Raw genomic sequence first — 72,089 nt, forward strand, 5'->3', positions numbered from 1 at the left:
AAGCTCACCACGGCCCCGTGTCCAGTGGGCACGGCCCGTGGTCAGCCTCTATATCTGGGCGTTTGAAAAATTGTTTTAGTAATCTGCAGCACGGGGCGTGTCCAATGGGCACGGCCCGTGTTCAGCTTACTGTAAAACTAAAAAAATCCTAAAAATAAGAAAACGAGGGCGCAGTTTTGAAAAAGGTTTTGAAAAATGATTAGGCCGTCGATTTTAAGCATTCTTAAAATCCTTGTGTCCCCGGCAACGGCGCCAAAAACTTGGTGTATGTCGAACGTAATATATTTTTATTAATATTTTGAGCCTCTTTTACGCTTTATTCAAGTTTTAAATTTATAAAACACGATATTGTACTAACACTAAACACACACTTGGGCAAGTGCACCCATCGTGAGCGTAGTATAGTGTTGGTAAGATACCGAGGTCGTCCAAGGACACAAGAGCTTTTAGTACCGGTTTATCGTTAACGTCTAATCAATCCAAATTTTTTATAAAAGTTTTTAGACATAAAATTAAAACTAAAAATAAGAAGATAAATGAAATGAAAAACAAATAGACAAGATAGAATCACTTGGATCCAACTTATCTTTAATGTACCCTTTGATGATTTTCGCACTTTCGGACTTTTTAAGATGTTATCTTAGTTATAGTAGTAGGCCCCTCTTTTGAAGGTGACGTTACCCTCAACCCAGTGGTTTGAGTCAGCAGGGATACAATCCCAAAGGGTCGGAATATTGGAAGATAATTAAATAAGTTATTAATGCGAAAAGTGGCAGGCCCCTCTTTTGAAGGTGACGTTACCCTCGGCTAAGTGGTTTGAGTCAGCAGGGATACAATCCCAAGTAGCCGGTTTAAAATATTAATAGTAGTTTACATATGAGGGGTTCAAGTTATTCGCACCCCCGCCATCCAATACCTTTGGGGTATTGAAGGAGGTCCTAGTAAGCTTGAACCAAGTCCTCGCAGGATCTATACACTGAACGAGACAAGAACTCTACCAAACCACCCTTCTAACCCCCTTCCAAGTAGTTAACGCGCTTTATATAGACCGTAAAGACACGAATGAGCAAATCAATGACATCATGAAGAAATGGTTAAGAAAATTCACTTTCAACATAAGAAACTAGTTATTAAAGTCATTAATACATATCCAAATAAAAAGTGCCGAAAGATTAAAAATCAAAAGTAATACATTAAAGACTTGTCTTCACCAAGTGATATAAGAGATTAGCCAAGCATGGCCTTTGTTTGACAAAAACCCTTACAATCAATCTTGGATCCCGAGACTACTACACACTCTAAAGATGATAAATGAATGATGGTGGTGGGTGTTGGGTGTTGGTGTTGGTGTTGTAGTGGTGGTGGAGTGGTGGCAAAGTGAGAGAGAAGTAGTTTGCCAAGGGATGCCTTTGAATGGAACCAAACACCTCTATTTATATCCAGAACAGAGCCCTGACCACGGCCCCGTGCCCGCTGGGCATGGCCCCGTGGTGACCAATGTCTCTTCCTTCATTAACTGCATATGTCAGGTCTTGTACGAACACGCCCCGTGGTGGCTGAGCACGGCCCCATGGTCAGTGTACTTGTTGTACTATCAAGATTTTGCGAATCTTAGAGTTGACCACGGCTCGTGGTGGCTTGAATTCTGCATTTTGTCTTTTCTGTAGAAGATATTAGCTGAGCACGTGGTGTGGTGGCTGAGCACGGGGCGTGGTGAGCTTGAGCACGGGGCGTGGTGAGCTGAGCACGGACCAGTGGTGGGGCTTCTGTTTCTCTTGTTTTTGTTCTTGGGATGCTACCGAGGGGCCGGACATGTCACGTCATTCCTTCTTCTTGTATTTTGTGTTGGTTTTAGCCGCTAATTTGCTTCTTTTATTCGTTTAAGCTCTTTTAGTCCTGTAAATTAAAAAGGAACAAAGAAACGTGCTTTTTCCAACATTAGTATTGAAAAAGGGCTATTTTTACGCCTCATTTGATGTAATTTATATGTTGCATTTTGCACACATCAGCTCTTCCACGCCCAGCGTGTGGTTGTTGCTACCGCTGCTGTGGTGGCTGCTGTTGAGGCTCTTGCTTGACGATGCGGTGCGGACAGACGTTGGCGAAGTGATTGGGATCGCCACATGCGTAACTGCACGTGCGTGAGCTGCTGGTGCTGGTGCTGGTGCTGGTGGAGCTTGGTTCACTGGCATGGCACGGATGGGGGCTGGCGGAGCTGCGTTAGCTGGAGGAGCTTGCTGACGAGGGCCGATACAACAGTTGACAGTAAAGTGGCCGTAGATGATGCAGTTCGTGCAGAAACGGCAGGTGCCTCCACCCACACGATGGTAGGTACACTTAGGGCACCGTGGATGAGGACCAATATACGCACGCTTAGCAGCTGGTGCGTTTGGTGTCGCAGCTAGCTGAATCTGACTGTTTGGCTGGGAGATAGCTGCAAAATTCTTTTTATTACCCTTTCGCTTGCGATTCTTGAACTTGTCGGCTTGAGGAGGAGCTGGTTTGGTGCTTGGCTCAGTAGTAGCTTGGCTGAGGTTCTTGGTTGCAGTCCTGAAAGTTCCAGCCAAGACTCGCTTGTCGTTTATCTCAGCTGCGAGCTGGTAGGTCTCCTCGATGGTTGTTGGATGAGCTGCTTGAACGAAATCTGCCACACAATCAGCAAGTGCACAGAGATACTTCTTGATTGCCTTCTCAGTAGAGTCCACCTGACTCGAGCAAATGATGCTGGGCTGCTTGAAACGAGCGATAAGGCTTGCGTTATCACCCCCGATTTGCTTGATATTCCAGAATTCGTTCTCAAACTTTTGGACCTCGTGAGGGGGACATAATTCTTTGATCGTTAGCTCTTTTAGTTCTTCCTAATCCAGAGCATAAGCAGCATCGTTTTCACGCCTATTGCGCTCGACAGTCCACCAGTCGAGAGCCTGCGATTGGAATCCCAGTAGCATTCACCGTACGTAGGTTCTCTGGACATCCGCTTTGGCGGAAAGTGACCTCAACAGCATCGAACCACTGAAACATCTTATTGGGTCCATCCTCCCCAGTAAAACTCATAGGGTCGCATGCTTTAAACTGCTTAAAGCTGAACCGGGTCTTAGGAGCATCACTCTTTGAATCCACTGAAGAGTTGCTGCTGACGGCGTGGATTTCACTGACGATCCGGGGAATCACTTTAGCCATTTCCTTGGCTACAAGCGAAGCGATGCGCTTGTCAGCATTGTTACGCTGAACTGTGCGACGAGTATGCGAACCCATGGATGCCATAGCGAATGCATAAATTCTGTAGAATGGCATATAATGGATTAGACGAGATTCGATTATAATGGGTTTTTGTTGAAAAGAGTTTAGAATTTCCACCGTACGTACTTATTATTATTATCCATATAAGGCACAGAAACAAGTAAGCACATAGCACACAGTCACGTAAGCACATAATTCACGTAGGCACATAAGCACATAGGTATTCACATAGGCACATAAGCACATATTTTGCACGTATTCACCATCCTTTCAAAATGCGTAGTGCGAGCGAGATAAGCGAAATAATAACGAGTAATATATAGCGTAATAATAGCGAGAGATCTGAGCATAAGGATATGCGCGTAAGAGAGTTGTGAGTTATCTTCGTGTTTTTTTAGCGTTTTTGATTACGAGAGCTGTGCGAGTTGTGCATACTTCTACCAAGCGGAGAGCGATAAATTGAGCAAATCGATGAAGCTTAAAATTCACAAATTTAAAACACAATAAAATTACAATAAAACTCAATGGTGCGTAGAATCGGCGATTGCAGGCTTAAAACAATTTGGAGTGTCCTGGGTTTTGAGACATTGACTACCCAAAGTGATTCGATTTTCCTCTGAGCTCGAGCACACGCTTTGGCCTAATAGACAAATACTTTCACCGCCCCGCGGCTAACGGCATTTGCCCTTCCAGTTACGACGTGTCTCAAGTCATCGAAACAATCGAGACTTTGGTGAGACTGAAAATTGAGGAGTGGAATTCGTTATTAAGATGCGGGTTTCACCCCTAACTTAACAACTTCATCCGTAGTTGTGGTAAACCACGAGAGAGAGGTGGAGATTTCCGTAGAGATATGGATATCACTCCTAGCTCAACGAGGGAATCTCGTGCGATAAAAGATACGCGGAGTGAGTGATCTTATCGAGAGTTCTTGGTTTTCAAACCTAATCTCGACACAATCACTCGTTGATGTGATACGAGCGTTTTCCAAACGTGTAAGTTGTGGCACTGCTTTAGGAAAAGCAAATGTAACTGCTTTAGGAAAAGCATATTTTCATAGTTTTATGTAATCATGAGAACGAAGGGTCTACTTCATGCGAGTCGTCTAATTCGTACGAGGTGCACCTACATCGCGCGAGGAGACACACTTCGTACAAATTAACCAATTTGCATGAACTGGTCAATTCATTCGAGTAGAAGCAAGTAACACATAAGGGTCCGTTTGGTTTCCTAACTATAGACTAGGTCGAACATGGCAATTCTACCTAGTTTCCTATAGTTATGGCTCTGATACCAATCTGTCACACCCCAACTGATGGCGGAATCATCGGGGCGCGACACTATGCGAACAAATTGCTCAAAAACTCCACAACAACTAATAACATAACAATATTTGAATACATCAAATTTCCCAGACAATTCAACCAAATATTTATATTAAAAGTCATAACGGTTACATTGTTTCTAAGCAAAATTTGTCCGACAACTAGATTTTAGTACAAAATTCTAAAGCGCTAATCTAGGTCCATAAGTAGCATAATCCAAATCAACCTGTTACATACGTTAAAATACAAGTCAATATAATTAAGTAAAGGTGAGCATATAGGTTTGCATAATAATAGTAATAAAAGCGATTAAGCATACACCGCATGACATTCGCAATAGTTGTGAACTTATGTAACTACTCAGATTCAAGTAAACCATCAAACCGCGATTGATCGAGGCACGCGAACAAGTGTCCACGTCCAAAAGAGAAAATAAATGAGAAATAAGAAGGCGAGCCTTAACAACCTCGGGCCTCCGAGTAGCGAGTCAACCTCTAGCAAGCTATCATGTTAAGGGTGGCGTACAAGCAATCAAGTAATACATACAATTCAGCAGATTTCACATATGAGCATGTAAGTAGCGGGTAGCGATAAAGCGTTTGAGAGTTGTGTGATGTGATTTTGATATAAGGAACGTATGTAACACCCAAAAGTGCGTTTAAGTGTAAAAAGGGATCAAGTATACTCACTGTGGGTGCGTTTAACGGCAACGCAACAGATCCTTGGAGAGCAGGGAGAGTGTCGGGTCAGCCTGCGAGTGAGATCAGAAGCGCATCAATCTTCCGAAGTGTTGAAGCGGTCGAAGTATGGAGGAGCAGTGAACAAGTTCGGGCGGAAGTTGTACCAAATCCCTTGGATTGGTACAAGTTCGGGCGAAGTTGACTGGTTTGCTTACTGACAGTACAAGTTCGGGTGAACTTGATCATTTTGGAGCGAACTTGATCATTTTGGAGCGAACTTGACTGTTTTGGTCACCAAATCGAGCGTTTTAACGTCGTTTGCTGAGGAAATCTAGTGTCCATCCCTCCAACCTCGAGCTGCTGAGCAAAACATAGGTTGGAGAGGTCTTTTTGGAACGAGTTTAGCCGCTTAACAGAAGCTTGGACTAATCCGGGCGAACTTGATGTTCGTTCGAGTTAGTCCGGCTTGTGTAAAACGACAATACTGTCCATTGTGCTTCCGGATCTGAGATCTTGTTTGACAACGCTCCGTCCCACTTCAAAGTGAACGAAACACACGTCACTTAGTCCGTATTTTGTGTGAAAATCGAGGTTTTAAATCTGTTTTCTCAGATCTAACACTCAGTGAGCCGAAATCATCAAGATTTCTAGCTTGGAGAGCCAAAGCTACGTCCAGTAAACCCACTTAAGTGTAGATCTGATTGAAAATAAGAAGTTTTGTAGAAAAAAAAAGATGAAGATTTTCATAAAATAAGAAGTTTCGATAAAAACGAAGGTTAAACCTTGTGCAAAATCATTGTAAAACGTTGTAGTATGCATAAAAACGGGTTGATTCTTACTTAGAACACGAGAGATTAGAGAGAGTAGCGTTTCGGGCGAATTTGCAGCAAGAGGAGCATGAATGGAGGAGCTGGGTATTTATAGAGTGTGAGAAATCCTGCTACCAGACACCAAGTTCGGTCGAACATGGCTCAAGTTTGGTCGAACTTGGCCCAGTTTTGGTCGAACTTGTGCCAGGTTCGGCTGAACTTGGCCCAGTTCATGCGAACTTGGCCCAGCTTGGCTCGGTTTTGTTTCCCATTTGTTCGTTTGGTTCACCGTTGCGCGTTTTATTCGAATTAGTTAATTCTGTTAAGCATTTTCGAGCGTTTAAGCGAGGTGTTTAGCATTGCGATGAAAACTCAAGCATTTAAGCGAGTTTTAAGTGCGATAGCGAGGGTGAGTAATAACCATACAAAACACACATAATATATAAGGTAACATAAACACATAATTAACATAAGATATCCCCGATTTGAGTTTGCGATGCGATGAGCGTGTGAGTGTATTAGCGTTTAAATGCGATAAAATAGCGAAATATGATGCGTTTTTAGTAGATTAAAACATAGTTCACCGTTATATCGAAATCTCTGAGTACGAGTACGGATTACAAGGAAAAATAAGCGATAACAGAGCGACTTGAAAAGTCCGGTTGTTACATTAGTAATGTCGATTATTATTGTTAATACTAATAATATTATTAGATCCATCATTAATAAAAAATTTTAGTATTAATCTTGTTATTTTAATTAATATTGTTGAATCACTATAACATAATTAGTAATAATACAACCAATGCTAAGGGTTGGTCTATGACCTTCGCAAACTATCTACAAATTTGTTAACGTTTATTTAAGACGCATCCTTATTCTATCTCAAAATTTGTAAAAGACCTATATCGAATTGGTACAACTCGAGACTATAAATTTTAACGAACTCCCTCATTATCTTCTAGGTTAATAACATCCTTCATCTTTACTCGTGCAAATTCCAAGAAATCTTTACGCAACCAAAGGTGAGTATACTCGATCCCATTTTCGTTTTAAACACTTTGGGTGCAACATGTATTCTATATAAAAACACGTGACACTTGAAACTTATTTATTCACACTCTATCCACATTTAAAAATGAAACAACTTGATGCTTGTTAATCTTGTATGCTATGTAAACTTTTTGTGTCTATATGCTCATTAACTTTGTCCAAGCCACCTTACAATTATGGTACTATGCATATGCTATAGAAGTAACGCACCGCCCTTGAGACTTGGGGTATTGTTAAGTTAAACACCCTCCCGTTAGACTTTGGGAAAGGCACTTTGCGTTGTAAACTAGGGTTTGATCATATAGTGACACCATTTCAGCATATTAGTAACTCGTATCATATTATTCATGTTGGATTTGAGTAGTTAAACTTTTTATTCTATTTATGCTATGTATCAAACTTGTATACTCGCCAACATTTTGTTGATTGTATTTTAATACATGTTGCAGGTTGATAGTCAAGATGTTGAAGGAATCAAGTTAGGACAAGCCTTAGAAACACATTTTTAAACATTTGTTCTGTTTTGTTATATTTCATTGAGACATTGTAACTGAATTCTTAGTCATTTATGAAATTTGATTTAATTATATTGTCACAATAGTGTTGTGATGCTTTTGAGCGATTTGTTCGTCTCACCCCGATGTTTCCGCCATCGGTTGGGGTGTGACGCTTCTAGAATTTTGTTTCGTAAGTTTCCTTGGATTAGTACCAAAATTCTTTTCTTATGGAATCTTCAAATTACATCTATACCCTTTTTCTAATTCTTTTATCATTCCTTTTAGTTCTTCAGCATCATCCTTGATTGTTGTTTCCTATGTACTTTTCAATTGTTCCATTGAGTCTAATTGCAAATTCAATCCAGGAGCACGTACTCTTTTTGGCTTTTCATGATACCTACGACTTAAACATCAGCTACTACGTTAGCTTTACCTTCGTGATATTGGATATCACAATCGTAGTCACTTAAAATTTCTATCCAACGTCTTTGCCTCATGTTCAATTCCTTTTGCCCAAAAATATATTTTAAAATCTTATGGTCTGTAAAGATAATGAACTTACTACCATACAGATAATGTCTCCAAATTTTGAGGGAAAAAATATTTACTCTAGAGGCGTAAGCAATTACTTTCTCGTGTTGCATGAGCACACATCCAAAACCTGATTTTGACGCATCACAATCTATTATCTATTATATATAATAAATAAAAGTCATTTGGGTCACGTGTCAACACCAGAGAGCCCCTGAATGCCCTTTTTCCCGCCCAACAGTGCATTCCCCTTCTTATTTCCCTTTATTTACAAACCACTGATTTCATAAAAAAGATGGCCCACATTTACTTTTTAAAAGGTCTGCCCACATATACAAAAGAGCAAACCATTGATGAACCACTGCCCATATTCAAAATCTTGACTCCAGATTCAAAATTCAAAACCGTATACATATATAACCTACATTATTCTGGCTCCACTTTCAAAATTCAATCCCTCTCTCAAATCCAGAGCACCTCCTTCTGCTTCAAACCCTAAAACTCCATCCGTACAGAGACGATTCTTCATCTAATCATCTTTCATCCCTACGATTTGAAACCGGATTTGATTAATCTCAACAAGGTAAGTTTTTATTTTATGATTCAGATTTTGTTTTTGATATTTGAAACCGGATTTGATTAATCGAAGTTCCCTTTATATTCTGATACACAATATCCACTATATTGACAGCAGATGTTTGTTCTTGCACGAGCTGTGATCACAATAATACTGATCGATCATGATTGGGACTTCGATTTGGATTGATTTTACTGTTTTTTGATGTTTTTAGAGTTGTTGGTTGTAGGAGTCTTAGGAATTAGGTAAAACCATTGGATTTTGAATCTCTAGCAGTTACGATTTATCATTTGGTCTCGGATTTTGTTTTCGATCACATGTCTGTTTCAGGTGGATTCTGGCCAGGTGGTTATGAAGGGAAGTGGCAGATGTCCAGTGACTGTTGGCGGTGGTAGATGGTAGTAGACAACAACAACAACCTGGACAAATGTAGTGAGTGTTCAGAGTTCAGACATATTTTAGTTTCTTAACTGTGAATGATTTCTGATGTAGTTTAATATTTAATTTACTCAAATTTTAATTGTTTAATACGGGTCTACATGTTAACTATTATTTCAAATTTTATTTTGTAGGATTGCTGACAAATCCCAAGTGTATACTCAACATGCTTACATGAGACCACTTGGAGTAGGTTTGTTTCTTACCTTCTGGGAATAACCAACACTCTGGATATTCCGTCTTTCTACTTTTTATGCAATTTGACCCAATTATTTATTAGTTAATCCAGTCAAATTTGTTTCAATATGTGAGTTTTTATGATATTTGTTTTTTCATTAATTGCTGTAGTGGCCATGATTTTGGGTATTGATGATGAGAATGGACCTAGACTTTTCAAATGTGATCCAGCTGGCCACTTCTTTGGTCACAAGGTATGTGAAATTTCAAAATGTTGATTTGATTATTATTAGTTATGAAATTGAAAAGCCAATTTTATTTATAGGATTACTTTCATATATATGTATATATATATATATCCTTTTAGAGGGTTAATTATTATCTCATGTATGTATTCTTCTAAATAATATTATATTCATTAATCTCATGGTTAATCAAATGAGTTGCGTATAATAGCATGTTTTTAGGAACAGACAACTGGGGAACCAATGTTATTGTCATGAATAATGGATCATCTCAACATATAATATTCTTTTTTTCGTTTATTCAGTGGAACAAAATGTTTTATGTAACTAATTTGAATATTTTGTTCTTAATTTTTCAAATGGGTAAATATGATACTTTAAGTGTATGAAGGTATAAGTTTTATAAGCATGTACATGAAGTTTTAGGTGTCGTTTGGTCCGCGAATATTTTTATGGAATTGGAATGTATAAATGGAATTGGAATTCAAGGGAATTTGAATTATTTCCATTGAAATTTGTATTATTTTTGGTTTGTAAAAATGCGATGGAATTGAAATGTGAAGAATAAGAAAATTACAATATTACCCATTGAGAACACCATCTCCCATTTTCCATTTGAGTTGCTGCTTCAAGTCCTCATTTCAAGCAGGGGCATTTCAAGAAACAAACAGAAACAGAGATCAACCTTAAATACATAGGTAAGGAAGGGTAAATCCGTCATTTTTTTTTCATGTGATATGATATGATTAAAAGTTAAAAAGGGTGTATGTGTTCGCGTTACAGATCCTACGTACATGATTCGAGCTGTTCCAAGTAATGCATCGGATAATGTTTACTGCGCTCTTCTGGCTCATAGTGCGGTTCACGGAGCCATGGTCGAGAATGTTACCTACCGTTTTACGTAAGTTAAAAACTTAAAATTACCGTTATACCCTTTGAATCATTTTCGTTCTGGGAAAAAAAGCACAAGTCAATCGAGTTATTGTTATATTTGCAGAGAATAACTGAGAAACAAAACAAGGTTGTAATTACTGATAGGATGTGGGCAAGAATGTTATCTTCAACGAATCAACCGAGTTTTTTGAATACGAAAGATATCATTGAGTCAGACATGGATGAAGCACCACCAACTCAGTTGCTAGATGACCGGGTGCTGGATAACGGGTTTGTGACCAAGGAAACTACTGTTTGCTGATTGTGGTCGCGCGAATACACTCTTTTTTTCAAGTTGCAAGAATTAAATAAAAGTCTTGGATCACTCATGTGTGTATATATATACGGTATAACGTAATGGCTGGTATATGAGGGCTGTCGGTTTAGATTTTCATGATCTGTGAAACCGAGATGATGGCTGCTTTATATTTGCAAGTCAGTATTGTGAGCCAAGCTCTCATCTTTGTCACCCGTTCTCGTAGCTGGTCGACCCGGCTTCTTACTGATGGGTGCTTTCCTTGCAGCACAACTGGTAATCTTTTTTCTACAAAAAGTTTCCAACTTTTTTAATTCTCAAAACAACCACATAACATAAAACATTAAAACCCGTATTTGCATAAATTTCAGGTAACAACTTTAATTGCGGTATACGCAGAGTGGGAATTCGCAAGAATCAAAGGAATCGGATAGAAATGGGTTGTCGTTATCTGGCTTTACAGTATCGTGTTTTATTTCAAACTCTTGATATAATGAAGTTTACGATCAGATACATAGTGGCAAGGCTTGGCTCAGCATGATTGACCAAAGGATATATTACTATATTTCAATAATTTCATCATTCACCAATAACCTTATATCCTAAACTTTAATGATGAACACTAAAACTTAACAAAACATTATGTGTGTTTTTGTGTAGACTGCTTTCACAACAAATAAGGATTATGGAAGAGAAGAAAGAGAGGCCCAATGGGCTCATGCTCAAAGGACTCTTCATGTGGCTCCATGCACCCAATACCTCAACCCTCTTCAACGAAAAGAGCAGCTACAGAGAATTGTCTTGTCTGAAATCGCTGAATAGGCCAAACGATGTGCTGAAGTTGCAAGGTACTTTAACTATTAACAATTAACTAAAACCAACTGTTCATTTAAAGTTGATAAGATTTAACTAACACTTGGATATGTGTATATATAGGCTTTGAGAGCTAGAAGGGATAACTAAAGCGTGAACAGTTGAATGTACTCTTTCTTGGGATAACTAATGCTGTCGTTTCTGTCCATACTTTTAAGCGGCACCAGATCCCTCATCGCCTGCAACTATTCTATAAGTTAAGGTATCTCTAAGTTTCGGTTTCCTTTTTAACAAGAAATAGCAACTCCTTCGTGATTAAATGGGTCATGTTCACGGGATTAATCGAACACGAAACCGGGTCGACCAACAATGGCCACAATTCGCAGAGCTACAGATCAATGGTATATTTTAATATTTTATCTTGGGTTACACAGTGTTTTGAAACCACTGTTAGGTTAAACAGTGTTTAAAACCACTGTTGGGTTAACCAGTGTTTTGAAACGACTGTTACGTTAAACAGTGGTTTCAAAACACTGTTGGGTAAAAACAGTGTTTTGTGGAGGAAACAGTGGTTCTTTTTTTCCAAACAATGGTCAAACAGCGTTTTAATTTTGGTCAAACAGCGTTTTAACTTTGGTCAAACAACGTTTTAACTTTTGGTCAAACAGTGTTTTAACTTTGGTCAAACAACGTTTTAACTTTTGGTCAAACAGTGTTTTAACTTTGGTCAAACAGTACTTTTGAACCACTTAGAATCATATTTTTGCAAGCGGTTGTTTCACTTTGGTCAAATAGCGGTTTGACTTTGGTCAAACAGCCGTTTGACTTTGGTCAAACAACCGTTTGACTTTGGTCAAACAGCATTTTAACTTTGGTCAAACAACGTTTTAACTTTTGGTCAAACAGTGTTTTAACTTTGGTCAAACAACGTTTTAACTTTTGGTCAAACAAGGTTTTAACTTTGGTCAAACAGTACTTTTGAACCACTTAGAATCATATTTTTGCAAGCGGTTGTTTCACTTTGGTCAAATAGCGGTTTGACTTTGGTCAAACAGCCGTTTGACTTTGGTCAAACAGCCGTGGTGAAACAACATTACAAGCGTTACAGTGGTTTGACTTTGGTCAAACAGTGGTTAAACGGTGGTCAAACAGTGGTTGGGTCAGGATAGGCTAGCCTAATAAAAAAATGGGTCAGGATGGGTATGGGTTAGCCGTATAATTTATATTGGTATCCTTTGCTTATGTGGCCGTATACAACATTTCACTTCTGATCACCTCTTTATTAGTACATCTATCAAATTATAAGATAAGATTGTTATTTTTTATTGCATGTGATTTAGAGCAACTAAGAGAAATACATTGGGTCAAATGATTGTCCTTTACTTTGCATTAACTCCTCCAAAGGTCGATTAGTTAATCACAAACTGAATCCATGGGATCTGTAGGTAAGTGCATTTATAATAATGCAAGTTGACGTCGTATTTTATTATATTTTTTGTATTCATAACTGATTATGAATGGATTGCATTCTTTGGCAGGGTTTAAATGCTTCACCCGGTCAGCATCTTAGCTATTAACAATGAGGATATAGATGAGTTAGTCACTTATTTATTTTTTAAACCAGTTTTGTTTAAGGCTTATTGATGTTGGTTAGATGATCTATGTTCAACTTTATTTGTTTAAGGCTTATTTATGTTGGTTAAATGATCTATGTTCAACTTTATATACATTGCAACAGTTAGAAGGATTTTGTTCTTGATCTGTCACCCAAAGTTATGATTCCTAGCATGGAGCAAAGAATCCGTTTTCTAAATGAGCAGGTCATCTTTATTTCTACTCAAATTAGTTATATTTTAATTTTGAATCCGTACTCATCTTCATTATGTATGCCGTTATAGATCTCTACAAATATGATAACAGATATTATGCCACTTTGCTGCATTTTGATAATGAAATTTTTGGTGTAGATATTATGCCACTTTGTAATGAGAACTTCTCATCTGTGTATATTAAATCGAAGGCTAGTTAAACATGTTTGTGGCTATTATTATTGTAAAACAACAAATGTGGTGTATAAAGAAATATTTAACGACCAGTGATTTTTTTCTATTCATTTTTTCAAATCATTGTAATCTAATCTTTACATAAGTAGTGTACCGTTTCTTTCATTTCAAAGTTTATATTTTCAATTATCTATATTTAGGCATGTTTTTAACTCGTGATTAAGTTTATGAAAAGTTTATAACTCTTCTTATAGCGAAGACATTAATATGTCATGTATTGTATGATCTTAAGTGTGTATTAATTAATAATAATAATTAACCTAAATAATTTTCTTGAGCCCGGGAGGCAATCCCGGGTAAAAACCTAGTATACTATAAAACCTGATCGTTGGCCTAAGATCTCTAAACGTTAATCAATTTTTACAAACGTTTGTAAAAAATGTTTATTTTACGTACGTTTGTAAAATGTTTTTACGTACAGGTAGTGAATATAAAAAATTTATTAGGTGTTTCTTTGACTTTCGTAGATGTTGGGGATTTTATGTGCAAAACACGAGGATAACGAACAAGAAATGAAGGCGAGTTGGGTGTATTTTATTTTTCGGGACTTTTTTTTGGTGATTTACGTCAGTGTAATTTTTGTAGATATGTTGGCGAGTGGCAATTTGGGAATTTTTTTGTTGTAAAAAATGCAAATTTACAAGGTATGACCGTGTCTCAAGACAAAATTTACATGCAATGCATTATGCATTTTAAATATATCTTGTAGGTTTTTAATTTATTTAAGTATATCTTATTTTATTTTATTTTGGATAAATCATTATATTGAGATTGAAAGAAAGTGAGTTGACAGGAAGAATGACTAATGTCTCAAGGTAAATCCCTAAACTACCATTTTTGTACTTTAATATTTTTTTATTAACAAAAGCTGATTCAATAAATCAAAATTAAAGGTTTGATCTAAGTCATTCAAACATACAAGATCAATTGTGATGAATTGTTCCAACGGTTCTCATAACTTAGTACAGTTCTCATTTTACCAAATCCCTCTATATATATATATATATATATGTAGGATAATGATGCATTAGGAACCACTCTTTATTGCAAGAATCGCGAGAATCAATGTGAACAGAACCAAAAATACATAAAAGAATATGAAAAACACAAAATTTTTTAATATTTAAAAATTTGCTATATTTGGTCACTATAAAAAAACAAACAAAAAATTTTCGTATAAAAAAACAAAGAAAAATTTTTTGATATCGATGCACATGTGCATATGTATCATTGTTTTGACAAATTCTGCAATACATTACTAGTATTAGACAATTTCACTTTCATTTACATTACTATCCGTAATACATTACTTTTTACATTACCAATATTAGAAATGCACATGTGCATCTATATGTATGAACATCATATAACGTGTTTTGGTACACTTCTCTGAATACACTTTCCATTTCATCTATCATACTATATATAATACACTACCATTACCTTCTACCATCCATAATACACTACCATTACCTTCTACCATCCATATTACACTACCATTACCTCCTACCATCCATAATACAATCAGTAGCGGACCCAGAAATTTTTTCCTAGGGGTGAGAAAAAAATTAAATTTTTTAGGACCCTAGCTATATAAAAGAATTCGGTTCATAGTTGGTCGGATCGGGTCGGGTCATGTAAAACAAGTAAACATAAATAAATATAGTTTTGCGGGTCGGATCAGATCGGGTCGGGTTGGGTCAATTTCAGTTTTCAAACAATCAAACCCTATTTCCTAACTTCCTATTACATTAACAAATAAAGTTTCAAGTAAAATAGTAAACAACATAAAAAACCATAATAAGTAAGTAAAGTACCAACAAAAAACCATCAAAGTTCAAACCCAACCTACTTCTTTTTACCCTAATCATTAAATAAAACAACAAAAAAACTTATGTAAGACATAACTTGGTCTTTAATTAGAAGAATCCGATGAAAAAAAGTGGTTCAACTCTTTTCCTCTTGAGAAATCGCGTCATAACTTCTCTACTCATGGTTCTTATCACATATAAATTGCTCCATAAGTTTATAAAACAACACTAAACACTTCAACAAAATAAATAATCATGTTCAACCAATACCATAGTCAATAATTTTAAAACATTCAAGCCCTAATTTTAAATGTTGATTAGTAATCATTTAAACAAACAAAGCTTAAAATAAAACAATAAAATAATTAACTACAAGTCTAGAACAACTAAAAACATCAAAAACACATAAAAAGATCAAACCCTTATACATCTATATTTTCTCCTAATCACCACATAAAATAACAAAAAAACAATCAATAAAAATGGACAAATCTTTGGGTTGGGTTTGGGCTTGGGTAGTTGGGTTAATAAACATTGATTGTAGTTTGGGTTTAGTAAAGTGAATAAGTGGTTACAAAATAATTATACAATTTGTGTTATATACTTATATATTCATAATAATTAGTGTTTAATTTTTTTTTATAAATTCATAATATTTTTTCTAAGGAGAGTGGTTGAAAATTCCAAGGGGTGCGGTTGGGATTTTCGACAAAAAATAGTAATTTAAACTTTTTTTTCAAGGGATGCGGCCGCCCACCCACCATTGCGGGTAGGTCCGACCTTGAATACAATACCATTACCAATATGTATAATATTTTCACTTCATGCAAATATACATCAACACCCTTCATACCATCCAAACAACACATTACATCATAAAGTGACAAATGTAATCAAACCATTAACCACTAGATGTAACTAGCCAAAAAACATGTATATGGGCCTACTTAATCATTCAAAACCACAAACTTTTTATACCAAAACACGTTATATCATTATGGTTATACATAATGATTCACATGTGTATTTTTAATATTGGTAATGTAAAAAGTAGTGTATTACGGATGGTAGTGTAAGTGAAAGTGCAATTGTATAATACTGGTAATGTATTACGGAATTTGTCAAAGAAATGATACATATGCATATGTGCATGGATAATTGTTACTCAAATTTTTTTCTCTTACTAAAGAAATATAGGGATTTTTAAAAAAAAATATTAAAAAAATTGTGTGTGTTTTTAGGTATTTTTTTGTGTTCACATTGGTTCACGTGGTTCTCGCAATAAGAGTGGTTCTCAAATGAACCTTGCCCTATATATATATATATATATATATATATATATATATATATATATGTGAAAGATAAAACCAAAACCTACTTGAGTTGAGAAAACTCAAAGAAAACCCTATGTAATATTTTTATTTTTTTTCTAAAAAAATAGGGGAATGTAACATAAATGTACTTGAACATTTTTATTAAAAAATGTAAAAAACGCCTACTTGTTTATTTTTAAAAAAATGTTCAAAATTAATTTGTATGTTACATTTTTTTACATATATATTATGTAACATGGAATTTTTAACATTTTTTTTAAAAAAAAAAACTACTTGGTGTTTTTTTGTTTTTCTTTTACAAAAATATTCAATATATGTATCTTACATTCCTTATTTTTTTAGACAAAAATAAAAATGTTATATGGGGTTTTTAGAAGGGTTTCTTGAGTTTTTTCAACTCAAGTGGGTTTTTGTTATATCCTTCCCCTAACTTTGCCATTTACACATGTGTAAATTTGTTATATTTACACGTGTGTAAAAAATCTAGTAAGAATAAATTATTTGATGTTGTAAATTCTTATTTTGATGTTGTATTTTTATTACAATGAGGTTTGTATTAAAAAAAATCGGTTTTGATTGGATTTTTCATTCGTTCTCACGGTTCTCGCAATATTTAGCGTTCTCAAGATAACCCCCCCCCCCTATATATAGGGGAGGGTTATCTTGAGAACGCTAAATATTGCGAGAACCGTGAGAACGAATGAAAAATCCAATCAAAACCGATTTTTTTTAATACAAACCTCATTGTAATAAAAATACAACATCAAAATAAGAATTTACAGCATCAAATAATTCATTTTTCATCTCAAAATCACTCTTACTAGATTTTTTACACACGTGTAAATATAACAAATTTACACATGTGTAAATGACAAACTTACATATGTGTAAAACAAATTATTTACGAATTCATGTAAATTTAAACGTGTAAATTAAATTTCTAACATTGTATTCTAATAATAATGATAAGTGTAAAAAGAAATTTTGACTTTGAATTATTTTTGACCAAGTTTTCCTGGTTTTTTCATCCGTTCTCACGGTTCTCGCGATATTTAGCGTTCTCATTTAAACCCTTCTATATATATATAGGCAGCCGCTAAAATGAAAACCACCCCCAGTTGTAAGAACCGCGAGAACCATTATCCACCAATCAGAATAAGGGTTAATTTGGTCATTTGATCCAAATGTCTTGTCCATCTTTTATGTTTATGTATTTGTTCAAGAAAGTCAAAATCTCTCTCCTCTCTCATCTGTTGGTGCAATAAAAGCTAAAGACTCATCAGGTTCTTTATCTCCATTAAGAGCATACGTAGTGGGGCGGTATGGCACCCCATAGCGCCGCCATGGCGCCGCCCACACCGAAACGCAGGGCGCTATGGCCGGAGATGGCTGCCATGGCGCGATGGAGATGGCGCCGTTATTCTGGTTCCTTTCCAACATTCCACCAATCAGAAACAAGCAATTTTTTTATATTAATTAATAAAGTTGAAAATTATTAAATAGGTAATGATGGGTAGGGGCTTTATGACTACGGGCTCTAGTGATATAACGCCCCATAAAGCCCCCGTGTGACGTGGCACGACACGTGTCGCATAACGCCCCACAAGGGGCTTTATGACTACGGATGGCCTAAATATGAGACTCACCATCAAAATATGAGACTCACCTGCTTCCTCCTCTCCCACTTGATACACATCCCCCTGTTAATAAACCGGCGACCAAGATACTGGTGGAGCCGGCGCCGTCATCCGACAACAAGCCGACACCCACACCCTCCTCCGACAACAACCCCCTAAACCACCTTTTCATCACACAGAACCGGTGAAATCCGGAGGCGGCGTGACATCACGAACAGAGAGAGAGAGGGGGGCTGATCGAGAGAGATGGGAAGAAGAAAGCTGGTTTGAGAGAGAGACGGCGGCATCCGTGCACGGCGACAGCAGCGTCGCCGCCGACGGCGGCGACGGGACGACGCCGGCTATGATGGTTGTTTGCTTTTCTTTTCCGTTCAATCTCGGGTTCAACGGGTTCAGGTTTGTTTCGACTCGGTTTGGTTGCGGGTGCGGGTTTATTTCGGGTCCCTTCTAGTTGGGGATTTTAGGCTTTGTTTTTGTTCCGATGAAGTTTGGGTGTGAAAGATGTCGCTGATGATGTTCGGGTTCAGACTCTCTCTCCTCTGTCATTTTCTCCGGCAATGGGTGGGTAAGGGGGTGTGAACATGTGGTGGCCGCCTTCTGTTGATTTTCTCCGGCAATGGGTGGGTGTGGGCTTGATCTGTTGATTTTCTTCTAGGTGTGAGTATGTTTTTCATTGAATAATTTAGGGTTTCTTTGAATTCTGATTGTATTATGTAGTATGATTTTGAAGTTACCGGTCGTTTTTTTGCATAAATGTGGTTCTTTTGCTATAAATTTGGGTTTCTGGTTATAAAACATTATGTTTAACATGTAACGCAATTTAGTACAGACAATTAGTATTTAACATGTAAAACAAATTTGACTTAAAATCACATAAAACGTTCTATGTGATTTTAAGTAACCTCATTTGTTTAACTGAACACTGTTCTTAAATGTGTTTGGAGATAAATCTATTTCCCAACCTTAAAAGTCAAATTTGACTTTAAAAATTGTGAAATAAACTGAAAAGTTCAAAGAAAAAGAAGTTGATGTCTTTCATAAAAGTAGAAAGTTTTACAAATGATCACGTAAACCGTAAACTTTTTAACGTAAAAACCGTAAACTTTTTAACGAAGGTGAGGAGTGTTTTTGAAAGTGTAAACTGTAAACTTTTTAACGTAAAAACGTAAAACGTAAAAAGTTTTTACGTAAAGCGTAAAAAGTTTTCCGTGAAACGTTAAAAGTTTTTAGGTAAATCGTAAAATGTAATTTTTTTTTGTAAAACGTAAAAACGTAAAAAACGTTAACGTAAAAAAACTGGCGCGTAAAACGTAAAAAAAACGGTAACGTAAAAAACCGGGGCGTTAAACGCAAAAAACCGGCGCGTAAAACGTAAAAAAACGGTAACGTAAAAAACTGGGGCGTTAAACGCAAAAAAGGTTTACGCAACACGTAAAAAGTTTTTTGGCGGTCGTAAAACGTAAAAAAGGTTTACCTAAAACGTAAAAACGCAAAAAGTTTACATAAAACGTAAAAACTGTTACGTACAAAAACGAGTAAAACACGGCGTTAAAAACGTAAATTACGTTAACGTAAAAACGGCGCGTTGAAAAAACGGCGTTAATAAACGGCGCGTAAAAAACGGCGCTAAAAAATTGGCGCGTAAAAATCGACGTTAAAAAACGGCGCATAAAAAACGGGGTTAAAAAATTGGCACGTAAAAAACGGCGTTAAAAAATTGGCGCGTAAAAAACGGAGTTAAATTTGCGCGTAAAAAACGGGGGCGTTGAAAAAACGACGTTAAAAACGGCGCGTAAAACAACGGCGTTAAAAAAATGGCGCGTAAAAAATAACGACGCTTGAAAACCCCCGGCGTAAAAACGGCGCGTCAAAAAAACATAAAACTTAAAAAGTTTAACGTAAAACTTGAATTGTAAAAAGTATAAAAAAACCTTATAAAGTTGTAATCAAATGTTTAAGCGTCGTTAAAAAAACGGCGTTAAAAAACGGGCAACAAAAAATGGGCGTTAAAAACGGCGCGTGGTAAAAAACAGCGCGTGGAAAAAAACGGCGTTTAAAAAACGGGCAAAAAAAACGGTGCGTTAACAAAACGGCGGTAGAAAACGGCGCGTAAAAAAAGGCGTTAAAAAAGGGCGCGTTAAAAAAACGACGCGTAAAAAACGGCACGGTAAAAAACGGCGTTAAAACGGCGCGTCAAAAAAACGACACGTAAAAAAGCCGGATGTAAAACGTAAAATTTTTTACGTAAAAGGTAAAAGGTTTTACGTAAAACGTAAAAAGTTTAACGTAAAACGTAAAAACTTTTACGTAAAATGTAAAAAGTTTAAATTTTTAACGCAAAACGTAAAAAGTGTACAAAAAGGGGCGCGTTATAAAAAGTGAAAAAAACGACGCGTTTAAAACGGCGTGTAAAAAAACGGCGCGTTAAAAAACGTGGAGAAACGGCGCGTTTTAAAAAAACGACGCTTGAAAAAGCGGCGCGTAAAAATGCGTAAAAAACCGGCGCGTTAAAAAACTTCGGAAAAACGGCGCGTTAAAAAACTTCAAAAAAACGGCGCATTAAAAAACTTCGGAATAACGGCGCGTTAAAACGGCGTGTAAAAAATTTGGCGCGTTAAAAAATGTGAAAAAACGGCGCGTTTAAAAAAACGACGCGTTTAAAAAAACGACGCTTGAAAAAAACGGCGCGTAAAAAACGTGTAAAAAACGGTGCGTTAAAAAAACGCCGATTGAGAAAAACGACGCCTTAAAAAAACGGCGCGTAAAAACGGCGGGTAAAAAACGGCGCGTAAAAAACGGCGTTAAAAACGGCGCGTTAAAAAAACGCCGATTGAGAAAAACGACGACTTAAAAAAACGGCACGTTAAAAAAACGTCGATTGAGAAAAACGACGCCTTAAAAAACGGCGCGTTAAAACGGCGCGTGAAATATGGCGCGTAAAAAACGGCGTTAAAAAACGGCGTGTTAAAAAACGGCGTTAAAAAACAGCGTTAAAACGGCGCGTTACGCTTGAAAAACGGCGCGTAAAAAAACGGCGTTAAAAACGGCGCGTCAAAAAAACGTAAAAAGTTTAACACAAAACTTAAATTGTAAAAAGTATAAAAATCTTTTAAAAAAATCTAAATTTAAAAATGTTTTTAATAAAGAAATTATGATTAAAAAATAAAAGTAATAAAAAGTAATTAATGAATAGGACAAAAAAGGTAATTTAAAATTAATATATATAAAAAGACAAAATAGAGTAATTTTACTTAAATACCCTTTTGGATTATAATATTAAAGACATAATAAGACAAAAAGCTTTTAATATTAATATTAACTACTTTTAATCACATCCATCCATCTAGTTGATCTAAGGGCCATAAAGTGGTTCTCATAGTTTTTACAACTAGAATTGGTTTTCATTTTAGCGATCCTATATATATATATATATATATATATATGGTAGGGATCCTAAGAGAAAGCACCCTATTTGAGAAACCTGAGAAGAAATCTGGAGCACACATTTTTCTAAGCTTTTCGTAATATACACATATGTATAGATTACGATTGACTATATACATATGTGTATATTACGAAAAGCTTAGGGAAAATGTGTGGTCCAGATTTCTTCTCAAGTTTCTCAAATAGCCTACTTCTTCTCACATGATCCTAACCCCATATATATATATATATATATATATATATATATATATATATATATATATATATATGTGTGTGTGTGTGTGGGGGGGGGGGGGTTTAGATGAGAACGGTAAATATTGTGAGAACCAACAGAACGGATGAAAAAATCACGAGAACTTGGTAAAAAACAATTAAAATTCAAAATTTTTCTTTACACTTAGAATACAATGTTAAAATTAAATTTACAAGTTTAGATTTTCGTGAATTGTAAATAAAATTTTTTTACACGTGTGTAAGTTTGCCATTTACACATGTGTAAATTTGCTGGATTTACACATGTAAAAATCTAACAAAAGTGGTTTTAAGAGAAAAAATGAATTATTTGATGTTGTAAATTTTTTTATATTGTATTTTAATTACAATAAAGTTTGTATTAAAAAAATTGGTTTTAATTGGTTTTTTCATTCGAACCTAGCCTCTTGAATAAGTATCCAGAACAAAAACCATTAGGCTAAAGTTTGGTTTCTGCGTAAAGTCGAGCTTATATTTTGTGTGTGTGTATATATATATATATATATATATATATATGGGTAGGATCGTTTGAGAAGCACTAGGCTAATTGAGAAACTTAAGAAGCATTATGGACCACATATTTTCCCTAAGCTTTTCGTAATATACGGATATGTATACTTTAAAATTGACTATATACATATGTGTATAATTCAAGATTTGACAATATACATATATGTATATAGTCAATTTTAAACCATACATACTAATATATTACGAAAAGCTTAGGTAAATGTGTGGTGCGGAACGCTTCTCAAATTTCTCAAATAAGCTAATAAGCTGGTTCCATTGAATCCAACCTTATGTACATAGTTTTACTTGTAAAAAATAAAGAGGGTTTGCTCTTTATATAAAAGAAAAAAAATTAGTATATCATAATTGATTGAAATACTATTTTCATACAAAATAGGAATGTAACACCTCGACCCGGATAGGGCTGACGTGTCACTATTACTGATATTAAAAACCAAACACAATCCATTTAACGAAGAAAAACTGAGTCTAAAAAATAAAAAGTCTTAAAATAAACCAAGAAATTCTAAGTCTTAATTAATTTGAATACTGAAATAAATAAAAGTCTTTATTCTTGAACTGCATTTTACTTTCATCATCACTAGTTCCCCCGAATACCTAACAACAAAAGACAACATAACAAAGAAAACTACGGACGGCTGAGCCAAAGGTTGCTCAGTAATGAAAAAATCAACAGTACAAGTAAATAACATACATAATAAAGTATAAAGTATGAAATTCAAAAATACTTTATTTCAAACTAGAAACCAAACTTCTACTGAAACAAAAACTGAACAATCTTTATCCAAAAAAAAAACTGAACAAAGTCCGAGGTATAACCCAATACTTGACCGGAACATAAACGAACACATATCGAAGCATATCATGACGATATTGGAAACATATCAAACATATATATATGTCAAACTACGTGACTACATAACAATAAATTAAGTCACGCAAGACGGAAGTACCCACGAGCCTAAACAAACCAAACGGGTACACAACTAGCTAGTTCATGCACCTATGAGACTGGGAGTGCGGTGTGCATCCATTGTTCCATTTCCATAAACCGAACCAAACCAAACCAAACATGCTCAGGTGACAGAGGACAAAAATTTAAGCCATGTAAATATCTACGGGCAACTGAACATAATGCTAATGAGAACATGCAACAATGATTACAATTACTAAGGTATAGTGCATGCTACAATGAAGTTATCAGATGTATGATACGAATATGGGACAACTAACGGAAACAGAAAAATCCATACAACAAAGTAACAGACATGATAGTTAAAACGTACTAAAATGAGACGACCAAAGAATACGTACCAAAGAGTCATAAAGATAACAAATAAAATACTACGATGTGAAAAACGAGAATCCGTACCTTAGTTGACCAAAGCAAAAGCAAAACAAATTGTCTTTAACGAGTTCGTGAACCTATTTCCCGTTATTTTTCAAATTAGTTTTATGTCACATTAATTGATTCGTTCTTTAAAGTGATTCCTGGAGACAAAATATCAGTCTTAGTCCTTATTTAAAATAACTAACAATATGTCTAGATTAAAACACCTACAAGTTAATAAATGTCTAGATTTCAAAGATATTAAACAATTTTTTTTACAGGCGACCAATATGCATTTTTATAACGAAACAAGTATTTATATTTTAGAAACAAAAGTCTAGATTTCGAGTTATCATACTGTGGATATTATAAGTCCATAGGATCCTTGTCTATTACCATATATATAACTAAAGTGTAGGTTTTCTTTATCGGAACACATATACGTCAACATCTTATAAAAATAAAAGATGAAAGTGCAAATTTTAGGTTTATAATATTCTAGTTCTAACAAGTAATAAAATTGGGTTTATGATGTTTTGACACACATCCGATTATTTAGAACATGCACACGCGCGCGTATATATATTACACTTGATGACTAATAAAATATGATAATATATATATCATGGACACTCCTGACACAATACACACATGCAAACAAATACATGCATGCATTAATACATACACATATAAAAACCAACGCGCACACATAGATGCATGAAAATACCCACTATGCATTAACATAAATGAATACACTAAGTAACCCCACACACATACATTAGGGATAGATTAGGGTTGTTCATGAGCCGAGCCAAGCTAGGTAAAGCTCTGAGCCGAGCCGAGCTAGGTGAAGCTCGGGCTCGGCTCGATTATAAACCGAGTTGGCTCGGCTCGGCTTAGATTTGAAACCGAGCTGAGAATCAAAGCTCGGGTTCGGCTCGGTTTGGTTTGACTCGATTTTAAAAATAAAAATTAGTACATAGCTCTAGAAATTAAGTAGTTTAAAATATTACTAAATACTTCAAAACAACATATTCAAAATAAGTTCAACCTAATTCATCACAAGCCAAAATTAAGTTAAACAACACAAAATAAGTTTTAAACTTCGACGAAATACAATATTAGTTCATTAGTATGGTAATCAACCTTCAAATAAGTCATATATATCAAATAACAAACCTAAATACATGTAAATAAAAATTAGTTTTTTGTAATATATTATAATGTATATAAAAATAAAATATATTACAAGTAAATGATCCGAGCCAAGCCGAACTGAGCTAACAAGCGAGCCGAGCTAGACTCACTTTCTAACCGAGCCGAGCCGAGCCGACTCGACTCACTTTCAAACCGAGCTATATCGAGCGAGCTTTTTCTAAGTTAAATCCGAGCGAGCTTCGAACGAGCTCCGAGTTTTGAACAGCCGTAACATACATGCATGACTTATATATGTATACACCTCTATTACCGAACTCACTGATTCGATGATCAAGATAAAAACGGAAAGCAGCGTGCTAATTGATCGGAGATTCGAAAGTGAAACGAAGAAGACTGTAGTTATCATATTTGACTAATTAATCTTTAATAGTGTTATTATTAAATTTTTTTTTTCTTTTGTTGGTTAACAAAAGCACCACAACCTTCTATTTAGGGCATGTTTTACTTAGCTTTTTGAAAGCAGCTTATGACTTTTTGGAAAAGTCAGGATGGAGTAGGGTTGTTTATGAGCCGAGCTGAGTCGAGCTAGGCCAAGCTCGGGCTCGGCTCGATTATAAACCGAGCTGGCTCGGCTCGGATTTGAAACCGACCTGAAAATCTAAACTCGGGCTCGGCTTGGTTTTAAACCGAGCTAGCTCGGCTCGGCTCGGCTTGGTTTGTCTCGATTTTATGAAAAAAAAAACTAATATATACCTCTTAAAATTTAATAGCCTAAAAATATTATTCAATAATTTAAAAAAAAATATATTCAAAATAAGTTCAACCTAATACAATTCAAACCAAAATCAAGTTTAACAACGCAAAATAAGTTTTAATTTCAATAAAATACAATATTAGTTCATTAGTATGGTAATCAATCTTCAAATATGGCATAAATATCAAATTACAAACCTATATACATGTAAATAATAATTAGTTTTTTTGTAATATATTATAATGTATATAAAATTAAAACTTATTATAAGTAAAATAATTCGAGCTAAACCGAGCCGAGCTACAAAGCGAGCCGAGCCGAGCCAGCTCGGCTCGTTACGAGCCGAGCTGAGCTAGGCTCACTTTCTAACTCACTTTTAAACCGAGCCAAATCGAGCGAGTTTTTTCTGAGCTAAATCCGAGCGAGCTCCGAGCCGCGAGCTTTTTGAACAGCCCTAGGATGGAGTAACTTTTTGGAAAAGTCACTTTTCCCCTCACATATGCCCTCTTTGCCAAACACTTTTCAGAAAAGCAATAAGCCAATAAGTTGTTTCAAAAAGCTTAGCCAAACATGCCCTTATTTTGAATTATATACATATTGTTACATATTATAATTTATACATATGAACGTATAAAATCATACAATTTTAGATATTTACTTTTTTATTTTAGATTTATATAAAAACATTCACTAATACTAGAATCACATAATACGATATGTGACACTATAACTTGTCGTAAAATGTATAGCATTTATTATATAAAAGTTGAAAAAATATCTGTAACTGTAACACCCCGACCCGGATAGGGCTGACATGTCACTATTACAAATATCAAAAACCAAACACAATCCATTTAACGAAGAAAAACCGAGTCTCAAAAATAAACAAAAGTCTTAAAACAAACCAAGAAATCCCAAGTCTTAATTAATTTGAATACTGAAATAAATAAAAGTCTTTATTCTTGAACTGCATGTTACTCTCATCATCAATGGTTCCCCAAGTTCCCCCGAATACCTGACAACAAAAGACAACACAAAAAGAAAACTACGGTTGAGCCAAAGGTTGCTCAGTGACGGAAAAATCAACACTACAAGTAAAGAACAGACATAATAAAGTATGAAATTCAAACAGACTTTATTTCAAACTAGAAACCAAACAAAAACTGAACAAAGTCCGAGATATAACCCAATACTTGACCGGAACATAAACGAACACATATAGAAGCATATCATGACGATATCAGAAACATAAGATGTCAAACTACGTGACTACACATAACAATAGATTAAGTCACGCAAGCGGAAGCACCCACGAGCCTAAACAAACCAAACGGGTACTATGGTAATTTATATTTAAATGTAAAGTATTAATATATATATACACACATAACAAACACAGAGTCTATACTCTCTCTCTCTCTCTCTCTACAAGATCTCCCTCTCTTTTGTACATTACCACCCACCACCTGACATCACCGTCACCGCCACCGCCCGCCACCCACCACCCTTGCACCACCACCCGACATCACCGCCACTATTCACCACCTCACCCGACATCACCACCACCATTCACCACATCACAACCACCCTACATCACCACCACCACCACCACCGGAATACCCTAGAACAATCACTGCGAAACCCACCATCTCTTATGCTATGTACAATGGAACCCTGATGGGTTTGATCCTCTCTACCAGACTATCAGCCCTCATAATCACCTCCTGCCGCCCCCACCACCACGCGACTACCGCCCTACCCACTCTCTTTTCACTCTTTATATGCTCCCCCTCTCTCTCTCTCCTACGTAACCAGACAACAACCAGCCGCAAGAAACCATCCACTATCTTCGCCGGTAGACGAAAGAAACCATTCACCATCATTGCGAGTTAACGCCACCTCTCTACCCCTGTCGCCGAAGAAAACCCTCCAACATTGCCGCCGGAAAAAAACTCTCCACAGCCGTTTCAGATCTTCTTAGATCCGCTTAGATATGTTGAGGTATTCTTCTTGTGTTCAAAAATCTTGACGAAATAGGCGGTTGTTTAGAGAAAACGTTGGGGGTACGGTGGTTTTGTTAATGGTGGTGGTTGCTGGTGGCGGTTGTTGCTGGTGGTGATGGTGTTGGTTGTGATTGGTGTATAATGGTTGTTGGTGGTTGGGGGCTGAGATTTTTTCGAGAGAGAAATAAATGAGAGCGGAAGGGATAAAGAGATTTATATATATGATTAATATAAAAAATCAATAACTAAAATACCCTTCTTATTAGATGTATAGCTACCAAAATGGCCTTACTTTAACTAAAATATTTAACGAAGTTAGAAGCGGGGAGTATATTAGAGAAAAAGTGGAAACATCAAGGAGGAAAGTGATCGATTTTAAATGATTGAGCCAAAAGCCTAAAAGCCTTGACCAAACTACAAGAAGTTAACTCTATTTTGTAAGCTTTAAGTTTTGTATTATTTGAGATATTTCAAATATCTTCTGCTAAACTGTAATACACTGGGAATCTATAGGGGTCTTTTTGTAATTTAAAGATGAAAAGATAAAACACGCAAGTACAGTCTATCCAATTAATCTGGATACTTCTTCAAAACTAAAGATTCCTATCCAAAAACGAAAACTCTAATCATACATTTCTTTCCCCAAAACGAAACCCTAATCATAAATCGCAACTGCAACTACTGTCGAGCCCTAAAAGCAATGGCGCCGCGTGCAGTAAACAAAGCCGATCCAATATGGCAATAATATATTGATAAAGAGCAATTAGATCTGAAGCATCATGTTCTGAGATGCAAATTTTGTAAGAAGGGGTTCAAGAATGGGGTGATTAAGAGGATGAAGGAGCATTTGGCAGGTTCGGGTAAAAATATTGCTGATTGTGAGGAGGTTCCTGATCCTGTTCGTATGTTAAATCTTATATGGTGGTTCAGTTGAGGGTGAAACTAGTGGTTTAAACGAGGTTGAAAATGCAGCTTTAATTGAGGGTAATTTGAATGAAAATACTACTGATTCTAACGAAATGTCTGTCTGGCCTAACATTAACAATAGGCAAGTTTTTTTGGATTGTGAAATAAGTTTTGAAGTTGTTAAATCTCCCTATTTTAAAGACATGATGGAAGCTATATCCAAGCATGGTACCACCACTTATAAGTTTGAGAAGGATCTGGAGGTAGGGCTGTAAACGAGCCGAGCTAGACCCAGATCGACTCGAACTCAATTCGAGCTGGCTCGGCTCGAGCTCGAATTTAAATTGAGCCGAGATTTGAGGCTCGAGCTCTACTCGATTAGAATTCGAGCTAACTCGGCTCGGCTCGATCTAGCTCGAACTAACAAAGAACCGCAAAATTTACTACTTAAAAAGCCCTTAAAAATGAATTTCTTTATAGACTAAGGGTCATAATTGTCATTTAATTTAACCCTATGGCTAAATATGCTAGTATAAATAGTTAATTAATTTTGTATATTGTTTTTACCTTCTTTTAGGGGAGATACTCCCTTAGTTTTTGTTTTCTAAGCGATGTGGGACAAAAAAATAAGGATGTAAACCTTATCGAGCCAGCTCACGAGCCGAGCCAGGCCAAGCTCGAGCCTGGATCGTTTACAACCGAGCCAATTTCGAGCCGAGCTTTCTTCGAGCATTTTTCGAGCGAGCTGTGAGCCACGAGTTTTTTGAACACCCCTATCTGGAGGGGTGGGTGACAAAGAAGATTGATCAGGAGATTACAAAACTTAAAGATGAGGTATCAACAGGATGAGTGATGGGTGTTCTCTTTTACTTGATGAGTGGTTATCAGATAGCTCTCAGAGGTTCGTAACTTTTTCTGTTTGCTGTAAAGGAAAAGTAGTCGCTCTTGACAATTTTATAAAATGTAAGATCAAAACAGAAGATCTGTTTTGGTTCAGTTGGTTGAGCAAGTACTTAGTAGCGTGGGAGTCGAAAATGTTGTCCAAATCACTCTGGTTCATTCTACCATGCTGTAATAAAGAAAGTTACTGAGAATAATCCATCAATCTCGTGGACACTTTGCGCCACTCAATCTATTGACTTACTTTTTGGAAAGTTGACAAGTTTGAATTGGATTGATAATGTCGTTAAAAGCGCTCAAGTGATATCAAGTTTCATTTACAGCCATCCAACTGTTTTGAAGTTTACAAAAGAGAAAACCGGTGCTATCGACCTTATCGTATGGGGTAGCACTCCTCTTTCTACCGGGTTTTTTACTTTGAAGCAGATGCTCACTGTCAAAGGGTGCCTCATATCGACTGTCGAAACCATTGAATAGTTAGATAATCTCAATTGTAAAACTGCCAAGGGTTTAGCCACAAGACAAATTATACTAGATGAGTCTTTTTGGTCCGATTGTGCTAGAATTGTCTCCTTCACTGACCCACTTTTAAGTCTATTATTAAAATCTATACAAAAAGGCGTACAACTTGGACACATGGCTGCTGCCATTTACAAGACAAAAAAGGCTATGAAAATACAAGTTGAAGACTACAAAATTTTGTGGGATATGACAGACGAGGTGTTTCCAGACGTCCACCTTTATGCTGCTGCACTATACCTAAGCCCCATTTTTTTCAAAAATGCTACTGATTTTGTCCGAACTCAAATCATGCCTTTTATGTTCCCATGCATTGAGAAATACGTTCCAAACAAAAGGGAACGAGAGGAAACCCTTTCACTCCTATTGAAGTATCATGAAAGACATGGTGATTTTGACAGTGTTTTGGCGAAACAAAACAACCTTGACGCTGGTATTTACCTAAACTGCATTTTGTTTTTTACTATTTACGATCAATCAGAAACTCTTTTTCTAATCTTTATTTATTTACATGTGCTTTAAGTTACTGGTGGTCTCTTTTTGGAGCAAATTGCCCTGAACTACGTCGTTTAGCTACTAGATTGCTCAGCCAACCGTGTTGCTTGGTTTGGTTGGTTATAAACCTATCAAGCATCACATCGAGGGTCCCCATGCTGAAAACCATGAGCAGATACGTCGTGTAACATACCTGCGTAACCTGAAAAAGTAATATTATTTTCGAAGTCTCTACCGAATTGCTATAATTTTATAACATAATTAACTTGTAACTTTTCGATTCCTTTGAGAAAGATACACGTGCTCATTTGATTGTTTTTTTTTTTTTTTTGGGTCCAATGACTTTTTCGCTTGTATTTGGGTGAATTTGCTTGTTTTGACTAACCATTCTTGGAAATGGGTTCAACCCCCAAGTGACTCGTGTTTGGATGAATTAACTTGTTTTCAATAGGTTAAAAGACGGAGGGTTAGATAATATGTACCTCAAGCATTGATTTTCAGTACTACTTAGACAATACAATTAAGGATGGATGAGTTCGGTACCTCAACGGTACCGATCTCGAATATGGCCAAAATTGGTATCGGTAATTGAAAGTGATTCACAACTGATCCGTTTCCAGCATTTATTTTATCCTCTCTTGCTGCATAATAAAATAAAAAAGGAAGATATATGTATGAATAAAACATCTAAATGTTCGTAGGACATAAGAAAATGTAAGAAGATACTCATACGAACAGATAAAGATATATGTGATTTTTTCTATTATTGTATACAAATTACATCCGCTCCTTGAGAGGATACTTGCATTCCTTCAAAGTCTCCTAGGTGTTAGCCAATGCCCTTTTAGTTTGGTTCAGGTTCTACAAAGAAAGTGAATGTGCGGTTATTGATCAATGATGATACAACCAAGAAAAAAAATTCAAAATTAAAACACACAATAATGCTGCAATATTGTAAGTTTTGGTTTACCTGACTGAGTAGACTCAAGTTTACAGCTCAGATCACCTAGGCAATGATTGAGCTCGCATTGTTTCACTGCCAAGGCCTGAGAAACTCAATCCGCCGCTCAGACTCCAAATCTTCTCCCGCCACTCCACTGCCTTCAGTCGCCGACCAGGACCTTTGCCGGGCTTCCTCCTCACTGGAAAGAATTAAACCAAACTTCCAACTATGACACAAACAAGTACTTTCAGATTGATACGCAGTGGCGCAGCTTAGGGTTATTCTGAGGGGGCGCCCGACCCCCCGAACTTTTCGGCGCGTAGTGTTATGAATAGTATTTTCGTATAGAAATTTTTTAGGTATATACGTTTCCGCCCCCCTCGGTTTCGGAAAAATTGGGGGGGCAAGCTTCGCCAATGTTGATACGTGCAGCCAATCTTGGCTACTATCACAGATCCTTAAAAAATAAAAAAAGATCCAGCACAACTAATATAACCTAATCGCAAAATTGTAACACTGAAACTGAAAATAAACCAACCGCATCTTCTGAGCAAAATGCGAGAAATCAGACCTTGGTAAATAGATTAATACACAGGATTAGTCGATCAATCCAAAACCTTATCGAGCCGTACCTGACAAAGTCAAACAACGCAAAAAGAAATTGTTGTACTTCATGTCACATAAAATGATTATTGACCAGGAATAAAGACACACTCCTCTAATAATTTAGACCAGAAACACACATCAAATAAATATAAGTTTTAAAGCATAATATAAAAAGTAACATTAATTTTAACTTTTTAATTGATCAATTATTATATCCAAAATTTGGGTCAAAAACGATTGGGTCCATCGACAAAACACCATATTTTCTTTTAACTTTTTCTTTACGTAAATATGCAGCTAAGAATCTATATAGATTATTTCACCACCTTTTTATAAGTACCTAAGGCTTTGACAGGTCACATAACCTGTCATAATAAATTGAATTATAAAAATAAAAGTAGCTTTATCTAATCAGAAGCAGTAGATCACCAAGCAGGAAGAGAAAATCAATCACAAACTTTGTCTAAAAGTCTTTTAGTCTTTTTAGTTAAATGTTTGTATGTATCATGTGCATGAAATGCTTGTACATGTTAAAATTGGGTGAAATCCCACCCAATATGCATTATTATAACATAGTATAGTATAGATAGATATCCACAGACGCAAACACTAACTACATGCTTGTTTAACCTTCCCTAAGTAAGATACATGAATTCAACCTCTCTCTTGCATTGTCATGCTCAACCATCTCTCATAAAATTGAACTCTAAACATGCTAATTGTCTAACTCAAACATGACATAATAATAAAGTATACAACAGAAATCGGGCAACAAAGTAGCTAATCTATACGTAACACAAACAGATCATATGAAATAAATCCAGATCTGATAGACGAATGAATATGCAAACATCATACTGTTTGTTCTATATACATACTACTATTGAAAGTTGTATCATAATCGTACAACAACGCTACCTTTGCAGCATTACAAAAAACATCATGCATACTGGTTGGTAATCTGATAGCTGACTATTATTATACTACTACATAAACATTATCCAAAATGTGAAGTCATGTTATGAAGCATTCATTCATTATGGTTGCCAAAAAGTCATGGTATTTTTTTATGTTTGTCGGTTCTTCTTCTCCTACAATACTACTACAGCTATTATGGTTTGTATAACGCCAAATCTTATCCTCATTTTCAGCAGATAATGCGTCAAATGCTACTGCTTCTCTAGATATAATAATGTCAATGGAAAACAGAGTGAAATTTACTGGAAAACAAAACCAACTATCATCTAAAACGAACCAACAAAATAAAATCACTGGGCCTAAGAAAGAATGTCTAAAATGAACCAACCAACAAAAAATAAGCCACTGCATAACTACACAAACCTGCTACAGAAAACTTGCAAGTTTCCTGACCTCAACCTTTTTCTTCTTGTATCAGCGATCCCTCCCTCAAACACCTAAAGCTTCTTCAACCTATTATGATGACATAATAAAGTGAAATGAGATTACAATGATTTCATAAGTAATTGTTAGATCTATTCTAAAAACCATCAGTCTAAGAAGGTAACTGCAAAAGGTCATTGATGTTTGTTTAGCTGCCTATATAATAATCAAAATTCAATAAAATCACTTGTTATTAACTGTGAAAGAGATGTAAAAAAAAAAATAACATAACATAACATGAGAGAGAAAACAAGATTAAATTACATATCCATATTGTTTACATGTGAACGGGTCAAATATAAGCAGTGAAATTTACAAATTTCATCAAGAAAACAACATTCAACAGCAGTGTGTGTGACTAACATAACCAAACGAACCCAGATTTAAAAGGAACAATAATAATGAAAACTACACAACTTCTTATGTAATTTATTATGACAAAAGCAAAACTTACGCCGCTAGTGGCCAACTCCTCCTTGGGCACCATCACCTGCTACGAAGAATACCAATTCGTTTATTTTTATATTGCCACGTTAAAAACGAATACGGACTGGTACCAATGTTATTTGGTTGCTATATGTTCGGTTTGTGACAATAAAACAAAAATCAACTATGTTTGACCCGTTCGAATATATGTTATTCTGCAATAATAAAGTTTTGTATACTTACAAATACCAAAAAACTAAGCTAACGTTTCTATTATAAATCAACCATTATCTATAAATAAATAGGATTATTATAAACTTCCAAAAGTAAGTACTACAGTAGGTTGGTAGTAGTTCTCCAAATGAAAGACTCCATACTTTTTGTTCATGATTCTGCTTATTTATTATGCTTTCAGGCATGAATTTCATATCTTTTGTACAGAGATTTAGATAAACTATATGAATAATTATTAATTTGTTGTTTTGATTCAATGAAATCCACATTTTTATGAATAAAATGAAGTTCAATTTCAAGCTGGAAACTATCAATAATTTATTTACACTTACATATACATCTAAAATCAAACAAATTGCTAAAGAAAAAATAGACAATTTTTTTTTAAGAAAATCAAATTCAAGCACATGCAGCCAAAAATTAAACTCAAATCTATCTATGTATCCTTATCGTTTTCTCAATGTGCCATGTATGTACACAGAGATCCTACATTCAATATTTTTAACCATATTATTATATATGCATACTGGTAGCTGCTATAGCCACTATCTCAACCAAGTTTAAATATACTGCAGAATGCTTAAATCATCGAAAGCATAATATTATTTTCCAAATACTATAGATTTATTATTATTATTATTATCACTGTTGTTTATACAAACAGTGAGTAGTTAATAGGGCAACATATATTTAGATAATAAGTCTGAGTATAGAAGACAGCTTTAGAAATTATTAAGTCTCTAAGTTCAATGTGTAACTTATAATAATGACAAAATGACGAATTCTACTAAATTAATTATTCAATGAAGAACCACCCACCATGGCTAACTGCCAGTTTAACATTTTCTTGAATCTCCTCCATAGCTCTCTGCCTCATTTCTTCCCCTTCTTTATCCACCAAAAGTCTCTTGATTGATTGCATTCTCAATCTCCACAACAATTTCAATACATGACTCAAATACCTAGCATTCATCAACTGGTCTACACTAAACGGTTCGGAACCCCTTCAGAAACACTTTCCAAAGTCGAATTCCAACCACAATATGGCTCAAGAATCCTCCAACCGCTTTATGCGACAAAACCAAACCTCCTTCTGGGGAGCCCATTCGAACCCTTGAACCGAACCACCCATAGGAATGGTTGACTAGACCGCATGCCATTTCAGTTGCAAGTTTTTTGATCCACACTGCCTAAGCTCACATAAATAACCGATTTGGGTTCTTGTTTATCTAGCCATGTGATGCAACCGGTGTCCTCCTCGAGTGGAAGGGGTTGGGGCTGTTTTGTGCAATGGGCCGATTGTAAAAATGGGAACTTGGTATTGTTGGCAGATTTGGGTCAGTGCTGATGGTTCAAGAGTGTTCCAAATGAAGGCGGAAGGGGGTGATCATGTTGGCCGGCGTCTTCTTGTATTGGGAGATTAATTAATAAAGGGTAGATCTTCTTCGTATCTGAAGGTTTTGAGCTCTGGAACTATTTCTTTCTTGCATTAAAGAATCTTCAATAAATGGACTGTTGTTAGACGTTGTAGCAGGATGAAAGTAACATAATGAAACAAACACCAACATATCATATTTCAAAACTTATCTCATACATAATAATTACAGTACTAAGAGCTATTATTGTCCAATGTATTATTCATAACCAGAACGACCAGGAGCTCCACCACATAGTCAGGTTTGTTGGTGGACTGCTTTCATATGGATTGGTTAGTTTTTGGTGCGGGTTCAACGGTAGGGAAAAAAAATCACTAATACTTTTCTAGATTATTATATGATTTGATCTTGGCAGGATTTGGAAAAAATATGTGTATGATAAAATAGTTTATAGAGAATTTAGAAAAAAAAATATTTAAGTTGGATGTGGTATACCAAAATTAAATATTTCAACTAATTTTTTCCTAAAAAAATATTTGAACTAGTGACATATCTTTTAATAACACAACTGTTTCAAACTTGACCAATATAGTATTTAAATTTTATGACTCATTCAAATACTTTTTTTTCTAATTGCTTATGATGTTATCCGGTTTGTAAAGTTTAACCAGACAACGGATGTTATTGCAACATTGTTGATCATAAAATAAATGATCCATACCCACACTTTTAGTTGTTCTGTAATCTGCATATCTTCTTAACCTTTGATTCAGGTCGTATTTTAGAGCGTTTGTATATGCGTGTATTGGAAGATAGAACTTACCATGCACCGGAAATCTGCCTTCTTGAGGGATAATCATGTATGCAGGAAAGAAAGCCGCACTGCAGGTATGCATGCATGATGATAGGCGGCAGACCCAGATCAACAGCAAGCAACCGATCCTCCAAATACCATGATAGATTATAACAACTGATGATTCCTTCCCATATTCTTCTTTTTGCGCGCTTATGATCTGAACAATATGTTCCTGCAGACGTGGTCTGCAGTTATCATTCAGAGCTTGCAAGAACTGGTAAACACTACCACAAAAATTATTTCTTTGAGCGTTCAAAACATTGATTTTGAGCAGTTTTCTGTAGATTTAGGAACGCCCAAACAATAGTGGCTGGAAAAAACAAAGGACTCATTCTGAGCGTTTATTAACTCGCCCATATTGTAAATAAAACGCCTAAAAAAGAGCCCTAAGAAGCCTACTCAAAACTGCCCAAAATAACATGGAAACGCCCAAAAAAACCTTCCATAAATCACTCAAAATAAATCCCAAAACGCCCAAAAAGACTTTTTACTTGAACCATAAACGCTCAAAAAAAACCCTTTAAATGCCCAAAAAAGTTCTTTTTACAATGCTCTATAAAACCCCTGTTGAATGCCAAGAATTTCTCAATAAATGCAGCCACCCAAAAATTTGTAAAAAACAAAGACAAATGCATATAAATGAAACCAAAATTACATTAAACATCCAAACAAACATCACAAACGTGTTTCATCAACAAACCTAAACAGATATATCCTAGACATGTTTGATAGCGGACATATCTTACAAAAATTGTTCAAACACCATACTATTTCTTGGTGGTATCATTAAACAGTTCTCTGAAAAACCGAGTCATGATGTTCTTAACCAACTCATCGATTTCCGGTTCAGTGACATCTCTTGTGTCGTTCCAAATCTGAAAAAGCAAGTAAAAAAAATAAGATTGATTCAAACATGTAGAATTGATTCAAAATATGTAAATTAAATACAACACTTACCTTTTTCGGAAAATCATATTGCTTTTCGAGAACAAAGTTGAACATGTTTCTTATTACCAAATATCCACACTCCCAAGAGCCATCTTGTTGCATACACTACATTGAATCAAACGAAAATGCATTAATAAAATAATCTTTTAATTTTATAAAATACAAAATATATATGGATAACATACCTTTGCCATCTTCCATGTAAATTGACTTCCAAAGGTAGTTTCAATTGCTTTTGTTAGAGGATAATGATTTTTATTCTTTTCGGCTCTAATCGACTGAATCCAAAATCCAACCTTTCCGGTCCGAAGGGGACACAATAAACAACACCCAATGACCACTTCAAAAAAGGAATTAAGCTATAGTCATTATAAAAGATCAATAATAAAATTAAAAAAATAAATATAACACGTTAAAATACAATAATATACATTACCCGTAGAAAAATGGAGCGAGAAAATACTTTTTGTCCTTGTGAAGTTTGTAGACCTCGACTAAGTGTTCTTTAACACTTGCCAGATTTTTCTCACATTCTTTCCCAGTGATGTATTGGGTATTGAAGTAGGCAACACGATTTTTTCCTTTTGCGTTCTCTTTTTTTGACCGCATGTGATTATATAAAAACCTAATCTCAAGAAAATAAACAGAATGTTAAAATACTTAACCATATTTAAAAATAAAATATAGATGTCAGAGATGATGATAATTATAGTATAACTTACATTTGACACCAATGTATGAAGCTGGCATCAAGCAATCCGTTTGCTAAAAACTGCAACACCCCCTCATATTCGACGTAGTCATATGAGTGACTGGAATCGGTAGTGGGATACATCCCAGTAGGACACTTAAGTTGAATGCTCGTCTCGCCGCCATAGTGTTTTCTTAATCGTTCGGCCAATGATTTTATACTTTTAGGGCGCAAATGTTCGATATTCCACAAGGCCTCTTGTATTCTTTTTTGTTCCTTTGACATCGTTGAAGCTTGAGTTTGTTCAACAGGTTCCGAAAACTACATTATTTAACAAACAAATTTTCATAAAAATGGTAGTTACATATACGCACACAAACATATATAACATATTGAGTTTTCGATTACCATCATATCCAGTTCTTCTGATCCGTCAACGTCATGTTCAGTTGAAATATCATGCGGGCCAAATAGAAACTACATAATTATAAACATACTATTAGTTGATTGATTTTTATTACCTCATCAATCTAAATGTTAGTACATGATTACCTCATCGCTAACATTTTCGACCATTGTCATATCAATTTGATGATTTTCATGAATTTGATATTGTTCGGTGACATCCTCAAACTATAAAAGCAAATGAAATTGTTATCATATAAAACAAAAATAATCTACATAATATACTACCCGAACGCGAGTAACCCGACCCGAGACCCAAACGAGACTCCTAACCTCTGGTGAATAACATGTGTTTTCATGAGCTGGTTGTATCATGGTTGGAATATGATGAGTTGCCACTATGTTTGAAAGCTACAGTTTAACAAACATATTAGAAGGTAAGAGTAAAAGAAAGTAATATATAATTCATACATTAAACAACCTTTATAGAAGAAAGTGGCCACTGAATGAAATGACCAATGGCATCACCATAATCTTCAAGTTCCTCGTAGCATGAAAGTTCTGGAAGCGACGTTTTCTTGTATTCGGGATATATTTCAATTACTTCTATTTTCACATAACCATCAGACATTGGCCCGTTATGTATAATCCTAGTCGAATTAGGATGAAGATATGTTGTACCAACTATTTTTTCTCTTTTGGAAGGATGCGTGTATAACAACTCACAAAAGGTGGGTTCCTACAAAATAATTTTACATTTTTAAAACAAATATCATATATATAACAATTGGTACATTATTATCGTACAAATATAATTACCTTAATAGATGGGTATTCAATATTAGATCCACCCGACGCATCACTCGCACAACCTGTAGGTACATTATTTTGACTAGTAGGCACGTTATTTTGACTATCTTGTCTCCCACCTTGAAACAAACCTCCCCGAACCTTCGTGTGTCCTATAATCAAGATATATTTAGAAAATTAATTATATTGTACATCAAATACATAATTTAATACACCACCATGAAATTACCTATGATACTTGAAACCGTACGCGACCGACCTCCACGCTCACGTCCTAATAACTTGGTTAGTGGATCCTCTTTCCCAGAAAAATAACTTCCATCATCAATCATTTTTTTCTCGAAATGGGCCTATAAAATATATATAAACTGTTAAAACATTTTATTATAATATATACATTATTAGATAAATATACATAACTTACTAGTTTGATTGATTGAGCTCGTGTGCCTTCAGATAGCGAGTATATATTAGTCTTTCGGTTTCTTTTAGCTCTACTCACTATATACCTTTTCGAGCGTAAATCTTGGATACTTTTAAGACAACTGTAAACAGGTACCAGTTGAGACCAGATTTTCTCAAGGCGAGGGGTCAAAGCTGCAAACCCGGTGCGTCCTAAGGTCGTGAAGTTTTTGTTTGCTTTCGCACTTTTTGTTGCCCTTTTACTTTTTGCCTTCACGTTAATAAACAATTTCTCATTAATTAATATAAGTTACAAATATATAACAATACTTATTAATTATAATATTGATAATTAAATCAAATATACCTCAAATTCCTTGCTAGTCCTTTGGGTAACAAATTCTTTCCAATGATTTGAATCCAGATTCTTGTACTTACCGAAGGGAGTTAAGCCTTTCCTTACATATTCTGTTGTAAGGTAACTCCGCCAATTTGTGTGGCGTTTCTTTGCATTCTTAAGCATCATAGTTTTAGGAGCATTGCTTTCAATACTCCATTCTCGCTAAATATTATAAAACAAATTGTTAACAAATTATATTTCATATCATGAATAACGTACAAATATGTAATACCTTAATATCTTCCCATAGTTCGTCCCATCTTTGTTTTCCAAATTTAGGAGACGGAATATGGTAGGAAAATTCAGCCTTTAACTTCACTCCTAACCATGAAGTGAAATCATTGGCGTTTTTCCCAATTGGCTGCATCAACTGGTTTAGTTCGACTGTAAAGTCGCAGTCCTTCTTTGAAAAAGTTGCAGCCCCACGTTTCCCACGATTAGACATTTTAGAGAAACTAAAAAACAAAATAAACCCAAATTAACAACAAATATATATATATATATATATATATGCTTACACATAAACTTTCTAGACTATTATACTAAACACATGATCATTAGAGGTATGCAAAATTCCGGTGGACCTACACTAAAGGTTTCGGGTTCCCAGACATAAAAGACACACACTGACACACTGGTCTTCTTAACTTAACTTCTTTATGTATGAAATTAAAAATTCATAAAAGAACCACTTATAGCATTATATAAATAAGGCCCTGTTGATACATGGAATCAAGCTAGGGACCACATATATACACTTTAACTATATCATGCACATAAATTCCAACATAAAGAGGCCAAATGTGAAATCATATTCAGCAACATCCAACATATAATATTCCAAATTAACTGCTCTAACATAGATCCACAACATATATAAATAAGTGTTGGATAACATAATGTGCATAACTCATCAAACTTCACAACATATATAAAATTGCACTAAAAATTATATATCTATATTAATTTTGCACATGACGGATGAATAGTAGATTCACGGTAACCACCGTTAATATACTTGACATGCAATGAAGTTCATAGACCAAAATTATGATTTAGTTAACATAAATTTGAATAATGTGCAAAACTGAGCGGCCACGGCTTACAGTCATAACACAAGTTATTTACTAGTTAGGATTAATTAAGAAATAAAACAAATCTCTTAAAAAATATATAAGTTCTTACTGCAGATCAGAAGCGGTTCACGTTGGAGACGGTGGGAGGAGACGGTGGGTGTTCTTGGGCTGCTAGGGAGTTATCGTTGAAGGGTTTGCTAGGGTTAATTTGGGGCTGGTGGTTTTAGGGGAGATAATTTGGGGCTGGTAGTTATTAGAAAATGGAGGACTTGGGGAAATAACTTGGAGGTAAATTTTGGGCAGATGATTGGGATTTGGGGAAATAATTTGGAGGGTTAATTTGCCGCTTTAGTTTATTATGTTTACAATAATTAATTATACGTACAATTAAAAAACTTATTAATTAACGGTGACAAGATGTTATAGTTATCACAATTTGAAACTGACGTCAAAGATGTATTAAATTTGTATTTTTTTTATCCAAGATTGTACGACTATTATAAGATTTATTAATTTTATATAAGGTTGTACAAGCATTAAAATAGTCTAGTTTAAAATTTAAGCTATAATACCGTGGGGTATGGTGGGGCGTGGGTTGGGGGTATGGTGTGACACGTGGACTATGGGGCGCCCAAGACAAAAGCCAATTTCAAAGGGGTATGACGGGGCATGGCTAGCCCGGCGTGGCTTGGCCAGGTGTATTTAAATAAAAAAAATCTAAAATTTAAACATGGCCCGCTATGCCCAAGCCAATAAGCCAATAAGAGTCGGCCACATATATAGGATCGCTAGCATGCCCCACGCCCGGCCTTAAACTCCCGCCCAAGGGGCCACGCCCAAACCCAAGCCCACCCGTGGTAGTGACTTGGGCGTTTCTCTCCAACCCACGCCCCATACCCCATAGTCTAATGGCTATATATGTCTTAATAGTGTACTAGGTTATAACCCCGTGTATTACACGGGTTGAATAAATGTATTTTTATATATCAAATAATAAAAAAAGTTATATCTTTAAAAATCATGTGTATTACACAGATTAAATAAATGTAATTTTGTATACTAAATACTAAAAACGTCGTATCTTTAAAAAACCTGTGTATAATCGGGTTGAATAAATCTACCAAATGATAAAAAAATTACATCCTTAAAAACCCCGTATATTACACGTGTTGAATAGATCTAAAAAAAAGTTATATCTTTAAAAACACTGTGTGTTACACAGATTAAATAAATGTAATTTTTATATTAAATTCTAAAAACATCGTATCTTTTAAAAAATCGTGTATAATCGGGTTGAAAAATCTACCAAATAATAAAAAAATTATATCCTTAAAAACCCTGTGTATTACACGTGTTGAATAAATCTAATTTTACATAGCAAATGATAAAAAAAGTTATATCTTTAAAAACTTAGTGTATTACACGGGTTATATAAATGTAACTTTGTATAGTAAACAATAAAAGTTAAATTTTTAAAAACCCCGTGTTTTACACGAGTTTTAGTTTGTTTTTTTTAATAAGTTTCGTTCTTATTGGATGATGAAAAAATGTTTTATTATCTGTGTCTGTTAATTAAATCAAAAAGGTTTGTTCCCTATCTGTTAATATGATACTCAGAAGTAGTTTTAATAACTTGAGTGTTACACATTTTTTTACATTAACATTGATAATTAACGAATCTAATAAAAATAAATGTACCTTCTCATCCATTATGGCTACACATTCTTATGATTCAAACTTTAATGGTAAAATTTTCATTTTTATTAACATAGTGATTTTTCTCAGATTCATTATGGTTGTTATTAGTGGAAAAGTATAGTTAAATAATTATTGTATTTCTCAAAGTTGAACAAAACAGACGGTATAAAATTTTAATTGTGTTTGGTAGGAAACAAATTTAAATTTATCAAAAATTGTGAGTTGAGATTGAAAAATTAAGAGATAGAATATTCGATATTTTTTTTTCATAAAATATGAGATAAGGGTAAACTAAATAAAAAAGTGTCAATTTGGTAAATAATAATATTAAGTATCAAAAGGTAGAAAATTACAAATGTAGACATCTTCAATGAATGACACGTGTCCAAAATTAGGTTTCTTTTATTATATAGTATAGATTTAAAATTTAACTACCGAATATTATTAATCTTTTTTTATGGTGGGGGGTTGGGTATAATTGGCAAACTCAAGGCAGATTTAACGTAATTTGAGTTGTTAAAAAAATTAAGAATATTTTTTTAAATAGTCTAGTTATTTAACGAATGTAAGACTACACATTGCATTAAAACTAAGTTAATTTCACTTTTTTAATATTTACATAATAATATAAACTAGTATTAAGTCCCATTTTTAGGAATTTCGGTAACGGTATTTTTGGTACCGGTTGGTACCGAGCTCATTAAATCATGTAGGAAACCAAGCACAATCAATATGATTAGAGTCCAACAGTTCAAAACAAAGTATAAGTTAACAGCGGAAGCATTTAGTTCAAAACCAAAGTAAAGGCTTAAAGTTTCATAATGTTTGTCATGAACCCCACAACGGTTCATCTCCACAACGACCATTCCTCCATGCAAGCTCCAGCTAGTACCTAACGACCTACAAAGCATGTAGTAACGTATCAACACATGTACCCATGAAATGTAAAACACAAAAAACAAGAACTAATTTGATTCAAAATCCTACACTTATTTAAAAAATAGTTATCGACTATATTTGAAAAGTGAATGTATAAATAATATATACCTTGATCATCGAGTTTAACGTGGTGGGTCAACATATATCCCATCAGTGTGGTCAGTTCGCGAGTATGCGACACCCTTAGTTGGCTCAGTTAACGGCTCAATACCAACAGAAAATGGAGGTAGGTCATCAAAATGGTTGTATTCTTCCTCGTCAACAACATTATCAACACCAAGGATACGCCGTTTGCCTTGTAAAACGATGTGGTATCTTGGTTTACTTGGGTCATTTACAAAGAAAACTTGTGTGCAATGTGAAGCGAGAATAAATGGTTCAGATTGGTAGCCATTAGTTGCAAGGTCAACAAGTGTAAAGCCGTATTTGTCAACTTGAACACCTGTGTTGTTATTCACCCACTTGCATTTAAAAACAGGGACAGTGAAAGTTCTGTAGTTGAGCTCCCAAATTTCTTGGATGACACCATAATAAGACTCCCTGGCAATATCTAACCTTATATCAGGATTCGTCCGATCAAATCTAGTTGTTGATGCTATTAGTGTAACTCCGTTATTCTGCATTGTACTTTTCTCATCTTGTTTTTTTGTGTAAAATGTATATCCGTTCATGACATACCCCTGGTAAGATTTTACTCTATAGTCCGGACCTTGCCCCAATTTTTCTACAAGTGGTTCAACAACTGATTGACCATTAGTTACCTTTTCTTTCATCCAAGAAGAAAATTCTTTGTTATGCTTAATTTCATGCCACATTTTGCTCTTGTTCGGGTAGGTTGATTGCAATAACTTCAAGTGTTCATTGACATACGGAGCAAGACAAGTCATGTGTTTTAGGACATAGAAATGTGCAAGTTTTAAATCATCGTTACTTGGGTTCAATATTTTCATACACACGCCTCCTACCCCTTGAAGTTTACCGGAGTGACGAGAATCTGGTTGACCAATACTTTTGGCACCTTCCACATAACTTGTACAAAATTCAATCACCTCCTCGGCAGCATATCCTGTAGCAATACTACCCTCAGGATGACTACGAGTTCTTACAAAACCTTTCAAGACACCCATATACCTTTCAAAAGGGTACATATAACGCAAAAATACAGGACCACAAGCCTTGATTTCTCCAATGATATGAATCACCAGATGAACCATCACATCAAAAAAGGACGGTGGAAAGTACTTTTCTAGTTCACACAACGTGATGATAATTTCTTTCTGCCATACATCCAATTCCTCAGGATCAATAACTTTTGACTGAATCATGTTAAAAAACAAACAAAGTTTTGTGATCGTGTGTCGTGTGCTCTCTGGTAACAATCCACGGATAGCAATAGGAATCATATGTGTCATCAAAACATGGCAATCATGAGACTTCATACCAATTAATTTACGGTCTTTCATCGACACCAACTTTCCAATGTTTGCAGAGTAGCAAGATGGAACTTTAATATTGTGTAAACACGTACAAAACTTTGTTTTCTCTTCCTTTGACATTGTATAACACACAGGTGGCAGATAAATACGATTACCTTTATCAACAGGAGCAAGCTCTTTACGTATTCCCATTTCTTCCATATCTTTACGAACATTGATACCATCTTTAGTTTTTCCGGGAATGTCTAATAATAATCCTATCAAGCTATCACATACATTTTTCTCGATATGCATAACATCTAGACAATGCCTAACTTGTAAATGTCTCCAGTATGGTAAGTCCCAAAAGATTGATCTTCTTTTCCAATTAACACCTTGCTTTACACGAGTTCTTTTTCCCAACACGGTTTCTAGATTTGTAACTCGTGAAAATGCATCAAAATTCTTGGGTGCTTTTCCAGTCTCGGTACTTCCATTAAAGTCCTTTGTGTTAAACCGATAAGTGTGACCACGCGGAAGGAACCTTCGGTGTCCCGTGTATACCGTTTTTCTGCAATTATTTAACCACACCGAACTTGTCTCGTCTTCACAAACAGGACAAGCTTTTTTACCTTTCGTACTATATCCTGATAAATTAGCGTACACTGGGAAATCATTTATGGTGCAAAAAATCATGGCACTCAATTTAAAATATTCCTTCTTATAAGCATCATACACATCTGCTCCAGAACTCCATAAAGTTTTTAGGTCATCAATCAGAGGGGACAAATAAGTATCAATCTTATTACCAGGTTGTTTCGGACCCTGAATCAACAACGACATCATTATGTATTTTCGTTTCATGCATAACCACGGTGGAAGATTGTAGATGCAAAGAAGAACCGACCATGTACTATGACCACTACTAGCGTTTCCGAAAGGATTGAATCCATCGGAACTAAGCCCAAACCTTATGTTCCTAGCCTCATTACCGAATTCTGGATATTTCCTATCAAAATTTCTCCATTGAATCGAATCTGCCACATGTCTTAATTTCCCATCTTTTATACGCTCATCAGAATGCCAACGTAACAATTTTGCTTCTTTCTCGTTTGAAAATAACCGTTTTAGTCTTGGTATAATTGGAAAATACCACATTACTTTGGCTGGTGGTCCATTTTTCGTCACATCATTATGATATTCACCGGTTTTACTTTTTCTCTTGTACCTAGATTCGTCACATACAACACATTTATGACTGCTCTCATACTCATTTCTATACAAGATGCAATCATTCGGGCATGCATGTATTCTTTCCACTTCCAATCCTATTGGATTCATCATTTTTTTGGCTTGGTAAAATGAAATTGGTAGCTCGTTATCTTTCGGAAGTATGTCATGCAAAACAACTAATAGATCTGTGAAACTTGTATCGCTCCATCTGTTTTTTGCTTTCAAGTTAAATAACTTCAACAGAGCTTCAAGTTTTGAAATCTCACAATCGTTGTATAATGGTTTTTGTGCGTCTTCAATTAGATGTTGTAATTTTATATAATCATCATCGTCGATATCATTCTCTAAATCCTTAAACATGTCATCTAAGTTTTTATCATTTAAATTGTCATCAGTTAAGTCGTCACCATTTAAATCGTCATCATTTAAATCATCAACGTTTAAATTGCCATCATATAAGAGATTTTCATTATCCTCATTGTCTATATTAGTCGATGTTGTGGCACCATCAATCCGTGATTCCCCATGTTTTGACCAACAAGTGTAATTAGGCATAAAACCATTTGCAAGCAAATGATACTCTATATCACGAATATTTCCGAATTTTTGAAAAGTTTTACAACTCATACAAGGACACCAAATCTCTTTGGAGCCAACATTCCTCCGATTAGCTTCAGCAACCTTAAGAAAAGTAGAAACTCCTTTCGTATATATTTCGGAAGTACGCACGACGCTACTATTGTACATCCAATATTCTCTACCTTCCATCTGAAAAATTAAAATAATCAAATAAGTGATATGCAATTAAGTATGCAATTAGGCGGTGGATCCTAACCCACTTTTTAAATAATCTATCTCACATGTATATATTTTAACGTGAAAACTATTTAAGAAAAAATCGGCAGCGTTTCCCCTCAACTCCCCAAGTATGCGGATAAACCACAAACCCGAAGGAGTAGGGGAAATACTGCCAATTTTTTTCTTAAAAAGTTAACAAGTTAAAATACATACACATCCTAATGAGATAAAATATTTAAAAAGCAGTCCCAAACGGGGACAATCCAAAATTTATCTCTATTAGATAAATTTTGGACGGGTATACTATAAAGGGTTATCTTCTATGCACACATATCATACATATCTATATTAGAAATATTATACACAAAATGTTAGACTAATATTGCTTTTGTTATACACAAATATTTAAATAAAAATAGAATACATGATTGATAAAACCAAAATTACATACCTTTAAGGCTTGATGGAATATTGAAGAGAAATGTTTCGAAGTATGCGTACAATTTTTATCTACAAATTAATAGCAACATATAATCAATTAGTGATCATAAAAGAATTCAAGAATGAGTAAATATATAAACGATAATATGATGAAACTCTATATACCTTTGTTAATGGAATGATTGAATTGAATGAACAATAGAATTAAATCAATAAGTTGAAAGAATCAAAGAAATTGATGGTAAGGCTTTGATGGAGAAGAATCATTAATCGAGAGATGCATGAATTGAAGTAACTGCTTTGGATTTATTAGGGTTTTTTCTATTTATATAACATGCTTTTTTTGAGCCACATTAATTTTCGCCCAAAAAACAGTTATTTTGGGCTGCACTTACAAGTCTTCGCCCAAATAATTGATTTCTTTGGGCTCCACTGAAGTTCGCCCATATTGTATACTTTTTTAGGCTATTCTTTTGTTTTTTTGGGCGAAACATTGTTAGGAATATGCAAAAGTAATATTTTGGGCGGTGTTAAGTGATAAAACGCTCAAAATGTAATACTGAAACGCCTAAAATAGTGTCTTTTCTAGTAGTGAAAGTTGCCAGGGCCCGACGAGTTATCGGGCAGAGGGAGGAAGGTGAAATCAGGATGATTGGAAGAATCAGGCGGGTGAGCAATGGTTATGGAGTGAAGGTAAGTGCCCAGTTGGAGCATGGGTGTCATGTGGCCTTGCTACCAACACCAATCGCCAACGTCTTCTTCCGTTATCCGCCATCTCTGTTGTATGATGGTTAAGATATCTTTCTTTCTTATAAATAAATAATCTCGGAGAAGTTGAATTTTAGATGGTTGGTGGCATTTTCTTTGACATTTGCTCTTATTTTTATTTATTTATTATTATAATACAAATCATAGGTTCATATATACTTTTATTATAGGACATTTAGTCATTTATACATTTTTGAGTTAACTGTCATTTTCGTCCCTGTGGTTTGTTTACTTTTGCCATTTCAGTCCAATTTTCAAAAAAGCTTCAATTTCCTCCCTGACATACTGGAAACGTGTCATTTCAGTCCAAAAATTAAAACTCAGTTAAGTCAGACAGGTTTAATGAAGAGTATTTTTGTCTTTTCATTGGTCAGACATAATAAGGTGAAAATAAAAGAAATATGAAAAGGACAAAAATACCCTTCATTAAACTTAACTGGGTTTTAATTTTTGGACTGAAATGGCACGTTTCCAGTATGTAAGGGAGGAAACTGGTGCATTTTTGAAAATCGGACTGAAATGGCAAAAATGAACAAACCACAGGCAGTTAACTCTACATTTTTCTAAGACCTGGTTGACATTTTCATATAAAATACTTTTCGCATAGTTTTTAGAATTTTTAATAATATTCAATATGTTGATTATAACTACAGATAATCAACATCCTACAAGAGTTTTACATATTATATACATGATGATATATTTATAACTCTTACTCTTACTAGATAGATGGGTTCATCCTTGAACATTCTATTATGTTTTATGTATCATAAAACAACAAGGCCATGACAATCTTAGGTTCCGCTAAGGGCCAGTTCATGACATTTCGTCTTACATGTTTGATGTTTCCATGAGTTTGGTATGAACCAAATCAGCAAGGCCGGTCCTAAGTATTTAGGTTCCTATCCGAGCCCAGGAAAATGTGCCCCTCAGGCTTTAAACCGCTCATTGTTATTAACATTATTTAAAAAAAAAAACTAAAATGGGTACTGGATACTTACTAAAGGTGTTTTATATGATTCCAGCTAGCCACCTCCCCGTGTATTAGTATTTAAAAAAATGTTGATTTACTTATATTTTACTTTTCATGCATCTCACATGCTGAAACCGCAGGTAACCTCTAAACCGTATTGCATAACTGCCAAATTTTGGCTCAACTACCAACTTTAAACGGCTGAGATTGAATCTTAGTAGGATGGTTATGAGCGAGTATTACATAACTGCCAACTTTAAACGGCTGAGATTGAATCTTAGGATGGTTATGAGCGATTTTGACTAATTTCAACGGTTTAGTCAAGTATTCTTTCTGGTCTCAACATTCAATCAAGAAACTGAATGGCTGCACTAATAATAACCATTTTAAAGTCGAACATTCAACAACTAATTTCAATACTCAAGCAAGCGTGGAAGTTTAAAAAGAAACACAAACCTAATTTACTACTAAACAAAACAATTGAAACATAATTTACTAAATTTTAAATATGTGGTCAACATAGCTACTTCTAACCAATCACAAAACCTACAAATTACATGCTAAAGTAAAAACGTAGATGGTACAAGCTTTACCTTCGACAAAATTGCAATGACAAATTTATAAAATATGCTGCTATCATGTGAAAACAAATTGAAGACAAGACAACTTTACGTACCTGAAAGTGATATGCAAGAAATGAGTGGAATATTTTGGTGACGATTGAGGTGAGCGACATTGAATTACTTAAAAAAATCGAAGCCATTTTCTTGCCAAATTCTACAGGAAATTAAATCTTGCAAGTGGATGATGAAATTCAAAACAAACACACACGCACTACACTTTATACTTGATAGTGTGTGGGGCGATGTATCTTTCTTGTTGTTGGTGTTGCGTGCATAAACAAAAGATGGTGCTTTTGCCTTTTGGTCATCGTAGGAAAGAAATTCTGTATTGCGAATTATTCAACCAGATCGTTTGCAGGCAAACAACTATACACACTTATTATATCGGGTGAGATCAAATGTGATGGATTCGAAATTAAACAAAAACAGGTCCATTAATTGAAATCTAAAGTACTAGTTACGGGTTAAGAAGGCTCTAGGATTGATGTGATTCTGATGGGCTCTTGAATGTTATAATAATAGTTTTATTTATGGGTGAGGAGGAGACTTGAGTCAACTGATGGAGGCCTGGAATCACTAGCAACTGCAGGTAACCTCTAAACCGTATCACATAACTGCCAAGTTTAGACAGCTGTGATTGAATCTTAGGGTGGTTAATTACGAGTCGTTTAGACTCACCGTGGTCTATGTCATATATGTAATAATATATCAAGTATTCAAGGTTTAATATATAGCAGTTAAACACTCAACAAGCAATTTTAAGGCTTGAAATTCAACCATATATTTTTTGATAGAAAGGGTACAGCATATGTTACTGTCAATTCTGATATTGTACACATGTTGTATTTTATTTATTAAAGCAAACCTTATGTCTTAAGAGGCAAGCAGTGGCTGGAGATTGAATCTCAAACCCTTTGCTGCAGGCAGTTGATGTAAACAACATGTTGAAAAGCATAACACAGAGCTTCTTTTATGATTTTAATAATTAAACCTACATCTATCTGTTTTCTCTTGTCAGTTTGTTTTCAGAATATCGCTATTTAGTAATCTGAATGAATTATCATACAAAGATCACTCACAAGTAGTTAGTTGGCACAGCACAGTTGAATCACAGACCTCAAATTAAAACCATGGCAGCGAAATATCACATATCCACATACCTCAAATACAAAAAAAGAATGAAACTTTAGCAACTTACATACAATTAAATATAAAAAAAATAAAAAATTGCATTTTGTTCCAGATGGCCTAGAGGCTGTGAAAGAATAAACCGTAAATTCATATCAAAATTAAGAGATTTAATTTAAAAAAATTGTGGGAATTGACCGCACCCAAATACAAACTAAGCAATTAAACAACAATTTGTTTGCATTTTCTTCCAAATGGTTTCGATTTTGACCGACCTATAATTCCATCGATTCTTCGCTCCCTTGCAGTTTCCACTCCAGATTGCGACTTTGCCCTAGAAGTAGGTCAGTTTGTTGGAACCCTGTTTGTTTAATCATGGGCCGGCCCACAAGTTAAGGTTTAGTTTAGTCTGAGTTTCTTAATCCTAGATATAATCCTCTACTTGCCATGTTTTTATTTCATTCTTTTTTTTTTTTTTTTTAACTGTGTTATAACCCCGTGTATTACATGTTTAATAAATAAATTTTATATATCTTAACTTATAATAAAGACTACAATTAATACCACGTGTCAAATTCTCCTTCAATTTAATACATTAAATTAATATTATTAATTTTATTAATAATTTTATAACTAAATATTATTAACTTTATTAATTAATATTAATACATTAAATTAATATATATCAGATTATATCTAGATTATATTATTAACATATAATCTTTTATCTTTCTTTAGTCTTTATCTTTATTATGATAACCAACTTATTATTTTAAAATTCCGATCAAACAAACATATAATTAGTTTACAAAAATGCAACAAATGCAAAGATATTTTATTAATTTATCCGCTACTGACCTAAATATCACACTTAAACTAACCTAAACAAATCTATCTATCTATTTTACATATAATAAAAGAAACCACTTTGAGGACACTTGTCATCATATTAGGCCATGTCTTATGAATAATTATAATTTTAGTTTAATCTCTTCTAATTAATTATAGATAATCCTCCTACTAAATATTTATTTAGTTTAATTATTACTTTTATATTTATCTTTTTACTTCAAATTCAAACTTAGTTATCTAATTTGATATTAAAGTAAATTACAATTTTAGCCCCTGTGCTTATATCACTTTCAAAAAAGATGTTGTGGGCTCAGATGTTAAAAGATTCGTTTTTTGGCTAAAAGGGTAAAAGTGATATCACCACAGGGGCCAAAATCATAATTTACTCTTGATATTAACTATATATTTGAACGTTTTGTTTAGTTTGGTCGTGTAATAGATGAGGTTCTTTAAGATATAACTTTTTATTATTTGATATATAAAATTAGATTTATTCAATTCATACAATACACGGGGTTTTTTTAAGGATATATAGTAAAGGAAATTAAATTTATTCAACCCGTGTAATACACATATTTTTAAAGATGTGACTTTTTTATTATTTGGTATATAAAATTACATTTATTCAACCCGTGTAATAAATGAGGTTTCTTAAAGATGTATTATTTTATTATTTGGTAAACAATATTGCATTTATTCAACTTGTGTAAAACAAGCGGTTTTAAAGATATAACTTTTGTATTTGGTATACTAGGGAGAAAGCCCGTGCGATGCACGGCATGCACAATAGCTATTGTTTGTTCGTGGTAAGACGTCTGACATGGCCGGTGCAACTAAACATTTTTAGAAACAAACCTTCCTCCCGGGAAGACAACGGGGTTTTCGCACCCATCACACCACATATCGTTGTCTTCACGCCCCACACCTTTCATGCAATTCCCACCGCCACATGTCAGCCTGAACCACTCTTGGCTATTGCGTATGCGTTTGACTTCAACACGACAGGTGAATTCAGCACACTGCATATATTACGAGCATAACTATAAACTTTAACCATTTGATTCAAAAATGATAACCAATATTGTGCTTATCCAAAATGACATATCCTAAGTGTATATTACATTCTAATGCAAACTTGATTTGACCTTAACCAAAATGACCAACGTTTACATATTCTTGGTTCGCCACGAATTACGTACACACTTTATCTACCCAATATTTAAATTACATTTTGTGTTTTCAATAAATATTTATAAACGTGAATTCGGTATAAAAAAAAACAGTACATTTTTTTCGGTATTAAAAATGTGAATTCGGTATTTAAAAATATTTATAAATATTTATAACTGTGAATTCCGTATTAGAAAATAGATTTCAGTATTAAAAAAAACATTATTTTTTTTCAACCGCAATATAGTCCTCCTATGTGATGTGGATACAACCAACAACCGTGTGGGGTCAGCTTGGTCGTCACAAACTATACGAATTTGGATTTGGTTATTGTCTGTCAAACTCGTAAACTGACTGTTAGGTTTTAACATACGAATGTAAGTCCAAATAGATGTTTGATTTAATGTATTAAAAAAAAAGCTTGTGCCTTCATATAACAATCAACTCATATATGCATATGAAAATTGTATGATCATATGTAATAACAATCAACCTGTCAGGAAGTCATTTCTTGATTTATAATAATACCATAAAAGGATGTGTATATATATATTGAACATATGATTCTTTTTGAGTCTTAACTAATAAAAAACATCCATATTTATTTAGTGGCAATCTTGCTGTCTAACCCAAAATGTATGATAGAAAATCTAGCACCAAGATCCCACTAAACGCGTTTTTGGTTATTGGGTTACCTTTGTAAATAATCCTTCAAGTATCCTTTTAACACAATTAAATTAATTAACTTAAGATAAAAATAAAAAATATATAAACTCATTTGGGTAATCATATTATAATTATCCATAATTAAATACTTAGCATATATAGTTAAGTTAATATTAAATTTAAAAGTATATATTTCTTTAACATTATAATTTTATAAAAGAGACGGTCGAGATAACAAATTACGGAGGCTAGAATCGTGTCATGCGTCCTCCCTAATATTATGTGTAGAGATAGAGATATATTGTCCTTTACTCTTCGATTTCGATAAAGATACATAATCTAAAATGAATATTCTATATATACAATCTAGTTTGTAGGGCATACCATGTGATGCTTGTTTCTTCTACCATGGGTCAAGATGGCTTCTAGTGTTGTCTATTTTTCTGAATACCCAGCAACAGAATCGTTCCTTGCCATGGCCACACGTGTAGACAGAGCGGTTATAGGTTGTTGGAGAGAAGGCGGGTATGGGCTGCAATATGGACAAAGATTTATAAAGCCATTTAGATGGTCTTTTGGAATGGACAACATTAATTAACACAAAATTAAATGATGATTGTTATGGGAAAATGATAAGTCACTTACTTTTATTAGAGTGAAACCGAGAAGTTAGGGGTTTGCATACAAAGGGACATAACAATTATAGCCTGATGAAACAATGGTTAACCGGGCAGGGTTAACACACTGGTCTCGTCAAGAAGGGTTAATCCCTTCCTCTCGAGGATCGCTGGCTGGATCACCGGTGGTTGATCTCCTGCACAAGGAAACAAGCCGTGACTCGTAACAAGGAGGATGGGGTGGGGGGTGCTCCTTGTTACCACTCTCCGGCGTGAGAATCAGTAGTTTGCTTGGGAAGCAAAGTAAGATAGTAGTAGTAGTGAGAGAGTTGTGAGAAGATACCTCAAACCTGGTTTGGGGTTGGTATTTATAGCCGAGGAGTGAAGGAGGATGATGATGGATGGACTGACGACGTGCTGCACCCTTTCAGGTGTGTCAGGCTCGTCGGTTATGGAGGTTACGCCACGTCAGTCCATTGCTTACGTAGCTCTGACAGGTAACTGCCATTGGTGCCACTTGCACTGTGGTGTCAGTACCACTTGCTTGAGTACATAGGATGCGGTGCAAGCCGCATCACTACGTGCGGTAACATCTGAAGTTACCGCGTCTCCTACTTGTGATCAAGGAATACGCGAGATGCGGTGCTAGCCGCATCGTCGTCTTGCCTGCATCCCTTGTCGTGACGAAAATGTCCGTATGGTGCGGTGTCAGCCGTACCGCTACGTTCATCTTCTTCTATGCCTAAGGTAAGGCTTTCCTGTATTGATAGAAGTGTTCACTGGATGCGGTGCGATGCCGCATCGCTGTGAATACTTCCGTTTTCATACACCAGATGTGATGCTATGTCGCATCACTCTACCGTTCTCATGTTCCATGTAAGTCTTTCTTTGTTACTAGATAGATTGGATTCAACCCTTGTGTCGACGCATTCCCGCATGGGCACAAGTAGGTTGTTAGTTAGTGGGGGTTTTGATAAGGGTAATGGTCACTCGCGGTCCATGCTGACGCGAGATCTGGGACCATACCCCTTCAAGTCCCCCAGTCTAGTGTTGCTGCCACATACAAGGTGTATGTGGGAGGAGTACTGGACTATGGTGTTTGGAAGGTAGTTTGGAGTCTGGAGAAGATCCTAGACCATGTGTGGTCTTTTCTGGATGTAAATGAAGCTGGAGGTCCGGGAGGGTCATCTGACGCCTCTTCCGTATCGGTGAAGGAATCTCGTCTGATACGAGATTCTCAGCCGATTTATGTCACCAGGTGGCCTGCCACCTGTTGTTGTGCCGAAGGTCTCTTGGAGACCTTGTTAGTAATGCTGCACAAACTTCGAACCAACCTCTGAGATGGTGATTCGAAGGTATGTGGAGGTTTCCCATCCTTTAAAGGTGGTCTTTTCTTCATACCAATTGTTGAATTGGTGCATGAAGAAGAAAAGAAACTTTTGGACCAATCTTTGAGACTGGGATCAAAAGTTGTTGATGCTTGCAAGTGCTTTGCTCAAGCTCTATGTTCAGCATCGAGTTATGAGACGACGATCCCTTTTTTGTTGGGTTTTCGTGTTTATCGTCATAGCTCTCTAGTAACCGCACGTTCTTTGCGGTTACCTCGTTGCGTCATTGTTGGCCATGTTTGGTCGAACAATGTATACTCGTACTATGGGTAAATAAACATGGTCATAGGCAAGGGTATGCCCACCATTGTTTATTCTATGCGGCCCATAGTCGGGCTAACAAAGTCATAAGCAGACTTGTTACCGCTGTTCGGACGCTTGTTGTTCGACGAGGGTTTATTTAGAGCGCTGTTCTGCGTTCGTTTTGGAGCCACTTACCTTCCCGCTCCAATACCGAGTTTGCTTTGCAGTAGCATTGTTCGGTGATGTGGAGTGAGCTTGGCTCTTCCGTAGCAACCACTCTGCGGAAGCTATGGTTATGTCCGTAGCTCCTCGTGAGTGTCTGTGGTTTTGCATTACCACATTTGCTTCAAAGCGGGTGTGGCTCGGATGTAGCTCTTGAAGGTTCAGGAGACAGGGTTGCTGATGTGCGTTCGCGTGCATTCCCTTCCTTCCTTTTGTTAAAGAAGGTGTTCGTGTACCCTCTGCGGTTGTGAACCGGACAGGAGGGATTTGAAGCTTGAAGAGAATGAAGGCAATGCGGTTCCCCTGTGTCTGAGATGCGGTTCAGTCCAACGGCCAGCGTTGGTTCTGAGCATCTGACACACCTGAACGGGCTCGTGTGTGGCATGTCCGCATATTCCACGTGTGCTCGTGGGTAGTGCGGATAGGTATTATACCCCCTTATAGTGTAGAGATATATATTTTTACCTATTTTTAGGGGTATGTTAAAAAACGACATGCGGTATGGGTTATGGTGCGGTATACCAGAGAAACCGCATGCCGCTTATAATTGGATAATGTAGTCGCTTTTTGTTGCATACGTGGCTGGACGCACGTGTGAGTTGGTGGAAGTTGGTGAGATCTTCCTGGCATGTGCTGAAATGAAAGGACGTTTGCACTGCCCGAGGCATTAAATGCACTGTAGCGAAGAGTGTAAACGTCTCTTGTGTCAGGCGCGTGGGTGGCCACGCGCGCATGATAACTGTCAGCGGAAACGGCGCTCGACACGTGGTGTCATACGATTCGCCCTTTTTGAACGTGATCATTTGTTTTCTCCCTCCGCATTAATTGCGATGGGTATATAAGGGGAAACCGTTCGTGGTTTCCCCTCACTTGTTTGAAATTTTCAAAAATTTGCCGGTGAGAGAAACTTGTTCTTTGTCTTCTCCGACGAAATTCCTTGAAGTTCCAGTGAGGGTTTTGGTTTTTCTGTTCACCATCTTCTGTTTCTTTGATATTCTTGATGGCTGAACCATCTAATCCACACAATGTGGATGGTGAAAACCCTGAACAACCGGTAGTGGTTGAAGAAGAAGAGGAGGGGGCTGCCGGTGGTGGATTACCGGCGTTAAAGTGGACCAGAAAAACCTTTGATCGTCTTATGCTTGACGTCCAAATGCCCCCTGAGTATGGGGCTCAGTATCCATCGGAGGGTGATACTGGTGCTGACGCTCCGGCTGGTTATGTGACCATGTGGGCCGACTTTTTTGGTGACTGTAATCTCCGGTTACCGTTGACGGTGTTCGTTGTGGATGTCTTGGAGTGGTACAAGGTCCACATTTCTCAAATGAGTCCGTTTGGTATGATTCGGATTCGTAATTTTGAGTTCACCTTCCGTGCTCTTGGTATAGAGCCTACCGTCGGAGATTTCCGACGGTTTTATCAGATGACTGTGTCATTGGGTTTCTTTTCTTTCCGTCAACGAGACGGTAGCCCCAAGCTGATGACTCCTCCCAAGGGGATGACGATGTGGAAAAAGAAATTCTTCTATGTCAAGGCTGCTGCCATTGTTGCAGATATGACGTTTCGGAACGTGACCAAGACGATCATAGGGGAGACCATTGCGATGCCCAGTTTGAAATCAGTGCAGTGGTTTCCGCAGCTTCAGACTATTGAGTCTGTGAAGCTGACCAACACGCAACTGTGGTTGTTGCGTATGATGTTGACGAGGAGGAACAAAAACTCGAGGCCCGTGGTGCGGGAGAAAAGTGGTGGTACGTACATTTCATGTGTTTGAGTTCCCTATTCTTTTTTGCGGTACTGACTTTATGTTTGTTATCAGAGGATGCTCCCGCATGGAGGATGTTTGCCCCGGATTTTCTTGGTACGGTTGAGACCGTAGTTTGTGCGGATGGTGAGGAGGATCATAATGCTATCATCCGTAGTAACTTCCGGGTGCCTACTGAGGCCGCACTGGCAGTTGAGTTGCCGCCAGGCAAAGGTATAATTTGGAAGGTTTTTCACTTGTGATGATAATGTTGGTTTATTGATTCACCCTTTGGATTGATTTTATGCAGGTGATCTTGGGGCCTTAGGGGACCCCGATGCGAAAGGTGTGCCAAAGAGGCAAACTGTGAAGGGCGTGCGCTTTCGCCAAAAGAAGATAAAGGAGGTCACAACTGTGCCTCATCTGGTGCCGCAGGTGGCAGGTATCTCTCACTCCTCTTTTCGTCGACACAAGGATTATGTGATAGTATCTGATACCCTTGAGGGTTTGGGTACAGCCGCGGGGTCGCGTTCTGGTGCTGCGAAGAAGCAGGCAGAGGAGACGGCCGCGGGAGGAACAGCTGCGGGTCCCCCTGTGATTGGTGAGAAGAGAAAGCCAGAGCCGAAAGCTGCTGGTGGTGTTGAAACCAAACGTCGGAGACTGGTAACCAAAAGGTCTGCTCCGACGCAGAAAAAACCTGCGGTTGTTATTGGTAAGTGTATGCTAGCTTGTCTTAACTGTTATGTGTAACTTGTTTTGATAGCTATTTGACGTTGTTTTTTGCAGAGCCTCAAGATGAAGATTTTTCTATCTTTGATGCTCCGGAGTCGCCCCCGCGTGCCACGGATGCGGGTGCAACTGAAGTGCCATCGACACCCCCTGCCAAGGTGGTGTCGGAGTCGACGGTGCGGACAGAGGGTACCGCAGAGAATGCTGCGACCCAGATTTTTGACACTGTTGACTCGTCCAACAATCTGATTTCTCCCAATGAGGGAGACAGTGTGAGTGTGCGGTTTGCTGATACCGGGAAGCAACGGTCTGATGCCGAACCGGAAAAAAACTGGCGCTGAAACGCGGCAGCATGATGCTGAGCCGCAGAAGTCTCCTGTTGATAAGGGTACCAGCTCGTCTGCCGGTGGTGCGGGGTACGATGGGCCTCCAATTCAGCCTGGGGAGTCTGAGTTGGAGTACTACTACCGCACCTATACCCAGGGTCGTAGTACTGTGTATCACCGACCCCCCTGGACTGTTATGCAGGGGGATGATATTTCCAATGACCCGTCGGCATGCAAGGAGATTCTGGGAGGTCTAAGCACCCCTTTTGAGGTTGAGCGAGCCCGCGCTGCGCCCCGTGAGCTGCGCATAAACCAGCTCTCAACAATGTTAGTAGGGTCTTCTATTGTGGCGAATGCCATCTTGGAAGACTACAAGGTGTTGGGTCGCCGCGAGGAGGAAGCAGCTCGCATGCGGGCTGAGGCGGAGAAGTTGGTCGAGGCAGCTCGTGTGGGTGCGGAGCAGCTCGAGAAGGACAAGGCTGCTTTTGAGAAGCAGAAGCAGACTTCTGAATGGGCTGCCGCTGCCCAGCTGAAACAGGTGCGTACCCTTGCTAAACTTCTTGCTGATGAGCGCAAGAGTTGGAATGAAAAAATGTCCAATGAGCGCAAGAAGTGGAATGCATCGTGGGCTAAGCAGGGAAACAAGCCGTGACTCGTAACAAGGAGGATGGGGTGGGGGGTGCTCCTTGTTACCACTCTCCGGCGTGAGAATCAGTAGTTTGCTTGGGAAGCAAAGTAAGATAGTAGTAGTTGTGAGAGAGTTGTGAGAAGATACCTCAAACCTGGTTTGGGGTTGGTATTTATAGCCGAGGAGTGAAGGAGGATGATGATGGATGGACTGACGACGTGCTGCCCCTTTTCAGGTGTGTCAGGCTCGTCGGTTATGGAGGTTACGCCACGTCAGTCCATTGCTTACGTAGCTCTGACAGGTAACTGCCATTGGTGCCACTTGCACTGTGGTGTCAGTACCACTTGCTTGAGTGCATAGGATGCGGTGCAAGCCGCATCGCTACGTGCGGTAACATCTGTAGTTACCGCGTCTCCTACTTGTGATCATGGAATACGCGAGATGCGGTGCTAGCCGCATCGTCGTCTTGCCTGCATCCCTTGTCGTGACGAAAATGTCCGTATGGTGCGGTGTCAGCCGTACCGCTACGTTCATCTTCTTCTATGCCTAAGGTAAGGCTTTCCTGTATTGATAGAAGTGTTCACTGGACGCGGTGCGATGCCGCATCGCTGTGAATACTTCCGTTTTCATACACCAGATGTGATGCTATGTCGCATCACTCTACCGTTCTCATGTTCCATGTAAGTCCTTCTTTGTTACTAGATAGATTGGATTCAACCCTTGTGTCGACGCGTTCCCGCATGGGCACAAGTAGGTTGTTAGTTAGTGGGGGTTTTGATAAGGTAATGGTCACTCGCGGTCCATGCTGACGCGAGATCTGGGACCATACCCCTTCAAGTCCCCCCAGTCTAGTGTTGCTGCCACATACAAGGTGTATGTGGGAGGAGTACTGGACTATGGTGTTTGGAAGGTAGTTTGGAGTCTGGAGAAGATCCTAGACCATGTGTGGTCTTTTCTGTATGTAAATGAAGCTGGAGGTCCGGAAGGGTCATCTGACGCCTCTTCCGTATCGGTGAAGGAATCTCGTCTGATGCGAGATTCTCAGCCGATTTATGTCACCAGGTGGCCTGCCACCTGTTGTTGTGCCGAAGGTCTCTTGGAGACCTTGTTAGTAATGCTGCACAAACTTCGAACCAACCTCTGAGATGGTGGTTCGAAGGTATGTGGAGGTTTCCCATCCTTTAAAGGTGGTCTTTTCTTCATACCAATTGTTGAATTGGTGCATGAAGAAGAAACGAAACTTTTGGACCAATCTTCGAGACTGGGATCAAAAGTTGTTGATGCTTGCAAGTGCTTTGCTCAAGCTCTATGTTCAGCATCGAGTTATGAGACGACGATCCCTTTTTTTGTTGGGTTTTCGTGTTTATCGTCATAGCTCTCTAGTAACCGCACGTTCTTTGCGGTTACCTCGTTGCGTCATTGTTGGCCATGTGTGGTCGAACAATGTATATTCGTACTATGGGTAAATAAACATGGTCATAGGCAAGGGTATGCCCACCATTGTTTATTCTATGCGGCCCATAGTCGGGCTAACAAAGTCATAAGCAGACTTGTTACCGCTGTTCTGTAACACCTCGAAATTTTTGCGTCCAATAATGTGCCGACACGTGTCCTAAGTTTACACGTGGCATTGAAGGACTAAAATTGACAAACCTTGAATATATGTAAATTCGAGGATTATAAATGTCAATCAAGGGTAATATACTTTATAGTATCCCTAAATGATGCTCATACCTTCAAACGGATAAATCATGGATCGTACGGAAACGAAACGCGAAAGAAAGTGAGAGATTACAAGCTATAGGGGTTAAACGTGTCAACATGTTTAATTATACCTCTGAGTGACCATTTAACGAACCCGAGGCTTCGTAACAGTAAAATACGCTCACTAGAATATAATATATAAATTTCGCGAAGTTCCGTTTTAAAACGAGAAAGTTATGATCAAATCCGTATGCGAGGGGTAAAAAGCGTCAATAATAAAAGTTAAAACCTTTCTAATAATATTGAAAATAACCAAGGGACTGAATAATACATATAAATAACACGAGGCCCTTAGTTGTAAATAACCAAGGGCCAAATCGCAAAGTTGCCCCTTCGGTTCCGAAAGGTCAGGTTATTAATTACAAAGATTCTGATCATGATTATAAAAGATTCAAGTTACCCCTTCAAAACCCGAAAGGTCAAGTTGATGATTACTAAAGATTTCATTATTTATTACTAAAGATTTTATCATTATTACCAAGATTTAGTCATGATTATAAAATATTCAAGTTACCCCTTCAAAACCCGAAAGGTCAGGTTAATGATTACGAAAGATTTCGTTATTAATTACCAGATTCTCGTAATCATTTCAAAAGATTTAAAAGCCTTGAAAAACCACCCTCTCGCGACCCGCGTTGAGATTTGGGGTAAGTGAAGGCGGGCCGCGAGCCCCCTAAGATACGCGCATGATTTTAAAAACCAGGCGACCCGCGTACAAGGTGCATGGTTCCCCCATGCGGGCCGCGTCAGGCGCCCAGATGCAGAAACATGCTTAACTTGGCTGTTCAGCCTTCTAAAAGCCATGACCTGCATTTAAACCTTCAAAGTGACCCCTAAACAACTCCTAAACACTAGGGACACATGTTGGAAGGTTGGGGTTAGTTGGGGGACTTGTGTGTCAAAATTTGTTGTGAAACCTTACTATAAAAGGGCATGTTTGGTTCATAACCAACACACAACTCAAAACACACTCCTCTGGTCATTCTAAAGGCTCTCAAGCATTTCTCTGTATACTCTAAGCAAGACCCAACTTCTGTAAGTCGTCTAGATCCTTTGTAGTTTGATTTATGCTTAGATAACTACTAGAAACCAAACCGTCGTAACTACGGTTTGACTTCAAAATAAATCCGTAATGGCTCAGTCTTATTGCGGATCAAAAGTAGTTATGAGTTGGTATTTATGTGGGTAATAAACCCCTAAAAGGGTTTCCCCTGATCACCACTCTAACCATGTCAAATGTCGAGTCAAACGTGCACCTAAAAAAAGTCAACAGAATGTCGTTTTGGCGAATCTTGCATAATCTGTAATGTATATGCTATGAAACCTGTTTAGACACTCATAAAACATGATATTAAGTATATAAACTTGTTTGCGCTCGTTTGAATCGACCATTTGCTATATTGAACCGGTTCGGAGCCGAATGTCGCAAAAGTTTGACTTTTGCATTGACTTCAGTTCTGACCCGTTTTAGTGAGGTATAGATATGCCTTAGGACTCTCTTAGGACCAGGTTACATGATGGTATAACCCTCTGTGACCGGTTCATTGTTTGTCCGAGTCTTTTACGCATTTCCGCTAATCGCCTAAAAGTTGACCGTAACGCCCTTTATAAATTTAAACGAGGTTTTCGGACATGTGAACGGATCATGACCTTGGTTACTGATTTCTAAGCATGTCCCTAAAATTTCATGTCAATCCGAGGTCCAGAATAGGAGTTATGCCAAATGGCGCAAATTTCGGAACTTTGGTAATTAAGTAGCGCATTTAGCATAACGCCTACCTAAACCAAGATTTCGTCCCCAAAACTTTTACCTACTGTTGTAAAATAATATTTGGGGATTTTTAAAGATTTTTAATCATTTTTACCCTGCTCATAACCTACGGTTATGGCTACGGTTCGGTAAATACCGAATATACCCTTTTGGGCCGTAACTTGAGTTCTATAAGGTCTTTTGACCCGATTCCAGTTGCTACTGATTTTAAATAATAAATAAAGTATTTTAGACTTTATAAACTGGTCGGGAAACTCAGATTCCCTGTAGAACTCATAAACCCCTTTAAGAATCTTTAAAATGACCGAAAAACCCCTACGGGGCGTATAAAGGACAAAAACTCGTTACGGGCATTACGGAAGGTATCCTACTGATACCACAACCTCTTTAAGGCATATTAACTTAGGAAACAAGCGTAAGACTCTTACGGTTACCCTATGCGCCTTTTGCGCGTACGGTTCGGCGTACGTAACTAGTTTACATGAATTAGCCGATGCGGGTCAAACCATATTGTTTTGACCCCAAAATCCAGAGTGTGAATGTAAGACCCATATAAAACAAGTCTTCGAACTTGTTTGGGCGAAATCACCACTTGTTCCCGGTTTTCGCCTTTCACGCGATTAAACCGTATATATTCCTTTGAAACTGACCGGTCTAAGCTACGGCTATTATAAAGACCCGTTAGGATTCTAATAGGTTGATAAAACCTTCGTTCCAGATTAGGAGCCCAGTAAAAGTACTTGCGACTACTGATTAGAATATACGGCTGAGTTATTATTCTTGCTATTTAAGACAGGAGCTAGCTCAGGTAAATACTCTTAACTTATTTCCCTATACGGGCTTGGGATACGGTATAATAATACCGCTTGGTCGGGTATTGAATATTTAATCGGATTGTGATTAAGTTATTGAGGTAACCCGGTTTGATCTGTATTGTTTGAAATAAAAGCCTTTAGGGGTTAATGACCATGTCCCGGATATCCTTGACATCATTGTATTATAAAATGGTCACGTCTTATGCACGGGGTGTAGGCATACACCTGACAGTTGCATAAGGGAAACGGTATCTCACGCTCAGTGGGCCTATACTTGTGATGTGTCTATTAATCATGACTCGGTTTCTACATCGGGCCCTGAACGTACAACGAACATGTAAAACTGTATACAAGATCATAACTATGATTGTCCTAAGTTATAAAAAGATTAATCTTGCCTCTGGGTATTTTAATCAAAAGACATTTTGTGCCATGTGCATTCAAATAAATTTTCAATCATTTTCCAAAATGAGTCAGTTGAGTGTATTTACCAGTGTAAACTGACGTATTTTTCCAAAAAGATTAAGTGCAGGTGCTATACGTAATAGGCTGGCTACTCCAGGCATCATTATTCAAGTCTTGCAAGCTTTAGATGTCAAAGTCTGTTGAACAATACTTTTCGATATTATTATTTGATCCCCTGTGGATACCTTTCGACTATTTGTAATACATTTGATATTACGAACAATAGTTGAATATAATTATCTTTATGCTTCCGCTGTACATTATTATATTGTGTGGTTTGACTATGATGTCTCCAACTACGTCACGGTAATCCCCACCGGGCCCACCGGTGATACACGTGGAAATCGGGGTGTGACATGTTCGGACGCTTGTTGTTCGACGAGGGTTTATTTAGAGCGCTGTTCTGCGTTCGTTTTGGAGCCACTTACCTTCCCGCTCCAATACCGAGTTTGCCTTGCAGTAGCATTGTTCGGTGATGTGGAGTGAGCTTGGCTCTTCCGTAGAAACCACTCTGCGGAAGCTATGGTTATGTCCGTAGCTCCTCGTGAGTGTCTGTGGTTTTGCATTACCACATTTGCTCAAAGCGGGTGTGGCTCGGACGTAGCTCTTGAAGGTTCAGGAGACAGGGTTGCTGATGTGCGTTCGCGTGCATTCCCTTCCTTCCTTTTGTTAAAGAAGGTGTTCATGTACCCTCTGCGGTTGTGAACTGGACAGGAGGGATTTGAAGCTTGAAGAGAATGAAGGCAATGCGGTTCCCCTGTGTCTGAGATGCGGTTCAGTCCAACGGCCAGCGCTGGTTCTGAGCATCTGACACACCTGAACGGGCTCGTGTGTGGCATGTCCGCATATTCCACGTGTGCTCGTGGGTAGTGCGGATAGGTATTATACCCCCTTATAGTGTGGAGATATATATTTTTACCTATTTTTAGGGGTATGTTAAAAAACGACATGCGGTATGGGTTATGGTGCGGTATACCAGAGAAACCGCATGCCGCTTATAATTGGATAATGTAGTCGCTTTTTGTTGCATACGTGGCTGGACGCACGTGTGAGTTGGTGGAAGTTGGTGAGATCTTCCTGGCATGTGCTGAAATGAAAGGACGTTTGCACTGCCCGTGGCATTAAATGCACTGTAGCGAAGAGTGTAAACGTCTCTTGTGTCAGGCGCGTGGGTGGCCACGCGCGCGTGATAACCGTCAGCGGAAACGGCGCTCGACACGTGGTGTCATACGATTCGCCCTTTTTGAACGTGATCATTTGTTTTCTCCCTCCGCATTAATTGCGATGGGTATATAAGGGGAAACCGTTCGTGGTTTCCCCTCACTTGTTTGAAATTTTCAAAAATTTGCCGGTGAGAGAAACTTGTTCTTTGTCTTCACTGACGAAATTCCTTGAAGTTCCAGTGAGGGTTTCGGTTTTTCTGTTCACCATCTTCTGTTTCTTTGATATTCTTGATGGCTGAACCATCTAATCCACACAATGTGGTGGGTGAAAACCCTGAACAACCGGTAGTGGTTGAAGAAGAAGAGGAGGGGGCTGCCGGTGGTGGATTACCGGCGTTAAAGTGGACCAGAAAAACCTTTGATCGTCTTATGCTTGACGTCCAAATGCCCCCTGAGTATGGGGCTCAGTATCCATCGGAGGGTGATACTGGTGCTGACGCTCCGGCTGGTTATGTGACCATGTGGGCCGACTTTTTTGGTGACTGTAATCTCCGGTTACCGTTGACGGTGTTCGTTGTGGACGTCTTGGAGTGGTACAGGGTCCACATTTCTCAAATGAGTCCATTTGGTATGATTCGAATTCGTAATTTTGAGTTCACCTTCCGTGCTCTTGGTATAGAGCCTACCGTCGGAGATTTCCGACGGTTTTATCAGATGACTGTGTCATTGGGTTTCTTTTCTTTCCGTTAACGAGACGGTAGCCCCAAGCTGATGACTCCTCCCAAGGGGATGACGATGTGGAAAAAGAAATTCTTCTATGTCAAGGCTGCTGCCATTGTTGCAGATATGACGTTTCGGAACGTGACCGAGACGATCATAGGGGAGACCATTGCGATGCCCAGTTTGAAATCAGTGCAGTGGTTTCCGCAGCTTCAGACTATTGAGTCTGTGAAGCTGACCAACACGCAACTGTGGTTGTTGCGTATGATGTTGACGAGGAGGAACAAAAACTCGAGGCCCGTGGTGCGGGAGAAAAGTGGTGGTACGTACTTTTCATGTGTTTGAGTTCCCTATTCTTTTTTGCGGTACTGACTTTATGTTTGTTATCAGAGGATGCTCCCGCATGGAGGATGTTTGCCCCGGATTTTCTTGGTACGGTTGAGACCGTAGTTTGTGCGGATGGTGAGGAGGATCATAATGCTATCATCCGTAGTAACTTCCGGGTGCCTACTGAGGCCGCACTGGCAGTTGAGTTGCCGCCAGGCAAAGGTATAATTTGGAAGGTTTTTCACTTGTGATGATAATGTTGGTTTATTGATTCACCCTTTGGATTGATTTTATGCAGGTGATCTTGGGGCCTTAGGGGACCCCGATGCGAAAGGTGTGCCAAAGAGGCAAACTGTGAAGGGCGTGCGCTTTCGCCAAAAGAAGATAAAGGAGGTCACAACTGTGCCTCATCTGGTGCCGCAGGTGGCAGGTATCTCTCACTCCTCTTTTCGTCGACACAAGGATTATGTGATAGTATCTGATACCCTTGAGGGTTTGGGTACAGCCGCGGGGTCGCGTTCTGGTGCTGCGAAGAAGCAGGCAGAGGAGACGGCCGCGGGAGGAACAGCTGCGGGTCCCCCTGTGATTGGTGAGAAGAGAAAGCCAGAGCCGAAAGCTGCTGGTGGTGTTGAAACCAAACGTCGGAGACTGGTAACCAAAAGGTCTGCTCCGACGCAGAAAAAACCTGCGGTTGTTATTGGTAAGTGTATGCTAGCTTGTTTTAACTGTTATGTGTAACTTGTTTTGATAGCTATTTGACGTTGTTTTTTGCAGAGTCTCAAGATGAAGATTTTTCTATCTTTGATGCTCCGGAGTCGCCCCCGCGTGCCACGGATGCGGGTGCAACTGAAGTGCCATCGACACCCCCTGCCAAGGTGGTGTCGGAGTCGACGGTGCGGACAGAGGGTACCGCAGAGAATGCTGCGACCCAGATTTTTGACACTGTTGACTCGTCCAACAATCTGATTTCTCCCAATGAGGGAGACAATGTGAGTGTGCGGTTTGCTGATATCGGGAAGCAACGGTCTGATGCCGAACCGGAAAAAACTGGCGCTGAAACGCGGCAGCATGATGCTGAGCCGCAGAAGTCTCCTGTTGATAAGGGTACCAGCTCGTCTGCCGGTGGTGCGGGGTACGATGGGCCTCCAATTCAGCCTGGGGAGTCTGAGTTGGAGTACTACTACCGCACCTATACCCAGGGTCGTAGTACTGTGTATCACCGACCCCCCTGGACTGTTATGCAGGGGGATGATATTTCCAATGACCCGTCGGCATGCAAGGAGATTCTGGGTGGTCTAGGCACCCCTTTTGAGTTTGAGCGAGCCCGCGCTGCGCCCCGTGAGCTGCGCATAAACCAGCTCTCAACAATGTTAGTAGGGTCTTCTATTGTGGCGAATGCCATCTTGGAAGACTACAAGGTGTTGGGTCGCCGCGAGGAGGAAGCAGCTCGCATGCGGGCTGAGGCGGAGAAGTTGGTCGAGGCAGCTCGTGTGGGTGCGGAGCAGCTCGAGAAGGACAAGGCTGCTTTTGAGAAGCAGAAGCAGACTTCTGAATGGGCTGCCGCTGCCCAGCTGAAACAGGTGCGTACCCTTGCTAAACTTCTTGCTGATGAGCGCAAGAGTTGGAATGAAAAAATGTCCAATGAGCGCAAGAAGTGGAATGCATCGTGGGCTAAGCAGAATGACATTCTGTTTCATGTTCGGCAGGAGCTGACAAATGCCAAGGCAGCGAACGCTACCTTGAGTCAGGAGAAGGCTGCGGCTGAGGCCATTTCTGTTAAAGCGCTGCAGGCGAAGGCCGACGCCCTGAAGGCGCTTGGAGAGGCCAAAGAAGCCGGGGCTCTTGCCTCAAAGGCCCTTGAAGAGGCCGCAGAGAAGGAGAGCCGTGCTTCTAAGGCTCTTGAAGAGGCGAATGCGGAGCGCATTCGTTTGGACAAAGTTGTTGCCAGTCTGCAGGTATGTTTCTTTAACTTTGTTGCTTTCGTCCTTTATTGTTTTGAAAATATTTATCGAGTGAACTGTTTGCTGTTTTTGTAACAGGCTGAGGTTCAGGCCCGGGAGGTCGCGGTTGCAGACCTTACTGCCCGCGTGTCTGTTGCGGAGAAGCGGGCTGACGCCGCTGCTGAGGCCAAGGATGCCTTGGTGTCCTCTTTTAACCAGCTGGAAGCTGACCGTGAGTGGTTGCGGACTCATGGCATCGCGCGTGTAAGTATTCGTTGTCTTTGCATTTGCTTGGGTTAGTATTCAAGACTTATGATCCCTTTATTGCAGATTGTTGAGGCTATAATGAATGCCCCTGAGACCGCATCTGGTTTGGACCTGGTTAAGGAACGTGCGCGCGATGCTGGCTTCAAGGCTGGTTACAACCGCTGCATTGGGCATATCAATGTATTATCCGCAGGCGGTTATACTGATCAGGCATCCGGGTTCCGTGATGTGGATACCGAAGGTCGTCTGAAAGCGGCTGTAGCCTCCTTTTATGACACGCCCCTTGCCTGTGTAGGGGAGCTGGACGATTGTTTGGAGGTTGCGGACTATGTTGACCGCTTGCGGATGCTTTATCCGGATGTGGAAGAGGAAGAACCCGCTGGTGGTGCAGGAGGAGATGCGGGGACCAGCGGTACAAAATAGGTTTTAGGTTGGCGAGTGTGCCTCCTTTTTGTATTCCTCTTGTATAGAATAGGAACTTTATGTAAATTCATTAAGCATCATGTGGATACTTGAATTTTTTGAATATAAAGTTTCTTTGTTCAGTTTGTACAAGTGTTTTTAATTCTTGCATGTCTGAACGTATGTATGCGTAACTTTACCCATTTATGAACGGGGTCAAGTATACTCCATACTTTTGTTGTATGGGTATGCATCAATTCTGTTATTTACCGTGTGAGGGTTTTAGAATTGCTTAAGCTTTGTAAAAGCTTATATTACCGGAACTCTACCCATTTGTGAATGGGGTCAAGTGTACTCCATACCTTTGTCGTATGAGTCCGCGTCAATTCCATTGTTTGCCTTTTTTGGGCTCAGGAATTGTGTCAAGTGTTTGACAAAACTTGTTTATCCGGCCGGATGAACATGCAAGTCTTTTTGCCTTTTGCTGGCCTATTACAATATTTGTGTGTGGTTACCACTTTGTATGGGTATCTCGAATGAAGATTTTGCCAATCTGTTTTTGGGATACCGCAAAGTGGAACACGCATTTGTAATAGTAATAACAAACAATAATGTATAAAATTGCGTATTTATTTATTTGCAAATGGCCTGCGGCCCGATAGGTTACATAGAGAAATGTAAGAACATGGCTTACATATAACAGCGTCGAAGCTGTTGTGCATTCCATGTGCGTGCGATAGGTTCGCCTTCTAGTGTTTGCAATCTGTACGCGCCTTTCCCTAAGACCTCTTTGATGAGGTAGGGTCCTTCCCACTTGGGGGCGAGTTTGCCTGGGCGCTCGGCATTAGATGCCTCATTGTCGCGTAGGACGTAGTCTCCTGGGTTGAAAGTACAAACGCGGACGCGCGCGTTGTAGTACTTTTCAAGTTTGGATTTATATTTGGCCTCATTGATGGCAGCGTTTTCGCGCCTTTCTTCCAAGAGGTCCAAATCGATCCTGCGTTCCATGTTGTTGTCTAGTTTTTCAATAGCCAACATTCTAGGAGAGGGGAGACCTACTTCTGCGGGGATCACCGCTTCTGAACCGTAGACTAGGCTGAAGGGTGTTTCCCCATTGCTTGTTTTTGGGCTTGTACGGTGAGCCCATAAGATACTTGGGAGTTCATCGACCCAGCCACGCCTGGCCGTTCCCAACCGTGCCTTGATCCCTTCGACTAGGCTTTTATTGATACTCTCGACTTGGCCGTTCCCTTGCGGGTGTGCGACTGATGAGAATATGTGCTCAATATGTAGTTCCTCTAGCCATTTTTGAAATTCGTCGGCAGCGAAGTTGGTGCCGTTATCGGTGACAATGCACATTGGTAATCCGAAACGGCAGATGATGTGTTCCCAAATGAACTTTCTTGTTATCATAGCAGTGGTTGAGGCGAGTGGTTTTGCTTCTACCCATTTGGTGAAGTAATCAACCGCCACTATGATAAATTTAACCGCACCTGGAGCGTCAGGGAAAGGTCCCACAACGTCAATTGCCCATTTCTGAAAGGGCCATGCGGTTGTGACGGGGACTAAGTTGTTTTTTGGCCGCAAGGTTTTTGGAGCATGACGTTGACAGTCGATGCACTTGCGCAACTCTTTGACGGCGTCCAGGTGCATGCCGGGCCAGTAATACCCGGCATTCATGATTTTGGCCACTACCATGCGTGGTCCAGCGTGTATGCCACATATGCCCTCGTGTATCTCTCGAATGAGGTATGTGGCATCCTGGGGGTTGACGCATCGTAGTAGTGGCCCGAGGTATGATTTGCGGTATAAGATACCGTCTCCCATTTGATAATGGCACGCTTTGTATTGTAGTTTGCGTGCTTCTGATTTGCTTTCGGGAGTCACACCTGATTGTAGATATGCGATAATAGGTGTCATCCATGATGTTGAACCGTATTGAATGACGTTGACTTGGCGCAGGGGTACCGAAGGATTTTGCAGGATTTCGATGCGTATCTCCTTTGCCAAGTGTTGGAAGCTGGTAGATGCAAGTTTTGATAGTGCATCTGCGGACTTGTTTTCGCTTCGATTAATATGGCGAATATTGAACGAAGCGAATTTGGATTTTAGTTGCAGGACTTGCTCGAGGTAGAGGATCATGATATCCCCCTTTGCGGCATAGTCGCCGCGTACTTGGCCTGCAACTAATAAAGAGTCGACGTGGGCTTCCAGATGTTGCACGCCGATTTTGACTGCTAAACGTAGCCCCGCTAACAGAGCCTCATATTCTGCCTCGTTGTTTGTGCTTTTGAATTCGAGGCGGATTGCATATGTAAGTTCTTGGCCGTCAGGGCTGACGAGTCGCAGACCTGCACCCGCCCCTTCGTCGTTGGAGGCACCATCTGTGAAGAGTGCCCATGTCTCTGAGGAGGGTGGCGTTGGTGCAGGAGTTTGTGCTTCTTCGCATTCTTGGATGCGATTCACCGGTACTTCGGCGGCGAAATCAGCTAAGATCTGGCCTTTAATCGCGGGGCGCGGCTTATAATGTATCGTGTGCGCGCCCAGCTCGATTGCCCATTTCGCTAAT

The 72,089-nt window shown here is 37.8% G+C and overlaps 2 protein-coding genes and 2 long non-coding RNA genes across 14 annotated transcripts; 1 reads left to right on the forward strand and 3 right to left on the reverse strand.

Annotated features, from left to right (window-relative positions):
* The first annotated feature begins 8,534 nt into the window (after positions 1–8,534).
* On the forward strand, positions 8,535–14,301 carry LOC110915436. 10 transcript variants are annotated; one of them, XR_002578984.2, is made up of 13 exons: positions 8,536–8,718; positions 8,830–8,957; positions 9,043–9,144; positions 9,285–9,343; positions 9,499–9,581; positions 10,222–10,270; positions 10,356–10,473; positions 10,570–11,037; positions 11,133–11,609; positions 11,698–11,975; positions 12,915–13,019; positions 13,113–13,169; positions 13,313–13,683. It is a non-coding gene; the product is annotated as an uncharacterized LOC110915436 (long non-coding RNA). The 10 variants fall into 10 exon arrangements; XR_002578982.2 differs by lacking the exon at positions 8,830–8,957 and adding an exon at positions 14,105–14,301 and having other exon boundaries at positions 8,537–8,718; positions 13,313–13,394; XR_002578983.2 differs by lacking the exon at positions 8,830–8,957 and having other exon boundaries at positions 8,537–8,718; positions 13,313–13,394; positions 13,473–13,683.
* A 17,056-nt stretch (positions 14,302–31,357) lies between these two features.
* On the reverse strand, positions 31,358–32,377 carry LOC110915433. Of its 2 annotated transcripts, XR_004888280.1 has the most exons (3): positions 32,287–32,370; positions 31,682–31,853; positions 31,358–31,572 (listed from the first exon to the last, which is right to left on the reverse strand). It is a non-coding gene; the product is annotated as an uncharacterized LOC110915433 (long non-coding RNA). The 2 variants fall into 2 exon arrangements; XR_002578978.2 differs by having other exon boundaries at positions 31,682–32,377.
* Positions 32,378–37,189: 4,812 nt separating this feature from the next.
* Positions 37,190–41,585, reverse strand: LOC110915432. Its single transcript, XM_022160128.2, has 15 exons — positions 41,395–41,585; positions 40,442–40,664; positions 40,177–40,371; positions 39,832–40,080; positions 39,637–39,757; positions 39,417–39,559; positions 39,079–39,336; positions 38,931–39,008; positions 38,745–38,825; positions 38,601–38,669; positions 38,224–38,513; positions 37,938–38,126; positions 37,687–37,841; positions 37,511–37,606; positions 37,190–37,428 (listed from the first exon to the last, which is right to left on the reverse strand). Exons 2-13 carry the CDS (start codon positions 40,652–40,654, stop codon positions 37,772–37,774), a joined length of 1,956 nt encoding a protein of 651 aa, XP_022015820.1. The 5' UTR covers positions 40,655–40,664; positions 41,395–41,585; the 3' UTR covers positions 37,190–37,428; positions 37,511–37,606; positions 37,687–37,771.
* A 2,459-nt stretch (positions 41,586–44,044) lies between these two features.
* LOC110920371 lies at positions 44,045–47,125 on the reverse strand. The gene has a single exon (XM_022164582.1). The coding sequence runs from the start codon at positions 47,123–47,125 to the stop codon at positions 44,045–44,047; it is 3,081 nt and encodes a 1,026-aa protein (XP_022020274.1).
* Between the last annotated feature and the right edge of the window lie 24,964 nt (positions 47,126–72,089).

The sequence above is a fragment of the Helianthus annuus genome, chromosome 1, assembly GCF_002127325.2.
Source record: "Helianthus annuus cultivar XRQ/B chromosome 1, HanXRQr2.0-SUNRISE, whole genome shotgun sequence".
In the NCBI taxonomy this organism is placed as follows: domain Eukaryota; kingdom Viridiplantae; phylum Streptophyta; class Magnoliopsida; order Asterales; family Asteraceae; genus Helianthus; species Helianthus annuus.

Excerpts from the sequence above, each read along its gene's own strand:
- LOC110915432 (XM_022160128.2), bottom strand. The coding sequence starts at position 40,654 with ATGTCTAATCGTGGGAAACGTGGGGCTGCAACTTTTTCAAAGAAGGAC. Across the intron at positions 39,337-39,416 it reads TTGAATACCCATCTATTAAG|GAACCCACCTTTTGTGAGTT; the intron begins GTAATTATATTT and ends ATTATTTTGTAG. Across the intron at positions 37,842-37,937 it reads CTCGCTCCATTTTTCTACGG|TGGTCATTGGGTGTTGTTTA; the intron begins GTAATGTATATT and ends CCTTTTTTGAAG.
- LOC110920371 (XM_022164582.1), bottom strand. The coding sequence starts at position 47,125 with ATGCCTAATTACACTTGTTGGTCAAAACATGGGGAATCACGGATTGAT.